We start from the raw sequence: 72,089 nt of genomic DNA on the forward strand, positions 1-72,089 counted from the left end.
ACCACTACACTCCACCCGTACCAGCCATACACTCTATGTGGGATAGCTCAACCCACTCATTTAACACTCCACACATTCTTGAAGATTGTCGCTCGATTATCAATAATTGAGGCAAAGCCTCCAAGACGTGGACAAGCCACTTTCAAGACTTCCTCCGTCAATATCCCAATCCCATGCATCGATAATAACAAAGATGGCATGCAAGAAATAACAACAAATCAAACATGCATTTAGGTCAATTTAACCCTAGGGGTATTTCTGTAATTTATCTACTAGGGGTAAACGTAAATTTTCCACTTTTAAAGGTATTTCAGAATTTATCTATTTTAGGGTTTTCATGCATATTCCTACTTTTCACATACTAACGTAATCACGCATCGAGGGTTCTTACTCAATTGGGCCCGCTGGCCTATCATTCCAATTTTGGCCCATTAAGCCCAAAATATCGAGGCACAAAAATCATGTACTTTGCGGTCCAAATTTTGCAGCTTACCAAAAACATTAATCGATTTACCTCACGAGCATTCGCACACTCAGAATCTATAAAATACCGATTTTCGGTATTTCGACTTTTCGACTTTTGCCGATCCAGACTAAGAAAGAGGGTGTTAGTTACACACTTATTTGCGACGATATGCTGACGAGATCCACACACGAACTGCTTACAATTGGATTACTAACACATTAATCTAACTATTCAAATACGAACTACGTATTAACCCCTTACAATATTCGGCCAACCACACCTACAGATCATAGTAAGCTTATAAGAAAACAATAAGCAACTCATTAACAAATTTTTATCAATGTTTACCACATAATCATAATTTCACTGCAAGCTATCTTCCTGAGCAACAGTCACTAAATTATTTATAAATGGAGCTACGAAACTCCAAATCAAGTGCCGTTAATTTTCCCTAAAAATAGACTCATATATCTTCTATCCGTAAAATTTTCATAATTTTTGGTATGGCCAATCAATACCAGATTTTTCTTAAAATTTCCCATGTTTCACTGTTTGACTAATCTGACCACTCTTCATTACGAATCAAATTTCTCATTGTACGGAATTCAAAATATGTTCTCGTTTATTCCATTTCAAACTAGACTCATTAATCTTTAATTACATAATTTATGCAGCTTCTAACTCATCTCCCACAATTTATGGTGATTTTCTAAAGTCACGTTACTGCTGCTGTCCCAAGCAGATTTATTACCAAATCACTCTTTCACACCTAACTTGCATGCGCTTGTTATTTAAACATGTATATCACCAATCAATCATCACATATCTATGATTTTACTTAAGTATAATCTCCATTTCATCATTTTAAATCACAACATGTTAGACGATTTTTCCCCTTAGCATCAAAGGCACATGAATGCTCATTTGTTTGGCTCAACTTCACCTATCTTCCATTTTTCATCAAAAGAACATGAAACAACAACCATTTCCTTCATTTTAATTCATGACTAAATGCTCACAACACAACTAAAAACCAAAATATGCTTCAAGAGTTAAGGTAGAATCAAGAAGAACTCATGAACATCAAGATAGAAGCAAACTACCATGAACTTACCTTCAATTTTCTTCCCCAAGTGACCGAACATTCAAGAGCTTTCTCCTCTCCTTTCTCTTCTCTAACTTTAGGCTATGATGAACAAAGATGGACAAAAATTTGTTCTTTTCACCCCTTTTTCTTTTAATAAAATTTCATATTTCATCCATTTAATTCTTTAATACAAAAGACATGAAATGCCCATCATGGAACATTTACCTAACCCATTATCATGGAACATTTACCTAACCCATTATCATGAAACATTTACCTAGCCCATATCATGGAACATTTACCTAACCCATTGTCAATTTGTATCAATTTGTACCATAAATTATGGATATCAAGTGCACATTTTGTCTACAACAACATGATGGCTGGCCACTTCATGTAAAATGGGAGGTTTGTCATGCAAATCCTCCTATTTTACACTCCTATTTATTTGGCCACTTCAATTTAGCCTATAGCATTTTCAAACATTTTCACATAGGTCCTATTTCATAATTTCACCCCCTTTTTCTTATAGAACAAAAATTAACTAAAATTGTCGGGTTCTATCTTAAGCTTGGGCCTTCTAGAGGCCCACTAACATAATTAAACCTATGCCAACATTCACAGAATTCTCGAAAGTTGGGGCGTTACAAATCTATTTCCAAAATCACATCAAATTTATCAAATGACAATAACATCAAGTTAGTCATAAAGCAATAACCATTTACCATCAACGAACAGTTTTTACAGACTTTATCCACCATAACATACTGGCCCAGGGGGTTTGAAAATTTAACCACAAATTCGGTGACTTCAACTGGTAAATTTTTAACAGACACTAAATTTTTTGCATATATGAATGTGTGGAACTAGGATCAATCAAAGCAGTAATATTAGTATCAAGTAGAGAAAATGTACCAGTAATGATGTCTTGTGTAGAGGCATCTTCTCTTGCATGAATAGCATATGTCCTTGTTGGTGCTCGTGCCTCAAATTTAACTATTGTATCCCTTGTAGTACCTCGGCTACCACTGACATTATCGGGATGACGGGGTGGGTTACCTCTTGAAACAGGATTACTCGGCTTTGAAGTTTATTCTATATCTCTTTCAACCCTTTTCGAACAATCTTTAAGAAAATGATCAAGAGAGTCACATTTATAACATGTTCCACTTCTCAATCGGCATTCCCAAAATGAAATTTGTTGCAAAATTTACATTTTAGTTTAGGATTACCAACACTACCAACACTGGTTACAGATAGGGACAAGGATCTGGAATTAAAGCCTTGAGAACCTCTCTCTTTTCCAGAGTATCCTGCTGATGTTGTAAAACGATCATAATATTTCTTTGATTTCTTAGAAGTAGATGATTGCGACTTGCTCATAATTCTTTTACCAGAAACCCGAGCTTCTCTTTCAGCTTGTTTCTTTTCTTTACTCAATTCTTCTGCTTTATGTGCTCGACCAGCCAGTACCGCAAATTCTTTTAATTTAAGAATATCAATTAACAGCTTAATATATTCATTTAAGCCCTCTTCAAAACATTTGCACATATCAGCCTCAGTTGGAACCCACTCTCTAGCATACTTACTTAATCGAACAAATTCTCACTCATTCTCAGACACAGTCATGTTTCCCTGTTTGAGCTCTAAAAATTCTTTCTTTTTCTAATCCAGAAATCTCTGACTAACATACTTCTTTCTAAATTCGGTCTGGAAAAACTCTCACGTAATGTTTTCTCTTGGTATAGTAGAAGTTATAGTATTCCACCAATAGAAAGTTATGTCTTTCAGTAAAGATACCGCACATTTCAAACATCCAGTTGGTGTACAAGATAATTCATCTAAAACTCGGATGGTATTTTCTAACCAAAACTTAGCCCTTTCTGGATCATCTACAGTAGCTTTGAATTCCTCTGCCCCATACTTACGAATTTTGTCTACCGAAGGCTTACCAGTTCTAACAGGTTTAGCATCTTAAGGCATCTCAGGAACTGGTTGAGAAGCAGGTGAGGCAGGTTGTTGTACAGGAGGATTTGTTCTTATATACTGAGTGAATCATTTATTTATCATTTGAAAAAAGGCTTGTTTTGCCTCCTCACTTCGGCCCTTAGATACGGGCCTTCCACTACTAGATGCAGCTCTTTGAACTGAAGCTGAAGCATTACTCTCAACTTCCTCGGATTCAGCTCTAGCTTGGTTGGATGGTATTACTATATGAAAAACACATTTAAAATGGTTAGGAGATATTACACTATCACAAATTATATAATGGCATATATAGCTATACTCATACTTGCTACGTTCAATCCGAGAATCGATTAAACCGTAGCTCTGATACTAATAAATCTAATACCCCTAACCCGTATCTGTCGTCGAAACAGGATTATGGAGTATTACCGAAGTTTATAGAATATTTACAGATAATTCATATAATTTACTATTCAATTCCTGAGATTATTCATATTGTCCCTTAAATGGACCTTCGAGGCCCAATATGAGTATTAGAATCAAGTCAGGATTAAACTGGGAACTCATAGAATTTTTCACAAAATTTTTACAATTTTCCTGGATGTAGGGCACACATGCCCGTGTGGTCCAGAGACACGCCCATGTGACCCTAAGACACGCCCGTGCTGTAGGCTGTGTTAGATCTCGTATAATGCTCTAACTTGTACCACACGGTCAGCCACACGCCCGTGTGAGTAGGCCGTGTGATCAATTTAATTTTCAAAAAATTAGGTGCAGGGTTCACACGGCCAAGACACACGCCCGTGTTCTAGGCCGTGTAGCACACGTGGCTGAGACACACACCTGTGTATCTGCCCTTGTGCTCAATTATGAGTATTCTGTTTCTCAATTTTAAGATGTAGTGGACACATGGCCTAATCACATGCCCATGTTCCAGGCCATGTGTCACACACAGGCAAGACACACGCCCGTGTGTCTACTGGTGTTGTAATGCCCCAAAAACCTAAGTATCTATTTTTGTATGCTGTGTGCATAAATGTATGCTTACTTCAGTGGTTGAGTGTCCTGAGGAGTGTTGGAGAAGTCCTGAGTTCAAGCTTTGGCTTGTACAAAATTTTGGTTTTTCTTGAATAAACCCTGGCCTCTTAACAATAGGGTTCTTAAATAAATGTTGGTAAATCATGTCAATAGAAAGCCTACTGATATAGTGGTTGAAGGTGTGTGGAGTGTTCTAGGGTATCTGAGGTTCAAGGTTTGGTAACGCTAGAAGAGCTTTTTATTTTGTTGTTAACGTTGGGAAGGTGTTGTTGTTTGACTGAAATTGAATGCTTGAGGAGTGGAGGAAGTTGAGGCCGAATTCTAGGTGCATGTTGGAGAGAATTTTGGCTAGTTGGGATATGGATAAGTGGGATGTGGTTGAGAAATCTTAGAAGTGTTATGGAGAGAGAAGTTAGGAGAGTTTGAAGGAAGTGAGGAGGGTGTGCCGAAGTGGGACTCTCTCTCTTATCAAAATTGGGCTTTGGCAGTTTGTAGGTATGATCATTTTGGTTTTTCGGTTTTGTTTTACTTGTTTGTCGAATTCTATCATAGGTATTGTATTTTCTTCCTTTCTTCGAGTTTTCTTTGGTGGTACTCTTCTTGGGGGTGGATTGTAGTATAGAACCTTCGGGGTTTGACAAGTTTCTTCTCTCGGTTTCTTTTCTTGACCGAACTCCTCCACCCTCTCCCTCTCTCATTTGTTTTGCTTGATCGAATACCTCATTTTGGTCCCTTCTCCGCTTTTTCTTCCTTCTCTCAATTTTGTTTTCCCTCTTTGTGTTTTGGCCAAATATCACTTGCCTCCTCTCCCTCTCCATCCATTCGGTTTTCATTGCTAGTCTATTGCTCTTTTTTCTTGTTAGAGCCAAATCTCTCTACACTTGTGTATGGTAACTGATTTTGACTATTTGGGTTGTTGAATCTGTGGCTTAAAGTTAGACTTACTATTTCCGCTATGTTAGGGTTTACGGTTATTCTTTTCCCTCTTCTTCTCTTTGTTGACATAAGCTTCCTCTCTGACACTATCTTTTATCCACCGTTTCTGACAAGGGTGTGCCTGTTCTTCGTGGGACTCAATCCTAGAGTTTACCTTTACAGGCTGAATACTTCTAAGTAGTGGTAAGCCGTTGTTCTTTCGGTTCTAATCATTTTTATTCGCGGTCTTAGTTAACAAGGTGGTAATGCTATACATATTTTGTCAAGGTTTGGAAAGCAGCTTTGATCAGTAGTTAAAGAGAGAAACCGCTTGCTAATCAAGGTAGGAACCATTACCATTTTGAATTAGGTGTTATGTGTGGATGTTAATTTTAACGGTTTAAGGACTAACGTGGGGTTATGTTTGAATCTAGGTTTGGCATCGTAGGGATTTTCTCACGTTTCACAAATAGGTGTGTAATCACACTGCTTCTATTGTGAAACAGCGAAAGCCAGAAAACTGGCATCATCGATTCCACACGGGTGTAGGCTCGTCGTGTGGTCATCTAAACGAAAAAGCGCGAGCATGTGATTTTGGAGACCACCATGAGCGATTTCGCGAGCTCGTGGGCCCCACACTGGTAAACTGTACGGATGTATGGAGATTATTGGGCCGGCTGTGTTGTTTACACGGCCAAGGCCATTATTTGGGCTTATTGGGCAACACGAGCGTGTGGGCCTACAGAGGTCGTATTATAGGCTTGGGCCCATTTTTGCTGTTTAATTGTTAAGGTTACACGGGTCGCACGAGTCGGCTATGGACCTACTGTTGGGTCAGTAAGTACACCTAGACCCTAATTTATGTTATGGCTATTATACCCCTATGAGGTAAATGATAGAAATACCCCTATGTGATATATGAATGTTTGAGCATGCCATCTTATTTATATATGTACATCTATATTATGTTGCATTGCATGGGATAGGACATATGATATTGGAGGAAGCGTACTGAAAGGTTATAAGCCTATTACTGGCAGCTCTGCTGCAAATACTGTTAGTGCCGCAACCGGTACTATATTCTGGAGTGTAGGGATAGGTGGGTCTATTTTATCCCCACATGGAGTGTAGCGCTGGACGGAGTAGAGTGTAGAAGATGGATGGGTAGGATATTTGTATGCATTTCTGATACTGTACTGAAATGGGCTAAGGCCCACACTGATATTGCAACTGATATGGGTTTAGGCCCAAACTGTTCAACACTGTATGTTTGACTGTTTGATAAATATAGATTACACACTGAGTTTTCATAGACTCACCTTTTCTGCCTATCTGTGTAGGTAATCCTTAGGGGGGTTGGTGCTGCAAGGGACTCAGAGATGGCCACACCACTGATTATATTTTCGTTTTGAATTTAGTAAAATTAGTTTTATATAGGTAAATTTTATGTAATAAGATCGTTTTAAAGTTTCATTTTATTTGGGGATTTATTTAAATTGACTTATATCTGCTAGCAGTAGGACTCGAGTTTTCAAAAGGTAAATGATTTTCAACTACTATGCCACGTAACTGGTTTCAAAAGCTTCCGCAACGAACAATGTTATCAAGCGTAATAACAATTTTGTACGGGACATGTTTTGCTTAATGAACCTGTAATTTAACAAATAAATTAAATAAGATAGTTTTTCATAAAGATTACAAACAAGGTTTTAACACAAGCGGACTTTTCTAATAGAACTACGTTTTTTTTTTTCAAAACTCACTCCAACATAACATCACAGATGCGGCCATAACGTCTAGGTCGGGTTTGGGGTGTTACAGGTGTGGACAAAATAAAGCCATTTTCCTAGCTTTATTTCTCACCCAAATTTGCCAATAACCTACACCAAAACTTACAAGTATATACCAGCCAATTCAAACATTAAATCCAAGCCAATTTTAACATCTAATATGATATTTTATCATATGCAATCATAATTATAATCTTACCCTTGTTTAACATATATATTAAACATAACTTGGACAACCATATTTAGTATAATTAACATATAGGTTTTTGTCACATTATATCCTTATAAATATGCCAAAAGATAACATTACTAGCCATTTCAATGGCTAGTTTACAAACCACACATATTGTAACAGCCCAATTTGGACCCTAATTGGAACGGTAGTTTCGGAACCACGAATTCGAGTTAGAATAATATTTAGATATTATTTTCTAAGTTTAAAATGTGTGAAGTTGCTTTTGTGAAAGTTTCATTTAAAAATTTTAGTGTTTGGAGGTCAATTGATGAAAAAGGGGTTTAATCGCGTAAAATGAAAAATTTAAGAGTTAATGTATAAGGGTAAATTATGATTGTTTTTATATTATGGAATATTAAGGTTGCAGTTTGGCCATAAATAGGAATTAACGGCCGACCAATATGCATGGATTAATAACTTGAATTATTTATTATGTTTTATGGCATTATGGTATACTTTAATATATGTTAATATATTATATTTAGTAAAAGATGAAAGTAGCCAACCAATATGCATGGATTAATGACTTGAATTATTTATTATGTTTTACTGGCATTATGGTATACTTAATATATGTTAATATATTATAAAAGATGAAAGTAGCCGACCAATATGCATGGATTAATGACTTGAATTGTTTATTATATTTTATGGCATTATGGTATACTTTAATATATGTTAATATATTATGTCTAAGAAGAGAGGAAAGTATTCATCTTTCGGGGATTCTTTGGCCGAAACTAAGAGAAAGAAAAGAAAGTTTCAGCTTTGATATTTTCGATCATTGCATGTTCAATTAGATCAAGAACCAAAAAGATCAAACGTGGATCAGGGAAAATAAAAAAATCGTTGAGTAGTTGAATTTAACTGTCCGTCGATATCCGAGGTAAGTTATTAAGCATATATTTTGTATCGATTTAAATAATCATAATATCTATGTAATTATGCCGAATGGAATGATATATATATATGCATGTAGTGATGAAATTATCGAATGTAAAAAGAAGTGAGATGTATTGAGTTGTTGATTTTCGGCACTAAGTGTGCGGGTATAAATATTTACGATTATGAGATTGGCACTAAGTGTGCGAGTTTAATTGTATAGCACTAAGTGTGCGAGTTTGATTATTAAGCACTAAGTTTGCGGACTTACTATATATTTTCGAATAACTATTAACATTAAGTGTGCGACTTTATCGAGTAAATCATGAACAGTGGAATGAGTAAATACTTTGAGTTCATGAGGAATAGACGTTATGTTATATTTGAAATTGAGCTTGGTAAGTCTTGAACCTATGTGGTGATTATATTTGAAATCAAATATATAAGATTAATTGGGGAATAGATGAAATGCTATTTAGTTGTATAATTTAAATGAAAATAAAATGATACGTGGAAATGCATCAAATATCATATTGAATATTATATGAAATGTCAATGGAGACTTGGCTAGTCGAGAGCATGTAATGATAAATGTGTGAATAGCTTTGTGCTAAAATCATTTTGAATTTCGAATAAGATGGTGTTTGTGTTTGGAAGATATATGTTAAATTGCAAAATGAGATGAAATGTATTATGCATATATATTTTTCTTTTATATTACATAATGATGGAATGCCATAATGTATTCGGCCTTGTAATTGGAATTAAGAAAATTCTTTATGGTGGAGTAATTATATATTGATTTTAGTTGAATCATAGTATTTTTTATAAGTGCCTTATAATATGGTAAGCTAGTGATTATACGATCTAGTAGTATGAACTACTTAAATGATATTTGAGAGATCAAGTTTAATTTTAGAGTTTAATTGCTTGTAACTTACTAAGCTAAATTAGCTTATATTGTGTTTGGATAATTGTTTTTGATTTATAGGTTTTGGTAATCGTTACGTGCTCGGGGATCGTCAGTGAAGCTCGTTACACTATCGTTTATAATTTGGTACCCTTGAAAGCTTAAGCTTAAACTTATGGCATGTATAAGCTATTCTATCTTTTGATTCCATTTTGAATGAGAAGTGTATTTAAGCCATGCGAAATTGGCTTAGTTATTATATGTTATGTTTGGTATTTAAATGAATTGTCAAGTCTGATTTATTTATTTATTTATTTTTTAGCCAATTCTAATGCTGCACATGATTTAGAGTAGTAAGCTATGTGAAATGTATTATTTGGTTAAATAATACTTGTAAATACTTATGAAGTCAAAGGTTTAATATTTGATTTGAATTCGTTTGAACTTGGGGATTATAATCCGTGCATACAGTGTGATTAATAATTTAATATTTTATTTTATGAATAAGATCTATGGAATTATGTGAATGTACGAATACTATGTTTTTCTTCGGTAATACCTTGTAACCCCGCTGACGACAGACGTGAGTTAGGGATGTTACATTTATTGGTATCAGAGCTACAGTTTAGCCGATTCTCGGACTAACGTAGCGTGTTTGAGTTTAGCTATACATGCCAGAAATTATACTGCGATAGTGTGATGACTCCTGACGCTTGAAATGTGTTTTTCATATAGTAAATGGATCATGATCCCGATCGAGCCGTAGCGGATGATGTCGAGAGTGTAGCGCCTGCTCCCGTGCAAGGGACAGCTCTAATTGATTCTCGGCAGAATGCAAGTAACCATGATGATGGGGCTAAATAAGCCTTTTATAATGTGATGAACGAGTGGTTTACTCAATATATTCAGACAAATACGGCTGTTCAACAACCCCCGAACCCGAATAACCCACCTCCGATGCATGTTGTACCTCCGACTATTGATCCTGTGAGATTAAATAAGCCCCCTGTTGATAAAATTCGAAAATACGGAGCCCAAGAATTTAGGGCCACAGATGATGACGATGTTGAGATGGCTGAATTTTGGCTTAATAACACTATTCGAGTATTTGAAGAACTATCATGTACTCCATATGAGTGTTTAAAATATGCCATGTCTTTGTTACGCGATTCTGCCTATCATTGGTGGAATACTTTGGTTTCGGTTGTGCCGAAAGAGCGGGTCACCTGGGAATTCTTTCAGACTGAATTCCGTAAGAAATATATCAGTCAAAGATTTATAGATCAGAAATGTAAAGAGTTTCTCGAGCTTAAACAGGGTAGTATGACTGTCACTGAATATGAGCAAAAATTTGTGAGACTCAGTCGATATGCTCGAGAGTGCGTTTCGACTGAAACTGCTATGTGTAAAAGATTTGAAGAAGGGCTGAGTGAAGACATAAAATTGCTTGTTGGCATACTTGAAATTAAAGAGTTTGTAGTACTTGTCGAACGAGCTTACAAAGCTGAAGAGCTTGGAAAAGAGAAAAGAAAAGCTGAGTTTGAAGCTAGAGATTTCCGCAAGAGATCAACGAGTAATACTTTTCAGTCGGCATCAAAGAAGTTCCGAGATGATAGCAACCAATCTAAGACGACTGCTAGACTTTCTATACGAGATCGACCACCAGTGAGTTCACCAGGCACTTCGATTGCCAGTATTGGTAATACTCGACCGAATAAACCCGAGTGTTAGCAATATGGAAGATGGCATGTGGGTGAATGTTGGGGCAAATACAACAATAGAGTCTGTTATAGATGTGGTTCACGAGATCATTTCATTCGGGATTGCCCAGAGCCAGTTGAGAAAGATAATGTTCAGAGTGTAAGACCGAGTGGCACTGTAGCTAGGGGTAGACCACCCAGGAACACGAGAGGTAGGAGTAAACAAAAAGGGGCTTCGGATACAGCAGTTCGATCCGAGACTCGTGCACCTGCCCGAGCATATGCCATTCGCGCTCAAGAGGATGCTTCATCCCCTGATGTTATTACCGGTATATTCGCTCTCTATAATATTAGTGTAATTGCTTTAATTGATCCTGGTTTAACTCATTCTTATGTGTGTGAAACATTAGTATCTAGTAAGACTTTGCCTGTTGAGTCTACTGAGTTTTTTTTTTTATTCGGGTATCAAACCCCTTGGGTCGATGTGTGTTAGTTGATAAAGTGTGTAAGAACTGCCCCCTGATGATTCAGATGATTTGTAATGAAGCTCATAATAGTAGATTGTCTATTTATTCGGATAGCACGAAGATGTATAATGATCTGAAACAGTACTACTAGTGGCACGGTATGAAAATAGATATTTCAGACTTTGTGTCGAAATGTTTGATGTGTCAGCAAGTAAAAATCGAGCATCAAGTACCATCAGGATTACTTCAGCCGATTATAATACCTGAATGGAAATAGAATTGAGTCTCGATGGATTTCGTACTTGGTTTACCATTAACATCTGAGCTAGACAAGATCCACAATGTTTTTCATGTTTCGATGCTCCGACGGTATAGATCCGATCTTTCTCATATGATTAGTCCATCCGAGATTGAGATTCAGTCTGATTTAACTTATGAAGAAGAACCGATCCGTATTCTGGCTCGCGAAGTGAAAGAACTGAGAAATAAGAAAATCTCATTGGTGAAAGTGCTCTGGCATAAGCACAGGGTTGAGGAAGCAACTTGGGAGCTTGAAGATTTGATGAAAGAACGTTATCCAAACCTATTCATCAGTAATATTTTTGGGGACGAAAATCCCTAAGAGGGGGAGAGTTGTAACAGCCCAATTTGGACCCTAATTGGAACGGTAGTTTTGGTACCATGAATTCGAGTTAGAATAATATTTAGATATTATTTTCTAAGTTTAAAATGTGTGAAGTTGCTTTTGTGAAAGTTTCGTTTAAAAATTTTAGTGTTTGGAGGTCGATTGATGAAAAAGGGGTTTAATCACGTAAAATGGAAATTTTAAGAGTTAATGTATAAGGGTAAATTATGATTGTTTTTATATTATGGAATATTAAGGTTGAAGTTTGGCAATAAATAGGAATTAACGGCCGACCAATATGCATGGATTAATGACTTGAATTATTTATTATGTTTTATGGCATTATGGTATACTTTAATATATGTTAATATATTATATTTAATAAAAGATGAAAGTAGCCGACCAATATGCATGGATTAATGACTTGAATTATTTATTATGTTTGACGGCATTATGGTATACTTAATATATGTTCATATATTATAAAAGATGAAAGTAGCCGACCAATATGCATGGATTAATGACTTGAATTGTTTATTATATTTTATGGCATTATGGTATACTTTAATATATGTTAATATATTATGTTTAAGAAGAGAGGAAAGTATTCATCTTTCGGGGATTCTTTGGCCGAAACTAATAGAAAGAAAAGAAAGTTTCAGCTTTGATATTTTCGATCATTGCATGTTCAATTAGATCGAGAACCAAAAAGATCAGACGTGGATCAGGGAAAATAAAAAAATCGTTGAGTAGTTGAATTTAACTGTCCGTCGATATCCGAGGTAAGTTATTAAGCATATATTTTGTATCGATTTAAATAATCATAATATCTATGTAATTATGCCGAATGGAATGATATATATATGCATGTAGTGATGAAATTATCGAATGTAAAAAGAAGTGAGATGTATTGAGTTGTTGATTTTCGGCACTAAGTGTGCGGGTATAAATATTTACGATTATGAGATTGGCACTAAGTGTGCGAGTTTAATTGTATAGCACTAAGTGTGCGAGTTTGATTATTAAGCACTAAGTGTGCGGACTTACTATATATTTTCGAATAATTATTAATATTAAGTGTGCGACTTTATCGAGTAAATCATGGACAGTGAAATGAGTAAATACTTTAAGTTCATGAGGAATAGACGTTATGTTTATATTTGAAATTGAGCTTGGTAAGTCTTGAACCTATGTGGTGATTATATTTGAAATCAAATATATAAGATTAATTGGGGAATAGATGAAATGCTATTTAGTTGTATAATTTAAATGAAAATAAAATGATACGTGGAAATGCATCAAATATCATATTGAATATTATATGAAATGTCAATGGAGACTTGGCTAGTCGAGAGCATGTAATGATAAATGTGTGAATAGCTTTGTGCTAAAATCATTTTGACTTTCGAATAAGATGGTGTTTGTGTTTGGAAGATATATGTTAAATTGCAAAATGAGATGAAATGTATTATGCATATATATTTTTCTTTTATATTACATAATGATGGAATGCCATAATGTATTCGGCCTTGTAATTGGAATTAAGGAAATTCTTTATGATGGAGTAATTATATATTGATTTTAGTTGAATCATAGTATTTTTTTATAAGTGCCTTATAATATGGTAAGCTAGTGACTATACGATCTAGTAGTATGAACTACTTAAATGATATTTGAGATATCAAGTTTAATTTTAGAGTTTAATTGCTTGTAACTTACTAAGCTAAATTAGCTTATATTGTGTTTGGATAATTGTTTTTGATTTATAGGTTTTGGTAATCGTTACGTGCTCGGTGATCGTCAGTGAAGCTCGTTACACTATCGTTTATAATTTGGTACCCTTGAAAGCTTAAGCTTAAACTTATGGCATGTATAAGCTATTCTATCTTTTGATTCCATTTTGAATGAGAAGTGTATTTAAGCCATGCGAAATTGGCTTAGTTATTATATGTTATGTTTGGTATTTAAATGAATTGTCAAGTCTGATTTATTTATTTATTTATTTTTTAGCCAATTCTAATGCTGCACATGATTTGGAGTAGTAAGCTATGTGAAATGTATTATTTGGTTAAATAATACTTGTAAATACTTATGAAGTCAAAGGTTTAATATTTTATTTGAATTCGTTTGAACTTGGGGATTATAATCCGTGCATACAGTGTGATTAATAATTTAATATTTTATTTTATGAATAAGATCTATGGAATTATGTGAATGTAGGAATACTATGTTTTTCTTCGGTAATACCTCGTAAACCCGTTGACGACGGACGTGAGTTAGGGATGTTACACATATATGCCAACAATGGCCAAGTAACCTATGCATGCCATTATACCAAAATGAGGTTACTATTTATACCAAAACAAGCTAGTAGAGAGTGTGATGATGCTCCAACCGATCTTCAACCTTAGCGAGCTTCTGAGCATTATAAAATAGAGAAAATAAAACCTAGTAAGAATTATATACTTAGTAAGTTCATACAATAGGAATTGAAACTTGCCAACCACATTTAACAACACTAAGCATACAAATAACATGTTTTCATCATTTTGACAAATTTGCCTAAACACATATACTCAATCAAGCAAGTTAGTCATATAATATATGTAAATGTTAATTAAACATAGATGAGCTCATCACATAATTCTTAATCAAATAACTCAAAAACCTTCAGGGCTTGTTTCTATTTATCTCATCATTTTCTCATGTCAATAGTGTTATCCGTTGAATTATTGAAATATCGATGGATACTTAAATAGTACACTCAAGATGTACATATCTATAAATCGTCAATTCTTATTCAAGGAGCATACTTTCGAGCCACATGTCATAATCCTCAATCGAGCTATGTAATCATGTAACAGGACACTTATCCGAGCTAGTCAAGAAACTCATAAAAGTTTTTACTCAGGAAGCTCATAGAGCTTTTCGATATCTCCGAAGAGATAATTGATCGTGTGATTTCATGATAGGTTTTAAATAATTATAACTACTCGTTCTTGAACTAACTATTATCGCGATGTAGGCAAGTGTACCTATTGAACAGTAGTATAGTTTTAGCAAGACCGGATTGTCGAACCCAAAGGAACTAAAAGCACTAGTAATGACTATCTTTTTATTATCTAGCCTAAGAATAAGGAGGTTTTTGTTTTAACTAACTGATTATCTAAACTAAGAACTCACAGAGAATAGAATTGGAAAATTGCTTTTGGGAAAATCGATTGAATAAAGGCAATATCTAAGGAAAAATCCACCTAGACTGTACTTGTTATTCTAGCTCCGAACCGGACCATTTATTCATTTAACTTGTTCCGTAGAGATCCCTAAGTTATGTTATTATCCCTATTCAAGACTAATAACGTCTAATCCCTAGATTGAATAACCGAGACTTTTCTCTAATTAACACTCTAGGTTGCATTAACTCGATCTATGGATCCCCTTATTAGGTTTCACCCTAATCCGGAAAAATCTTGTCACCCTATGTCTAGGCGCGCAATCAACTCCGCTTAATTATGAAAAATGTACTCTTAGACAGGGTCTATTCCTCCTCTGAATAAGAGCTTATCTTGAATCGGTATCCTGGGATATCAAAACAAGAATTAAGAACACATAATTAAGAACAAGTTAAATATTTATCATACGATTCAGAAAATAATAACAAGATTCGTCTTAGGTTTCATTCCCCTTAGGTATTTAGGGGTTTTAGTTCATAACTAACAAGAAAACATCTCAGAATAATAAAGAATACAAAACATAAAGAAAACCCAAAATTCCTAAAGGGAAATTGAGGAGAGATCTTCAGTCTTGATGATGAATCCGGCTTCTGAGATGGATCAATCGGCTTTCTTGGGGTAATTCCTTGCCCCTTATTTTTTGTGTTTGTTTCTTCCTCCTCTAGGGTGTATTTATAGGCTTTGGAATGCCTAAAAGCCCTCAAAATTAGACTTTTCTGAATTGGACTCAACTTGGGCTCGGCAGGGACACGCCTGTGTGACACGCCCGTGTGCGATTACTTTAGGCTATGCTCGAGCCTGCCAAATTGACACGGCCATGTGGTCTGCCCGTGTGAGGAGGTCCAGGCCGTGTTGATTTCGTACTTTGGCTTATTTTCTTCGTTTTTGGCCTGTTTCCCGTTCCTTTCACTCTCTTATGCTCTTCTAGGTATAAAACATGAAATTAAAGCATTAGGAGCATCTAATTCACCAATTCTAATGGGAAATCATCCATAAAATGCGTTAAACATGGGGTAAAAATATGTATAAATTACGGTTTATCAATAATATCAGGGAGCTTCGGATAAGGTAACAGAGAGTTCAAGCGAGCTTATTAGGACGCTCATGAAGAGCTACGTTTGTGTCCACATTATATGTAGGATCACAACCGATCGTATATCAGGATGCTCACAAAGAGCTGCGATAATATGCAACAAGTGCAAAATCACTACCAATCAGGATGCTCACAGGAACTATATATATATATATATATATATATATATATATATCAGTGTGCTCGAAAGGCTATATCGGGATTACTCATCCGAGCTAAATCTCGTCTACAACATATGCAGAATCATATTTCATGTACAAGAAATTTCATTTATCCATCGATTTTCATTATTCCAACGGAATTTAACATTTTAAACACATTTCCAATCATGAAATCATTTCATGTATTTATAACATTCCATAAATCATATAAACATATATCATATTCAACAATCAATTTAACATGTTCATATGCATAAATCAGTTGCACGAACTTACCTCGATAATAATTTGTACAAGAAAATCTATTAATCCGAGACTTTCTCTTTTCCTTGATCTAGCTTTGAATTTGTGTTTTCCGGATCTATATAAATGAATTTAATAATCAATTTCTCACATTTCATATTCTATTGAACACAATTTACATCCTAGGCAAAATAACCATTTTGCCCCTAAACTTTTCATAAATTCCAATTTCGTCCCTAGGCTCGGAAAATGAAATTCATGCAATTTACTCCTTATTCCAAGCCTAACCAAAATTTCAATATAAAATTTACAGTACATGTATTCTATAAAAATCAGAATTTTTCTTCAATTTTCACAACTTCACAATTTAGTCCCTAAATCACAATTTCATCAAAATTCACTTTGTAAAAGTTGTTTATCTATCAACAACCTTTCATTTTCAAACATAAATTCAAATTTTCAGCATATTCATCCATGGAATAACTTCTATACTTTGATAACTTTTCAAATAAATCCCCTAAATAGATGAACTAGACTATCCCAGTTTCAAAAATATAAAAATTACTAAAAACGAAATACTTACCCAATTATGCCAAGAAAGCTTGTTTTCTCTTTCCTAGGGTTTCCATGGAATATTTAGGGAAGAAGATGATATAAAATGATTTTTATTTCTTATTAATTATTTATCATCCATTAATTTTTCTCTTTTCTAATTTAGTCCTTACACTTTTTTAATTTTTCCATGGATGAATCATCAAAAATATCTACTAACTTTTCTTTAATGGTCTAATTATCATATAAGGGCCTCAATTTTTGAATTCCATAGCTATTTGATCCTTCTAGCTACTAGAATCCAACTTGTGCATTTTATGCAATTTGGTCCTTTCCATAATTGCATACCTAATCGATAAAATTTTCTTATCAGAATTTTCATATGACATTCCTAACATAATTCAAAACATGTAAAAATATAAAAATAAATTTTCTTTCTAGCTTGGATTTGTGGTCCCGAAACCATTGTTCTGATTTCACTGAAAATGGGTTGTTGCAGTGCCTAATGTGTATTTAGACCATGAGCCATATTAATGATATCTGAATTTCAAAATTGAATATGCCTCTGATTAATTATTAAATATGCTAATGGCCTTGAACAATATAAGTTATATACGACTTTAAAGTTCCTTAGTAAAATTTGTGAAATAGTTGGAATATGATTGGCATGCCAATAGGGATATGTGTGTACCTGGAGTTATGTTACCTTCAGGATTTACACATATTGCATGCACTCTCTATTGCCTTTGGCCTATGTAGTCACATGAAGATTATGATGCCTTCAAGCTTAGTACTTCGATACCCGTTGGTATTTTTTGTGGGATTACCTTTGGGCTTAGCATTTCAGTGCTCACTTTGGTTTGTTTTGGTGGCTCAACACATTGGTTCTCCTTGGTGTGTTTAGGAGGGTTGTAGTGTGGTACCTAACACTATGTGCTCCTTGTTGTGTTCTGAAGGAAGTTTCATGTATTTAAGTCATTTCCCTAGTGTTTACTATGGGCTAATTGAACAAAATCTTGATAATAAGATCAACTTATGACTAAAAATTGAAAATTGTATTCTAAAGTGTAATGTGTTAAAATCTTAACAAGTTAAAAGACTATGCATTTCACAACAAGGTCAAAATATGAGCCATAAAACACACGATTGAGAGTAAAACTTATGAGTTTCATATGCCTTCATTGAGCTCATGTGTTAGTTGTTTAAACGCATAAGTATCAAATTCATCAAGAAATTTTGAGTTCAGCATGGAAGCTCCACATCACCTTGAAATTTAGGTAATTATATTAGTTTTTACTTATATAAGGATTTTGCCATATACATAAAGACTTAGTTTGAATAGTGTATTTTGAAAATTTTAAGTTGTAATACAAGTCATTTTGATGTTATTAGTTAAGTTGTAATCCATCATTCAGATTTAACGTGTTTATGACTTGGATTTTAAGCTTAAATGAGTTTAGAAATTGAATTATGATGATTTGAATCTTTATGAAATGATATGTATTGTTTGAGGACGATTTTAGGTGTTTTTGAATTGAATTTCAACTCCAAAGGCCCAAGTATGCTTAACCTCTGTGGTATTGCAACAAGTCAAACCAAATACAAATTGCTATAGTTCCAAGTAGTTGTTCTGCAACAATTGTTTCGTAACATGGAATAGTTGTATTGGAACAACTACTCCTACTCCTATAAAAAATGACCCAAATGATGCCCAAACGTTCTCATTTTGTAATTAGACTTTGGAAATGGTCTAAAATCACTTTTAAGACTTCAAAAATATTTCAATGAAGGGTGAAAATTGATGATAGATTTTGATTTTGGATTTAATTTGTTCTTACTCGAATCAATTTGGATTTAACTTGTTTGAATTAGGTGTCCCCAAACACTTAGGAAATGATTCAAAATAATTTTAAAAATATATTCAAGCTTATTAATGTTGAGAATTGTTCTAAATATTTTTTATATAGTTCCTAAATGGTGTTTTTTTAAAATAAAAAAAGTATTATACAATTCAAGCATTTTCTTTTTCGTATCAACTATCAGGACAAGCATTGGATGTTGAAAAAAAAATTAACATTTCCTTTTCATATCAACTATCAGGACAAGCATGCGATGTTGAAAAAAAAAGTTAACCCATTGTAGTTGTTAGAATTAAGTGACCCGAATCCTTATTTAAATAAAAATACAGTGGTAAAATAAAATAAAAGTAAAATCCATATAAAACTACACTACTTTTATTTTATTTTAGAATGATGTTTTTAAACCTTATTAAACTCCATCTATTTTATATTGATTAGAATAAGGTGTTTCAATCTTACTACACTTCTATTAGAATATAGTTTTACAAGCCTCAAGCCTATAAATAGACATAGTTTATTCCTCTTGTAACTTGTATTAATTTGAATTCGACACAGTAAATTTTCTTCTCCTCTGCCCTTGGTTTTTTCCCAAAAGGGTTTTCACGTAAAATCTATGTGTTCTTATTTTTATTTATATTTTCTTTGCGATATATATTATCATTACCGACATTCTATTTTCACATTGGTATCAGAGCTTTAGGGTTTTTTATCTCAATCACGGTAATTTCATCTTTGAAGTATGAAATTTCGCTGTTGGATCGCAACACCAGATTCGTATTGTGGCAAATAAAAATGCAGGCAGTTCTTGTACAGATAGACTTAGAGGAATCCTTGCTAGGGATAGATAAGATGCCTTCGACATTGACAGAGGAAGAGAAGAAGCTCAAGGATCGAAAGGCGTTAACACAGTTACATCTGTATTTGTCTAACAAAATTTTGCAGGATGTGATGAAGGAGAAGACCGCCGCTGCATTATAGAATAAGCTAGAACAAATATGTGTGTCGAAAACTCTAACCAGCAAGTTGCATATGAAGCAGCGTCTTTCTACTCATTGTTTGGAGGAAGGTGCGTCTGTGCACGAATATTAACTGTGTTTAAAGAAATTCTCTCGAACTTAGAGGCCATGGAGGTTTAGTATGATAAGAAAAATCTAGGGTTGATTCTACTTTGTTCGTTGCCTCCGTCTTATTCAAACTTTAGAGATATGATTTTTGACCTCGTATGATAAGACGAAGCATCTTATGGTTAAAACCGACTCTCAATGAGAGAGTTTCATTGTTGGTGGGAGACAAGAACAGAATGCTGATGATGATCGTGGAAGGACACAGGAATGAAATCCTCGCGATAAATCTAAGGGTAGATCGAAGTCTTCAAACAGATGTAAAACTTGTAACTTCTGGAAGAAGAAAGGGCGGCACATTAAATCTAAGTGCTATAAGCTTCAGAACAAGATCAAAAAAGAGGCAGTGAATCAAAAGGGAAAACAACTAGAAAATTTTGAAGAAGCTGATGTTGTAGAAGACTACAGCGATGGTGAACTTGTAGTTGCTTCTATCAACAATTCTAAAGTAAATTAGGAGTGGATCATTGATTCGGACTGCACCTTCCATATGAGTCCCAATTAGGATTTGTTTACAACTTACGAAACAATGTCTGAAAGTGTTGTTTTGATGGGAAATAATGTTTCGTATAAAATTTTAAGTGTTGGAACAATTAAATTTAAGATGTTTGACAGAGTTGTCAGAACACTTAGTGACATACGGCATGTTCCAGAATTGAAAAGAAATTTAATTTTGTTGAGTACTTTTGATTCAAAAGGGTACAGATACACAACTAAAAGTAGGGTTTTGAAGATTTCCAAAGGTTCCCTCGTTGTGATGAAAGGGCAAAGAAAGATTGCTAAGTTATATGTTTTACAGGGTTCTACTGTTATTGGTGATGCAGTTGTCGCTCCCTCTTCCTTGTCAGATGATGATATTACTAAACTTTTGCATATGCGCCTAAGGCATATGAGTGAGAATGGCATGGCGGAATTAAGCAAAAGAGGACTTCCTGATGGGCAAGGAATTTGCAAACTAAAGTTCTGTGAGCACTGCGTTTTGGGGAAACAAAATAGAGTTCGATTTACCAGAGGAATCCATAACACGAAGGGAGCATTGGAGTATATTTATTCAGATCTGTGGGTACCATCCAGAGTGCCTTTGAGAGGTGGAGCTAATTATATACTAACTTTTATTAATGATTTTTCTAGAAAAGTTTGGGCGTTCTTCCTGAAGCAGAAAAGTGATGTGTTTTTCGCTTTAAAGTCTTGGAAAACTATTATTGAAAAGCAGATGGGAAAACAAATAAAACACCTTCGTGCAGATAATGGCTTAGAATTCTATTCTGATGAGTTTAATAAACTATGCAAGTTAGAAGGGATCGTGAGACACTTAACAGTTCGTCATACTCTACAGCAAAACGGTACTGCAGAACGAATGAACAGAACAATCATGGAGAAAGTTCGATGTATGTTGTCAAATGCCAACTTACCAAATTCATTTTGGGCTGAAGCAGCCTCTACTACATGTTTTTTGATCAACCGATCTCCATCCGTTGCCATTGAGAAAAAGACTCCACAAAAGGTATGGTCTGGTAATCCTGCTAACTAATCTGATTTAAAGATTTTTGGGTGTCTTGAGTATGCTCATGTTGATAATGGAAAATTGGAACCGAGATCCATTAAATGTGTTTTTCTTGGTTATAAAGCTAGTGTAAAAGTGTATAAGTTATGGTGTCCTGAAAATAGAAAAGTTGTGATTAGCAGAGATGTTGTTTTTGATGAAACTGCTATACTACCTAACTTATCTCTTAAAGACTCTTCTAATAAAGAAAATCAAAAGCAGGTGGAGCATCAGTTTAATACAAAATCTACAACAGAGTCGACTCCTTAAGCCAGTACAAAAATTGAGAATAGAGTTGCTTCTTCACCACAATACTCTATCGCCAAAAACAGAACTAGAAGAGAAATTAAACCTCCAAAGAAGTATGCCGAGGTTGATCTAGTTGCTTATGCTTTAATGTGGCTGAAGATATAGATACGAACCAAGAGCCATCTAATTATTCTGAGGCGATTAGCTGTGAAGACTCAGAAAAGTGGATGTTTTTTATGTAAGAGGCGATGGAATCACTCCACAAAATAGACCATGGGATCTTGTGAAACTTCCTAAAGGTAAAAAGGTTGTTTGTTGTAAATGGGTGTTTAAAAAGAAAGAAGGGACTCCAGGATTTGAAGAACCCAGATATAAAGTAAGGCTTGTTGCAAAGGGTTACAGTCAAATTCTAGAAGTGGACTTCACAGATGTGTTCTCCCCGGTTGTGAAGCATAGTTCGATTCGAGCTTTGCTTGGTATTGTGGTCATGCATGATTTAGAGCTTGAATAGTTAGATGTAAAAACTGCATTTTTGAATGGAGAACTTGAAAAGAATATTTACATGCAACAACCAAAGGGTTTAACAGTCTCAGAAAAAGAGGACTATGTTTACCTGTTGAAAAAATCCCTTTACGGTTTGAAACAGTCACCAAGACAGTGGTACAAGAGGTTTGATTCTTTTATGACTTCTCATGATTTCAAAAGAAGTAGTTTTGACAGTTGTGTTTACTTTAAGAAAAACAATGATGGTTATTTTGTATATCTACTCCTTTATTTTAGTGACATGTTGGAAGCAGTAAAAGATAAAAGAGAGATAAGAAAGGTCAAAACCCAACTAAGTGAAGAATTTGAGATGAAAAATTTGGGACCAGCAAATAAGATACTTGGTATGGAGATTCTCAAAAATAGAAAAACAAGTAAATTGTACCTAAGTCAGAAAGGGTACATTGGAAAAGTTTTTTGCAGGTTCAATATGCAGAGTGCTAATCCTATTAGTACTCATTTAGCAGCCCATTTCAGACTTTCATTGGCTTTGTCTCCACAATCAGATTATGAGATTGAGTACATGTCACATATTTCATACTCTAGTGCAGTGGGATATCTCATGTATGCTATGGTTTGTTCATGTCTAGATTTATCATATGCAGTCAGTGTAGTTAGCAATTACATGGCAAATCCCGGTAAAGAACATTTGAAAACAGTTCAGTGGATTTTAAGATACTTACGAGGTACTACTAATGTTTGCTTACAGTTTGAAAGAACTAGAGATGGAGCCATTGGGTATGTTGATGTTGATTTTGCTAGAGACCTTGATAGAAGAAGATTTTTCACAGGTTATATCTTTACAATCGGAGGTTGTGCAATCAGTTGGAAAGCCACTTTGCAAACTACAGTCGCTTTGTCTACCACTAAAGTTGAGTACATGGTGATTACTGAGGCTTGTAAAGAAGCTATTTGGTTGAACGGACTCTTTAGTGAACTCAATGAAGACCTTCAAATCAATGCAGTATTTTGTGACAGTCAAAGTGCAATCTTCATTACAAAAGATCAAATGTTTCATGAGAGAACAAAACACATTGATGTTCGGTATCATTTTGTTCATGATATTATTGCTCGTGGTGATATTGTTGTGAGCAAAATTAGTACCCATGAAAATCCTGCAGATATGATGACTAAGTCACTTCCTATAACCAAGTTTGAGCATTGCTTAGACTTGGTTGGTGTTAATTGTTGAAGTTAAACCCTTAAAGGGTTTTATGAAAGCGATGGAGAACTTGTTCGTTGAGAGTTCACGATGAAGAATTTGTTCATTGAGAATTCGTGTCAAGGTGGAGATTGTTAGAATTAAGTGACCCAAATCATTATTTAAATAAAATACAGTGGTAAAAAAAATAAAAGTAAAATCCATATAGAACTACACTTCTTTTATTTTATTTTAGAATAAGGTTTTTTAAACCTTATTAAACTCCATCTATTTTATATTGATTAGAATAAGGTGTTTCAATCTTCCTACACTCTTATTAGAATATGGCTTTACAAGCCTATAAATAAACATAGTCTATTCCTCTTACATAATTCGAATTCGACATAGTGAATTTTCTTCCCCTCTGCCCATGATTTCTTCCCGAAAGTGTTTTCACGTAAAATCTGTGTTCTTTATTTTTATTTATATTTTCTTTGCTATATATATTGTCATTACTAACATTCTATTTTCACAGTAGCACTCATAAAAAGCAAACACGTATAAGCTTTTTCTTTTTTTTTTTGTCAAAATAGATTTGGGAAATGTTTTTGAGAGAAATTAGAAGGCCAAAAAATGGGTTGAAATGTTACATATATGTAAAGTATATTCGCAATCACCACGGCTAACTAGACAACCATTATTTTAATTAATTAAATCACCCACTCTTTCATCTTTTTAACTAAATTTTTAGTTGCGCACGAGAGGATAAGCAATTGGCATTTGGAGGTTTGCTGGTAATGGTGCTAGATGATGGAAGATGATAGATGGCGATGGAAGGTTGCTGGAAATGAGGTTTGGTGAACGAGGAGAATAGAGAGAAAAATATAATATTTTTAATTTTAATTTAATTTTTATTTTATATTAATTTACTTAATTATTTTCTTTTCTTGCTCCAAGCCAAACAAAGGGAAAATAAATTTTTAATTACATGACAACTCTTAATTGACCGAATAGGCTCAAGTCAAGTGCAAGTATCTAGTTCAATAAAAAAAAAATTAATACATAACTCAAAAAGAAATAATTGCCGCAGTACAAGAAAAGACATGCGCTGTGATAATTCATGCACAAGATTTCATTCGCCCGATGCAGTCAGAAAAAACTAAATAATGTGTTATATACCCGCGATCCAAGCTACATCAAACGTTACTTTAATGCCACAGTGTAAAGTAGAATGACTTAACATTCAGGAGGATAACTTTTACAATTATGAAACAAAAAAAATTGCACAACCCAGATAGCTTGAAGATAACATATGTAGGTGGCAGACTGCAACAAGAAACAAACTTCCCTCCAAATTTTATCACCTGGATTGAATGAAGCTCATTTCGCAGATGAAAATTCCACTGTTGGCAGCTGCAAATAGTTGTGAGCTCTCAACGTGGAGGCAAGACAAAAGAATCCGTTGCAGGCAGGCAACACTCTATATTTCCTTCCTCTTACAGAAACTTTACACTAGAGATGTCCTAAATGATCCCTATATATGCTAGTTAATCACTCGCTGCATCATGCCTACAAAAATTCGAGCACATCAAAGAATAATTGTTTCACTGTTTACTCCTGTATACCAGCTTCATGCTCACTCACAGGATGATCTGACACAGTGCCTTCTGATGATATTTCCTCTACATCAGGTTGTTCAGGTCGAGAATGATCTGACTCAGTCTTGCTAGAATCCCCACAATCAGGTTCATCTTGCCTCTCCTCTGGAGATTGATCCTGGACATCAATGGTCGGGCTCAGTTTAGCTTTCCCTTTGACAGATACACCTAGTGAATCTGGATATCCAACTTCGTTAACAGATTTTGGCAATGCAAGTTTGCCATCATGTAAGCTAGAATTTGTCATGCCAGAAGTTAATGACAAGTGTGGCCCTGGAGCAACACAAGATGCTACTAGTTGAAGCACTTCAGGGGACGGGGATAATCCCATGCTTGATTTCTTTGGTGGAATAAGATACGCCGATGAAGATGATGTATTCATCATGCTTAAGTTACGAGGAGACCTGCTGTAATCAGATTCAATCAAAGGAAGCCCTGCAGTTCCAGTAACTGATTGTGGAAGCAATTGAAATGGTGGTGCCAACGGAATTGAGCATGCCGGAGAGAGACTACTACTTCCAGCTGTGTCCGGTAGGACCTGCCTGAAGATGTGCGACTTCCGTTTCTTTTTCTTTTTTAGACTGTGTCTCGGGTCCTTTGGTTGAGGAGGAGGGGGCCCAGGTACCACAAATGGGGGAATGGTAGGCTTATCTTCTCCATACAATACACGAACTGACTGAGCTATTGCTGAAACAGTTGGTGGTAGATCAGGATCTGGAGGTTTTGCAGGAGTACTAACAGCTTCACGAAGCCAGTGAGGTAACTTGTTCTTGGAAGAACTATTTCCAGCTACTTCTTTTCCCTTTGAATAAGAAAGATTCAGCCCTTTATTTGGATCGGAGAGAAACCCAGAGCTGGCAGATTCACCATTTCCACCATTATTGAGGGAATCACGTAACATATTTAGCGATTTATCAAGAACACTAGGCAACTTCCCATGCTTCATTGAACCATAATCATCCTCCTTCCTGTGTAAATCAGGGCTACTGGAGCAATTCAAACTTGAACCCAAGTTGCTGGCTCCAAAGGAATTGAGAAAAAAAGGTTTCTCACCAGGTACACTCACAGATGGCCCTGGCCTATCAGAGGGCCCAGCAACTGAATCTCCAGAAAAGTTTGCACGAGATTTGTCAGGATTCCATGTTGGAATAGGGGGAAAACTATCATTTTGCAAACCAAGTTGGTCTGATAGCTCAAAGTGAGGCAGGCTAGAAGCTAGATCTCCAAACCCCAACTTCATATCAGTCAGGTGAGTTTGAAATTTTGAGGGTGCAACAAATCTACTACCCTGCAGTGCCCGCGTCATCATTCCATCAGGAATGCTTGGAAACAAGGAAGAAGGTTTGGTGGTTTTCGTTAGCTTGGGGAATTTTGGAACTGGAAAAGCTGGCCCATCCAGAATTTTAAGTTGCTCCTCCTCCCACCTAGCTGCCAAATCTTCTGAAGTTTTGTACTTTGAAAATCTTAGCCTGGCGTCTCTAAGCATGGCATCCCAACTACCTCGTCCGTGTCTACGAACACCAATCCAGAGAAAATCCAGTTCATCCTCTGACCAGCCCTCTACCTTCGATTTCTTTTTATACAAGTTCCCAGATCCAGTCCTCATCATAATATTTTCAAGCACCCTCCTATGGTTTTCAGGAAAAGAAGAAATGGGAGGCAACTGACCCAAACCCAATGTTGGAGGCATGTCCCTCTCTTGCTGATTGTACCTAGGCACATCTTGTGGAGGATATTTTAAATTGGGCAGCAATGGCATTGTAGGAAGGTCTTGCACTGACTCAGTCACAGCATCAAGCCTACTCCCTAAAGATAAGCTAGGCAATAGGTCATGATGTGATGTCATCATGCCTTTGGTAGGAAGGGAGAACCGAGGAAGCAATTTCTCATCAAAAGGTAAATTAGGCAGTGGCATCTTTTCCTGAAAATCAGAAGAACTAGCACCAGAACTTTCTAATCGATCAAAAATTTTTCCTTGTGAAGAAGCAGAAGGATACTGCAAGGAAACAAGTCTTGTCATCATATATTAACATGGAAAGGAAGGTTTTGTATTTGACAACTAAAGAAAAACAAAATGCTGACAAAGAGGGTTACCGGGTTAAACGGGAGCCAACTATCTTGGTTTCCAATTTTAAGACGTTGTAAAACTTCGGGAGGTGAATCTTGCAATTTAAATTTGTCCAAGGTAGTCTCTTGACCTTTTGCTTCTTTCTCAATTGAAGCTCCTGTAGTTGGAGCTAAATTGAATGGAAACTCTGGTCCAGTTCCTGGCCTGCTTTGCCGACAATTTGATCTTGAGAAGTTTTTATGAAATGAGTCAAACTGACTAGCATTGGGAGCACAAAGCCCAAGAACTGGCAACAAGTTGTTGGAAGGTAGAGATTGGTTATAGCTTGTGCCTTGATGATTGCTACTTGGAAGGATCATGTCAGGAGAAGACTGGTGAAGAGGGTTGACAGAAAGATCCAATTGTCCACTTGTTTTATGTTTTGACAGCCTCCCAAGCCTTAAAATTGAATCATCTTTGTTCTTTGGTTCATCTAATGATTGAGCATGTTTATCATCCTCCAAGTCAATTATCAAACACTTATCTTTATCTGACTGTTGATCAGATTGATTAACATGATCCCCTTCTCTTCCATTGATGGAAGGACACTGTGCTACCGACTCAAGTCCAGGAAATCCCTCACTGGGACGAACTTCTTCAATTGCATTTCTCCTAGCAAGCCGTTCTTTTTGTCGAGCACGGAGTTTAGTACTGTCAAAAAGGATTACAGAGTAAATTAATGCACCCAAGATATAAAAAATTTAAGAATGTATCCTACTAATTTACCAGAGAAAGCCAAGCAAATGTAATCTGAGAAAGTAAAAGATTAATAGTAGAAATGGCTACTACATTATTCAAAGAGTTCCTGTAATTGGAGCATGTGTGTTCTTCAACTAACGACTTAACAGTTTAACTCCAACAAATTCATTATATGGTTTCATTTCTATGTTTAACAATAAGTCAGCTAACATGCATTCAAATTATTGACAGTGCAGTAATTTTGAAAATACTACTTTACTGGCATCTCAACAGAAAATTCAGCAAGTGGAATTCTCAGAAAGGATCTGAACTTACTACTTTGCTTTAAGAGCCCGTCCTGCTGGTGTATAATCCCGCTCTGGCTCTGTTTCTGGTTCCTTCTCTTCTTCCCCGCCACTCTGCTTTTCAACAGAATAACAAGTTGCTAACACCATGAATAAGCAATACAAGAACTAGAGTAGGTTACAAGTTACAGGCTACTGAGCAAGCAAGTGAAGGTGGAATAAAGTAAGAGCATCCGTATATTTTGAAAAGTATTAAATATAAAGGAGAAAAGAGAAAAGCCAGTTTTATTGCAATCAAAAGCAGAAAGCTAAGTACCTCGGTCGTTGTCTCATTGGGATGTGGAGTATATGCCTCTCTATAGGAGACGGCTTTCCTTTGTCGCTTCCCTCTACCAAGGGCTGCTTCCTCCTCACTTTGATATTTCTCCCACCTGTATCAAGCAAGAGAGTTCAACACAAATCCGTAACAAAAAAACTAGGGCCAAAGTGGGAAATTAAGTTTTTGACATACAATATAATGACAGTTATCTACTTTTGTTCTTTTAACAAAAGTTCAACAGCATTTTTCTCTCAAAAGAGTTGGACAGCATTTAATGTCTGATTCATTTCAACTAGATTTAATTAAACTCTTAATGCTATAACAAAAGTTTACTCAAAGTTAATCTTCAATGATACAAAACAGATTTAAGCTTAGACCAGATACTTTTGGATATACCATCTGAAAGGAATTTATTGAAAAGTACACACATCACATCATATTCTAACAAGATGACTAAACGGCTGAGTGCTTAAATTTATCATATAAGATTTTCATAGATCAATGTTATGCATTGATTGTTTTCCAAAGACTTCATTAAAATTACAAGGTGAAAGAGTAGCCATTCTCAAGTCAACATAAGTTGATCTCGACTCGTTATTTTGACCACTCATTCTGTTGAATAGCATTTATTTTTTCTAAACAACAGCAGCAGGACAATTTATTTATTATGCAAGTTCTGTTTCATTCAAAAACAATGACCAGTTCTGAATTGTGGACCACACTATATCAAGCAGGAAACTAAAAATTGGGACTGTAAACTGCTATCAATTTCATCATATAGAAGCTTTGCAGGACCTGAAGCAGAAGCTATCTACAAAGCCAAAATAAAAAATAAAAATGATGGTGGGACAAAGAGCAGGATATATTTAAGATAATAACCTCACTTGCAAACATCGGATTTGGAGGCAAAGTTTACAGATCTACAGGTGACATGCTATCAAAATTTAGTTGTACCAATAATGCCAAAGAAACTACCAAGAACTACCAAAAAGAACTCAATATAACAAGAATTTTCAACCTCCAAGAACCCAAAACCTCAGTTCTCAATATCTCAGTCATTTGAAAAAAAAAAAAGTTCAATATTTGAAATTACTAGAAAACAAATAGCATAGGTATTTATAGCCTAATTCCTAACCTAACATTAAAAAAATGCCAAATTAACCCTAAATTCCCTCATAATTCCTTAGATACTTGAATACAAAAAAACATACATTACCAATAAAACAAATCTCTTTATAGTTTAATCCATCTCTATGCATGTTTGAGTAGTTAAAACTAGCCACTCATCACCTCAAGCTCAGTACAGGCAACAAGAGATCCCTACTCTGGCTTAATATTTAAAGACAAAAGTAAAGGATTGCATCTTATTATCTCAGTGATTAGCAACATTTCTTTCCTATAATTGAAGGAAAAAGAGAGGAGTTTTTCAAGTTCTAACAGCCTAGTGGTATGACCTGCGATCCTCATAACTTCAATAAACTAAAGTTCATAGCTGTTGAACTCATTCCACGGCTCTATGCAGTGCATGAATTTAATCAAATTCTCAACTATTCTACTGGGTTTTTCATTTGCAAAATTGGATTTTCCTGTGCCTTTAAACGTAAGGAACCTTTAGTTCAATAGCTTTTTCATAGAAAAGAAATGGGATGGGAAAAAGAAAGATATTCACCTCACACGCAAAAGTTTGTCCCATTCATTTTCTTCAGTACCATTTAGCACATTATCTTCTTTCTTCTCAGAAGTCTGCTCCAAAATATCATCAGCAACAGCTGGAGGAGATTCACCTCCCCCTGGTTCTTCTGTTGTTTCATCATTCCATTCAACAGACTGCACAAGAAGAAAATGAAGAAATGTTCAATAAAGAAACAACAAGATTACGGCTTTCTTTGAAATTAGAATGACTGCAAATAGTAAAAATAGGAAAGTCTAACACAAACACAGGTAAAGACCAAAAACAATAAAATATTAGCAATTCTAAGAAATTTTTAAGCAAAATGAAATCCCATCAAGAGCTACTTTTAAGACCCCACAAACAGTGGCCAAAAAAATATGCATAATGAAATAGTAAAACATTTAATAAACTACCAATTTTAACAATACTAAGAAACTCACACGTAAACATGAACTCTAAGGGGCAACATAATTTAAAAGAATAACAGATGCAGTAACCTCAACAGCTAGGTCTAATAGTTGGCAATAACATTCAAGTTTGCATGCATAAAAATACTTATAAACTGTAAACAATTTACAACCTAAAGATACAAGGAGTCTTTAGGCTTGCTAAAACAGGTACAGCTCGTAACAACTAAGGGGCAGACCCTAGAGCTCCTACTTTGACCAACTAAACCATATAATTTAAGCTCACTTCAGGAGTTTTTCTTTTTTGTTGTTTCCTTTTTCTTTTTTTCATTTTTTCTTTTTTTTTTTTTTTTTTTTTTTTTTGAGGGGGGGTGGGACCAATTTACATAGCAATTCTACTGTAAACAGAATATAGAAGCAATAAAACTGTGATTCCAGGTTTGACTGCTAATGCCAACCATTAGAAGCAACAAAAGCATCAGCATATCATTCCCATGCAGAGAGGAAAAAAAGTACAAGTCATTGCATTTGTTAGCCAATGAATGTATTAACATACAAAACCACACACACTTCAACATAACATAAGTAGAATACCTCACCTTTACTGAGCCAAGCATATCATTTTCCAAATCCCCCTCGGCATCAGTTGGTCCAGACTGAAGGTTTGTACGATCAAGCAATTTCAAAATTGCACTTTCATCCCACACAATCTTGTTGCTGCCATCAGTACATTTGTCTTGGTACACATCTCCGAGACCACCAACCCTCTTCCGGTGCTTATGATCTGTATCCACTAATGCATCTTCTTTATTGTTATTACCTTCACCTGAATCTTTCCCACTAGAAGAATCAATGAAGAGTTCTTCCGTTCCCCATCGCAGAATGTCTTCTACTTCCTTTTGGGATCCAGACTTGTTGACAAACAGCTGATCAAGCATTAGCTTCTTTTTAGCAAGTTGCAAGATCCGCTCTTCCACACTGGCACGAACTACAAGCCTGTATACTAAAAGTCTGTTTGATTGTCCAATTCGATGTGCCCGATTCATAGCTTGGATGTCAGCATGTGGGTTGAAATCAGAATCATAAATTATAACAGTGTCAGCTGTTGCCAAATTGATACCAAGACCACAAGAACGTGTTGATAGCAAGAAGACAAATCGACTTTTATCTTGGTTGAACCTTGATATCGCTGTTTGACGATCAGCAACTGAAACAGAGCCATCAACTCTCTCGTATGTTTTAGGGCCAAATTCTATGGTTAAATAATCCTCAAGGATATCAAGAAGCTTAGTCATTTGTGAAAAGATAAGAACTCTATGGCCTTCTCTATATAGGACTTTAAGCATGGAATGCAAAAGAGTCAACTTGGCTGAAGCTTTTATACGCATTTCATGAAGAAACTCTAGTGATCCAGACTCAGGCTCAGTACCTGGTATGAGATATGGATGATTACAAACCTTTCTCAGTTGCATCACAATGTTTAACATTGACTGCTGTGCAACCCCCTTCCCAATATTCCGTAATATCTGGTAGTTCTTAGTTAGCATTGCACGGTAGTATTCAGCTTGAATGGATGACAGTTCAACAGGCACCATTCGTTCAGTTTTAGGGGGAATATTTTGCATGGCATCCCTTTTAAGTCTTCGAAGCATATGAGGAGCAACAAGTTTCTTTAATTCTTCGACCTTTTCCGCAGTTGTGAGATCATTAAATTTCTCCTCAAACGAAGATAAAGAAGGGAAGGAAGCTGGCTGCAAGAAATTAAGCAAGTTATACATCTCACCAATGTTATTCTGGAGCGGGGTTCCAGTCAATAGAACACGATGCTGGAAAGAGAATGTGTTGAGCAAGCTAAACAGCTTACTTCCTGAATTTTTCAAGCGATGACCCTCATCAACCACAAGAACTTCCCAAGGAACACCACGCAAATGAGATGAGTCCACAAGAATCATTTCATAAGTAGTTAAAAGAACATTAAATTTGTACGAAGCTGTTTTCCTACTCAATTCATTCGAATCACTAGCATGCCATTCATACTGGCGAATGATGGCTCTTGCTTTGGCGCAACCATGATACTCCACAACATTTAAATCAGGAGCCCATAATGAAAACTCAGCAAGCCAGTTAGGCATAGTAGAAAGTGGAACCAGCACTAGACATGGCAGAGTAGCTTTAAACTCAAAATAAAGTGACGAAATAAAGGCAACAGCAGATACAGTTTTTCCAAGCCCCATTTCATCAGCAAGTATAACATTTTTGGATTTATGCCAACATCTACGCAGCCAGTTAAGTGCTTCAAGCTGATGGGGAAATAGAGAGCCTCCCTTCAATTCTTTAGGTTGATCTGCCAAAGTAACAATATCATGCTGCTGCTCACCCTTTGCCCTAGCTTCATCCTTAGTAGCATCTTTTTCCAATGTTTGACGTTCAAACTGTTCAAACAGATTAATTAGATGAGAAGATTGCTGAAGAACAGGTTCATCTAACCTTTCCCAAGTGCATTCATCATATGGAAGACCAGTCCACTTCACAAAAGCTTCCCGGCCATTATTTGTAACACGGAGAGAAATAACTCGCTGAGGCTTCTTCCACTTTTCCTCACAGATATTTATCACAGTTGTCCCATATTTGGCCTTATAATTTTCTAGTTTTCTCTTCGCCAGAATTTTCAGCTGGGATTCAGAAATCCAACTATTATGGATATGGGACATCCCCACCCATTTAACAAAAAATTCATATGAGACCGTCTCCTCTTTAGAACATGCTGATTCAGTCACAGCAGGTTCTTGGACTTTATTTTCAACACTGCTACGTATTTTCATTTCTGCACCCATCTCTTTCGTTTTAGCAGGCGTTTCACAAACTTTTGGAGCTTCAGTGGCACCATGACTTTTCACATTAACATCAGCAGTCAACTCTTCTACTACAGTTTTCTCATTTCTTTTTCCTGAATCTTCTACACTTACCACGGATTCATCTTGATCCTTACCATTTATGATTGCACAATCTGAATCCTTAGTGTCTTTGTTCAATAAGTCCAAAGAATCCCCTCCTTTGCATTTCTTAGTGACAGACCTTCTATATACATTCATTTTATCCACTCTGACATCATTCTTTGTGCTTTCTTTATCAGAACCTTTCAGAGTCTTAGGGCAACCCTCAGTAAGATTTTCAGCAGTTACTGTATCTGAATCAATATCACAAACAGAATTCTCCTCTGAAAGTCTGCTTGGATTTACTGCAATTACAAAATCATCAGAAAGCATGTCCTCTGAAAGTGCTGCAGATGCATGATGCAAAATACTAGCATTATCACCTTGAACCCGACAGCCTAGAACTCGATCAACCTGTGAAGCAGATAAGTAAGATACTTGGGAAAAAGGTGAGCGATTATCCACAAAAGTAAAGAGTTCATATCGGATACATATAAGTCAACTAACCTGCAGAAGTTCGGCAGGAACACTGTCTTCACATCTCAGCGGGGGATTGAGAATTCCTTTATCTAACTCATCGGACTGCTGCTCTGCACCCTCAGAAAGCTTCTGATCAAGAAAATTAAAGGATTTAAACAAGCCGAAAGAATTCCAAGAGTAGTCACAACAATGTGATTCAATCAGCAATGAGAAACATTAACAAGTGAAGAAAACAATGGTACTTTCGTAAGAACTCATATACTGGAGCATTAATATGTGTGTGTATCATATTTTCAAGGCATTACCTTTAGGAAGTCACACTTACATGTTCACTATAAACAGAGTACTAAATTTATGCACCAATAAGAAAAAAAAAAAAAAGACCATCCTAAGATGCACCTCTAAATTTATGCACCAATAGGGCAATAATAATATTGGACAGTTATCAAACTGTAAACCAAAAACTTGAACACCAACATAAAATCAATAGACAACTTCATCTAGACATTCTAGTTCAAATATGCAGAACATGTGAAGTTTAGAAGACAAAAATAAAAGATAAAGAAAGACAACACGTGCATAAAATATAGCTTATATTTAACACTGAACCAGTACAAGTAAAGCAGGAGGAAATCCATTAACTCTATAGTGTAAGCTCTTACAATCATGATCTGATTAGTTCGAGAAGTGATCTACCCATCTTAGGTTTGAATTTGTATACCACATGGGAAGAAGGCTCTCAACTAAAAGATTAATGAAGTTTTCCATTTTGGATTCTCATATAGAACGATAAATCCATACAATGCAGGAGAACACTGCAAAAACGTAGCAAATTAAGGAAACTAGTTCAAATTTTAAGGGGGGATCTCAGCCTGGGAGACTACGGTTCAGAAAGACCCTAAGCCTCTTATATGAGCTCTACTCTGATTTCAAGGTATCTATAAAACCAATCCATCATATATGACAACGGAACTAATTGTCCAGATATTATCTCTCCCAGAAGAAAACTTCTAAGAACTCTGCTTTTCACCAACAAGTTCCCCCAATTACATATGCATGACTACAGTTCAGAAAGATGAATCCATTAAAGTGCAAAAATTCCTAGAGGACAATAATAAATATCTACAAAGACTCATTTAAATTAAAAAAATCATCTACATAATTCACATCAAATCTCACCTGAGCATATGAAAGAAAATAGAAGACCTCCAACATCCCATTAAAAAAAAACCTATAAGATTATAACATACCTCATCTTTTTTCTGAGTATCAAAATTCTTGCTCCCATCATCATCCTTTGACAAAGATGCAGAAACCCCATGGTTAACAGGCTTCTGTTTCTGTTTCTGATGAGTTTTACTAGTTCCAGGGCCAATATTATTTGCTTTGGACCCCTTCTTTTTAGAAGTACTGACAGTACGCTTACCCTTATCACTCTTACGCTTCTTTTGACTTGCCTCATCGCTGACTTTCTGCTTTCTTTTTCTGTCTTTCCTTGTGGCTACACCAATTGCAAGAACAACTTTGTCTGTGGGAGACTCATTATCACAAGACAATTCATGCTTCGCTTCAGGTGCTTCATCATTTTTCTCTGAGTTTGTACTCTTAGAATGAGACAAAACCTCACCAGCTACAGGAGTTAACTTCCTTTCAGCTGATGAACCTGTTGGAGATGCAACTGGCTTCATTCCATCATCAACATTCATACATGATGAACCACCAGCTACAGGAGTTAACTTCCTTTCAGCAGATGAACCTGTTGGAGATGCAACAGGAGTCTTCTCATCATCAACATTCACACAAGAAGCACCACCTTCCTCAGCACCACCAATGGATGTAACACTTGGTTTAGGGGTAGAAGGTACATCTATATGAGAGGTTTCTGGTTCCTTTTTCAAAGTATCCACTCCCTGAGCTACATCAGATTTTCCTTTACTAGAGGATGATCTTTTCTTTGCAATAATGGATGTTCCAAAAATCCGGGACACTTTCTCAGTAGTAGGTGACTTTATTCCAGTTTGAGCTTTTGTCTTGATAGTTTTTGATCTTGCTCGTTTGGAAATTGAATCCAGATGAGTAATGGGCTTGAGTGAATCGTTCTTCTTACAGCACTTTGGGCATTGCCACTTTCCCATTGGGATGCGCTACAATCATGGATACAGAAGAACAATGAAAAGAGAAAAGATAGAATGAGTGAAAAATAATAGCTGATGGAGCCATAAAACAAAGAAGAGGATTATCTCAAGTTAGCTGTGATATCCTACCTTAAGAGGTGGATCAAGGCATTGTAGATGATAGGTCCTGGGACAGTTATCACAACACAACAAGTTCCCACCAAGATCACAAATAACACATTCATAGTAGTACTGAAGACAATAAAAATCAGAATAGTTGTCAGAAGTAGTTTAAATGTCTATAAAACACAGTCAAAACACAGGATTGCAAATGAAAGTATATTTCATTGAATTTCGTTCTCTGTACATTATTTGTCTCCTCACACCAATGCAGTATGATACTAAAATGGTTTTCTCTGAGTTTCTAACAGCAAACTAGTATACACGTTTCTCAAGCAGAACAAGGTGAAGGAGACAAGTAAAACAATGAAACGTTTTTGAAAACACAATCCATAATCATAGACAGAACTTAGAAGTTCTCGAGGTCACATGAACTGATGCATACAAGAAGTGCACTAAGCCTATTGCAATGGAAAAAAGTTCTGAAAACCCAAATCCACCAATAGTTCTTGTTCAGAGCCTGGTTCCTCTTGAGTAAAAAATTATATTGAATTGAAGCATGCATGATTCAAAAACTTCTGGCATGTGGATTCTGATACTTGATAAAAACCTAGCTAAATTCATAACACTTGATCAATTTTGAGTAAAATTTGAACATATTGACAACTTTCCAGAAAATGACTGAGGAGATTGTTTAGCTACATCAACCATGAACAACCAAATCAAAAGACGAAAAGATAACTACATTACCATGAGGAGAACAACTCAATGAAGGAACAAGAATTGAAAAGAACATACCCCATCATTTCCCTTTTTTTTAGATGATGACTGGTCGGTACTAATTTCACCTTTCAGCCTACGCTTAGCTGAAGAACTCCTTGGAGATTCTGATAATAAGTTTTCTTCTTTACCATTGGCTAGGGATGGACCACACGGAAGCTTTCTTCGTTTGCGCTTCAGGACCCAGTTTCGGTTAATCATTTTACTATTCAATGAACTAATGTCTTTCATCTTTTTCTAATCATGGGTATTAACATTGCGGCTATGAATAGCAGAAAGTATGTCAAATCACGGACAGAACAATGAAGCTTCCAATTGGCAATCTTAGCCCCTGCAAATAATCACCGTACAATTTCATCATTTTCAGCAATACAACTTGTTACAAGACCGAAAGGCAACTACGAAGCAACAATGGTTTTATTACTCCAAAGAAGGGTAAAGGATGCATGCAAACAGACTGAAAGCATTTCAGAAAAGCGGTTTTTTTTTTTTTTAAAAAAAAGCAGAGGGTAGGAAAAGGGAAATCATACTGAATTACTTAAAACATAAACTCATGATATTGAACACCTCATTTATTCCAGTTTCTAGACGAGGCCAAACAAACTCAACTTCAGATTAGTCTTTTGTAATTCAACCAACTTCAAACTGCCGCGAATAGGCAACATCACAGTTCACATTATTCTCAGTGCTTGTTTCTAAACTGTCAAAATTGAAGTACCAATATAAAAAAACCTAATTCATCTAAAGCAACAGAATCAATCCATGTAAATACCAAAAGAAAGTCACTATGGTTTAATTAAAAAGGTGAACATAATAGTCAAACCAAATCCAAACTCCATATTCTACATAGAGCAGAAGCAACAACGGAATCAGACAATATGACAGAAGTAGCATCATTAATCCAGGCATCATCTATGGGATAAAAAAAATGAAAAATCGGAAGTAACAGCATTTACCCAGGTTTGACACATTCTACACTCAATTCAATCAGCAACAAGAACAAATGCAAGCCTAAATCCCAGTGGTAAATTAGAACAGCTTGGGAAATGTAATAGCTAGGAGCCACTATCTAGTCTAGGAATGAAATAAAACATCTAAACCAAACAAATGACCATAAAATGCACAGCAAATTAACACGGAAAACGAGCCAAATTGAAGAATCAGTTTCGAAAATTCAATATATGCATAAAACATTGAGCTTGCATTGAACTGAAAACCCCATTTCAACAAAACTCACCTGCAATGACAAACTCACTCACAGAACCCCAATTTCGGAATTACTGCAAAAGCCCACCAAATTTCAATCAAAGTATAAACACAAACCTCCCAAACATGAAAACAACAGAGAACATGCAATAAAACATCAGAATACACATAATAGACAGCTCAAGGCACCTAAATTAGAAAACCCCAAAGCTAAAAAAAGGAAATAAGTAATACCCAGATAGGAAAAGAAGCTTACCAACCTTTCTCGTGGATCAAAGAATCAAAACCAAGTGGAATAATATGAAGAGTAACAGATTGAGAGATGTAGTGAATAAAAACAGATGGAGGAGGAGAGAGAAGGGGAGGGTATTAGGGTATAGCAAAGCAAAGAAAAAGGAGCGAAGAGAGAGAGATACGAGAAAGAGAGAGAAAAGGCGAAGACACGAGAAAAAAAATGAAAATAAATATAGAGAGAATTGACAAAAATAATAAAAATTAACCCCAACTCGAAAAATAAAAATAAAGAGAGAAAAGGTGTAAAGAGAAGGATAGGGGGTTTTATAGAGAGTGAAGAGAGCATACGATACGGATTCGCCGGGGTAATAGGGGACGGACGGGGTTACCACTCTGACATGGCAGCGCATGAGAAAGAGAGATATTAAGGAAAGGGAAAGCAGCCCTTCCTCCTCCCCTCTCTCCCTCTCTCTCCTACCTAACCACTGATGATGTGCCACGTGGCTTCACCAGACGCCACTTCCTATTTTGTTTGCCCTTTTTCTTTTTGTTTTTCTACATTCCTTGTCTATTTTTATTTCCTTTCTCTTCTCCCCAAGCCCAAAGCCACCACACCACTGCCCACGAAAGAACCTTGCTTTCCTTTCGCTCTCCTCTCCTCGTAATCGCCGCCATGCTTTGCCTTTGCTTTGCTTTGCTTTGGTTGGACTTGGATCAGACCCCTCTTATTGTATACGCTGCTGTCTCTTATTAATATTATGCCTTCTTTTCTTTCTTTAATCTTTTTTTATTTCCTCTTACTCGGTTTTGTTTTGTTTGATTCCGACATTGCTTCGAGGTTTTTTTTTTTTTTTTTTTTATCAATTTTCGTTTTGTTGAGATACTCATTAAATATTTTAATACCAATCTTCGATTTTCTAACGAGCACTTTTCTTGGTTTTAAGGGTTAAGCTTATAAGTATAACTAGTTTTGTATAATAAAACTAAGAGATTTATAATTTTATAAATTTTAAAGTTTACTTACTAAATCTAATCCAGATTTATTATTTGCTATTTAACTAAATTATCCGTTAAGCATTTAATAAGTGTAAATAATTTCAAATAACAACTTTAAAATGTAAAATGTATAAGTTTTCCTCCTTCCAATTAATTTTGAGTTGCTTTATCGAGATTAGAAGTGAAAAGGTTTCTAATTCAACGAATTAGGTCAATTCCAATTATGATTTACAAGCAATTTGTTTTACATCTTTAATTTAAGCTGCAGGTCCTATTTTGGAGACAGAAATCCCCTTATTAATATCAGGTCAGATTCCAGCATTAAATAAATCGATGAATAAGAATATTTGTTCATCTTTAATGAAAACTACGTTAGTAGGAATATACGTAATAATTTCTCTCGATTGAGTCTCAACTATTGATAAAACAGTCATACTTCCTTCACCTAACTAAGAACCTAATTTAACGACTATTTCTAAAAGATGTGAATGCAAATAAAAATATTCTCTAGATAAGTTTTGAGACCCAGCGATCTTCGTAATAGAAGAAACATTTGACACTTATCCTAATATTAAAAGACTTGTCTCGTCGTGACATTCTCTTGAATTCTCAAAACTTCTCTCACTAGATCCTTACAGTGACAAAGAACCCCTTACCATTTCGGCTATGCTACTAGAAGTTCAAGGGAAGTCGGAATGGGGGAACACTCATATTGAGGTGGGTCCTTCTCAGTCCTCTCAATGTTCTAATGCCCACACCAGATATGGATCGAACTGTCTCACGACATTCTGAACTCAACTCATATACCACTTTAAAGGGCAAATAGCCCGATGTGTATTAATCAAATTTTATTTATTTCTTTCTTAAAATTTTTGAAAATTTCTGTAACGTTTCATTGATAATACAGTTATGAAATTTAAACGTACTAATACATAATGCAATACATTCATGATATCTAACAAAGATTTTTAATAGTACACTCGTGACTAATAAAGGAAAAGTAAAAGGAAAAGTACTGAAGTAAAAGTGGATAATCATGTTAATTAAAATTTTATACATCTCTTGTCTAAGCTTATTCTCAAAAAAGAAGTTTCATAAAAAATGACAGCAACCCCTTCAGCCCGTCCATCTGTTTCCAATGCTCTCATTTCAATGCCTAGTTTTCCACTAAAATCTCACTCTGCTAAGAAGATTTACTACTTATATGAAGCCACTTATTTAAGAGAGGAAGGGAAAGTTCAGCTTACTGAACTTCCTATTGTAAATCTTTATAGTACTTATAAAAGACCCACCTTTTCTCCTGTAAAGAGTATCAAATCTTTGATCCAACATTCTCCAAAACAAGTTCGAGAATACGTTCAAGCCTCCAGATTTATAATAAATTTTAAAAAAACATTATTTTGAAATTAATTTTAAACATAAATATCATAATAATAGATGGTGTAAAATTCTATTTTATTTACAGATTCTAATTTAATTTTAATTATTAATTAGTGGATATGGATTGTTTGTTAAATTTAAATAATGTGACCAATTAATAAATCATTCAAATATTATTTTTATTTTTAAATATATATTTTCAATTTAAATAGTATATTTAAATTCTAAAATAGTGATAAATTTAAAATAACTTTTAAATGGTTTTAAAAATTACAATAGCTTTTTCAAGTAAAATTGTAAATTGAATTTCTAAATTATTGAATGTAAGAAAATTGGAAGGATTTATTCTGTAAATATAACTTGCAAAACACCATTAAAACAAATTTAAAAAAAGCGGAGAGATTTATGTTACAATTTTTCCCTCCGCCAATGTTTATTATTATTTTTTAATGGATACATGTCAATTGTTTCAAGTGTTAACATGTTATTTCTTACCATTTTATAACCGTACTTTGTAATACATATGTAAGATTTTTTAAAGGAATTGCACCATTTTAAATAAAAAAAGTTTTCTTACCAAAATTGTAGTAACTTTAAAGTGTGTGTATATATATTAGACTTGATCATTGATTGGGTCACTCGCTCAATTCTAAAGGTTCGCTTGAGATGTGAGAGGATTTGAGTAAAAATATAGATCTGAAAAATGAAATTGGACAATAAAAAAATAATGTCTGTTTTCTAAACAAGTCAGGCCTCATGTAGGATTTTTTTGAGCCCAAGCCTGACTTGAATCAACTGTTTTTCTGTCGTCTACCTTTTCGTTACTATTTTGTTGCATATTTCTACCATTTTGTTGTTATTGTTTGAATATTATGTAACTCTCATTTTATTATTAATTTTACTACCATATTAGAGGCATTTATTTGCTAAGTTGCAACTATTTTAATGTTATTTAAGTATACCGACTTTTTTTAATGTATTTTCAATTTGTTGGGAAATATTTATTTTAATGTTTTTAGTGTATTTGATGTATTATATTTTTAAATTTATTTTTATATAAAATAATAATCTAGAAAATTTTAATATGGACGAGCAGAGTCGAACTTGAGTTTATCATCTTTAATCTTAGTCGAGTTTGGGCAGAATTTAGGTTTATTTTTGGGCTGAGCTAGGCCTAGGCTTAGAAAACTAAGCCTAAAATTTTGCATTGGTCCGATCTGGTCCAAACCCGACTTGACCCATGATCAAGTCTAATTATACATCTCCTAATAATTAATAATATTTTATCAAGATAATGATTTAGAAAATAAAAATTTATCCTCAAAAATTAAAATAAAAATTTAATATAATGAATAACGATTCCATGCAATTTAAATATGGTATTAATTTTAATTATGTAAATAATTGATTCGTAAAAAATTAAATATTATCTATAATTATTGTTGTTATATTATTATTATTATTAAATTAGATAATGATTTAGAAAATAAAAATTTATCCTCAAAAATTACAATAAAAATTTAATATAATGAATAACGCATTCCATGCAATTTAAATATGGTATTAATTTTAATAGTGTAAATAATTGATTCGTAAAAAAATTAAATATTATCTATAATTATTGTTGTAATTTAGTTATATTATTATTATCATCATCATCATAGCTTAGTATTATAAATAAGGTATTGATTTCAATATAACAATATATCTATTATCTAGCATCTTATCCTATAGATTCCTACATAACATTGTCTTCAATCTTCATCTTCATCTTTCAATACAGCATTCACCCTTCTTAGTAATTAAATTAGATATTTGAATGTATAGCAATAATAGATTTAAAAAGTTGTTATATTGTATGCACTGCTATAAAATTATGAAAAATATTTGTATTGGATGCGCGAATTTAAAAATCTTACAAAGATAAAATTTTAAAATATTAATACAAACAAATTAAAAATATAAATGCAAAATTAAATACATAAGTTATGTTGTCATCAAAATAAATATTCAAAAATTATATTTTGTCAAAAAAAATCATCACCAAAATTTTCCATAACTTTCCATTTTTACATCATCCCATTTCTATGATATTTTTTCTAACCTCCAATTAAATACATAAGTTGCACATATTTTCAAGTCATTTACTAAGATATTATTACCAAACATCAATTTAAGTCATTACATTGTTTAACAATCATGATTTAGCCCAATGAACTAATACGAAGATAAACGGATATGTGGTTATCCACCCAAAACACGCAAGAATGCTCAGCTGAACTAATCTAACCAAGATCATGCTTGGATACTAACTGTCTAGCCCGAAGGTTAATATCCCTCCAAAAACACCCCTGGCCACCAAGTTTCAACCTCTTAGGCTTCACATCCTCTTCCAAAAACACGCCAAGACCACTGTAAATATAACACTGTAATCCGCAAAAAATGTTGGATTCTGGTACATTTAGTGCATAATAACATATCACATATCACATGTCATCATCTCATCACATATCAATCTCGTACAACACGCAAAATAACCTATCGACATGTTAATTGTATTACATCCTATGTTCATTTGGGCTTGATACATATAACAATATAACACTTTTCAATTTAATCCATTTTATCACCTTGTATCAAATTGTAACAACTTACTTACATATATTCATAATTCACAAATCAACTTAAACATTACAAATTACACAAAAATATACCGTATGAACTTATCAGAGCCAAACAACAAAGATAGGAGTATTAAGGACTAGTCTGCAATTTTCTCTTTTCCATGATTATCTACCAGTTCTTGATCTATACAACAATTTTATTTCAATTTATCAGCCTCAATTGTAACACCTTATACTTAGCCTGGTTGCTAAGCTTGAATATCAAGATGCCCCACCACCGTCTCATGTCATACTTGTAGTAATTTGTCATATTATTAATAAACCATCCTCTTTGTCAGTGATCTTATAAATTTTTAGTCAAACATAAATTAATCATCATTAGAACATGCCAAACATACTTTAAATAAACTTACAGTAATAACTGAACATGCATTAGGCTCACTTAGCAAAATTTTCAAGACAATCGCGTATCTATTGATACTGGAACATGGGTATCAGTATTTTCCTTACATGGTATCGATACCGCATAGAAAATCAGTACCAAATCAACATTTTGTTTCTCGTCGAAAATCAAAACACAAGAAAATATCGGTACAATTGAAAAAGTATCGATAAAATTACCTTGAGTATCAATACTCGTGATAGGGTACCAATACCAATTTACGATTCTGACTTCCTGCACATTTCAAAATCATAGAGGTATAGTTTTTACAACAAGAATATCGACACCTCTACTTTAGACCAGAAAAATACAACATTTTAAAGCATATAAGTCATTCCAACTTGTACCAATTCATCATGCTATCATATCTTCATCAAATAAACATCAAAACAGTCGTAGTAATAGTCTCAAACATCGAAAGTAAGTCCAAGCAATAATCAACGTAATACAAAATGAATCTCATAAACTTAGGAACAAATAATCAATGGAAGCATCCAAAACATCATGGTAAATACCAATAAAAGTCTACCACATTGCTTTATTCCCAAAACATAAACAAATAATAATAACACCTACAAAATCACCAATATGGACTTACTTGGATCACCCCTCGAAACCACACCGCTCACACCGACACATAACTATAAATGGGGGTTTTTAGGTTGAATTTAAAAATCTGGTTTAATTGCCTCTTAAAAATTCTAAGTTTTGAATCTTTCACAAATCAACCCTATTTTCAAAATTAAAGGTATTTAAAAATCATTTTCAGAAATTGATTTAATTTTCTAAAAACCATAATAAAAAACATTATCGACAAAACATGTTGTAAAATTCCGAACACTCTAAGGCTAAAACCCCTAAAAATCCTAGACCCTATTTTGGGGTGTTACATCAATTACATCATAACATTCAATTTGATGCATATGACTTCCTATTAACATTTTCAAAATTTTTCCTAAAATTTTACATTTTATTCAATTTAGTCCCTAAAACCAAAACAAGCTTATTTTTCATAATTTAGCCCAACACTAGGATGTCAAATTCATTAGAATCCCTATCCAGCCCTCAAGTAACAAAATTTACATGAAATTTAAGCCAATTTCAACATATTATTATTTTAGTCCCTAAACTCAAAATTATTCAAAATCACTTTATAAAATAGTCATATTTCATTATCAAGCTTCAAGCTCAAACATTAACATCTAAAAAGTTTCAAGAACATCAATGGTAAGTTTTCAAAACTTTGACAAAATAGTCATATTTCATTATCAAGCTTCAAGCTCAAACATTAACATCTAAAAAGCTTCAAGAACATCAATGGTAAGTTTTCAAAACTTTGACAGTATTTAAAAACAGTCATTGGGCTAGCTAGATTAAGATACAACGATATCAAAACATAAAATTCATGAAAAACGGGTGTGAAATTGACTTGCATGCAAGGACTAAGCTTGACTAAATGCTCTTAGGTTCCACCAATGGTGTTTTTTAGTTGGAAATAGAAAGAAATAGGGAAGATGACCTTGGCTTCTTTTTGTTCTTTTATTATTAATAAATTAACATTATTTTAGCAAACATTTTTAATTATAAAACTTAATTAATTAAGCATATAAATGGCCACTAGCTTTAATAATGGCTTAATTTCCATTTAAATCCATCCAAATATACTTTTATAACTTTTTGGCTCATTTAAGCTAATAGCGATTGACTTTTGTAGTTATTACGATTTAGTCAGTTTTCTTTAATTCACTAACCAAATATCAAAATTATCAGACCAAATTTCAATATAACATTATAATGACCTAATAAATATTAAATAAATAATATTTATGGACTCACATGTTGAAATTGTAGTCTCGAAACCACTGTTTTCGACACCACTAAAAACGTGTTATTACAGCATTGAATACATAAGGCTTCCAACTGCTGAAATATATGAAACCTTACTCATATGCTCTATTTCTTCTACTGTCTTAGGATAGTCATCCAAAGAAAGATGAAAACTCGATGCAGTTCGCTGAACGCTTGGCTTCACATCGGCCATTGTAAACCGTTTTAGTACCTTATTGATGTGAGAAGCTTATGATAGAGTTGTCATTTTATTCTTTCGATCCCTAAAGATTCAAATTCCAGGAATATAAATAGCTTTACCCTAGTCTTTCATGCTAAAATGTTTAGATAACCATAGTTTAACTAATGTCAATTCTCATCAACAAACAGAACGAGGAAGACCACCTTTTTGTCTTTTATATGCTTATAAACACAAGGTTCATCAGTGTTTTACTCAAACCCAAAAGTCTTGATCATTTTATCAAATCTTTTATTCCATGAGCCGGATACCTACTTAAGCTTATAAATAGATCTTAACAGTTTGCAAACTTTCTGTTTATTTCATTTGACAACATAACCAGTGGGTTGAGCCATGTAAATGGTCTCATTAAGAAATCCATTCAAGAATGTTGTCTTGACATCCATTTTTCAGACCCGTAGTTGAGAGCAGTGACATTAGATAAGAGTATGCGGATAGACTTGAGCATGGCTACCAGAGAGAAGGTCTCATCATAGTCGATGCCTTCTTTCTGTGTGTAGCCTTTCCCTACAAGTCTAACTTTATGTTTTTTCCATTTTCTCTTCCGCATTTCTTTTTTTCTTATAAATCCACTTACACATTATGAGTTTAATCCCAACCGGTAAGTCTACAAGTTCCTACACCATATTGGATTCTATAGAATCCATCTCAGCATCCATGACCTATTTCCAGAGCTTGGAATCAACTTCCTGCATAATCTCCTCGTAAGTGAGTGGATCATGTAACACCCCAAACCCGGCCCAGACGTTATGGCCGAATCTGACGTGCCACATTGGAGTTGAAAACCCACGTTTCGTTTTAATGTTTTAAAAACCATATATTTTATTGAGTTAACAAAGTGTATGGAAGTGGGCACCGGTAGGTATCCGAGACAGAGGAGGTGAGCCATGAAGGTCGCTAAGTACCAAGCTCTTTGATTGGAACCAATCCTAGACATGCCCACAACCATAGCCACACTTTGTTATATCGAGTTTAAATTTGTTTAAGTGGACGCCTTTGATAAATCGATTAATCGTGATGTTGAGATATTTTAAAAACAAATATCGTTTTGAAAACACGCCCTAAGTCTAGCCCATTTGAATAATTATTAACCAATTTTTTAAAGTTATTAAAATTAAAATAATCCCAAAAAAAATGAAAGGAAAGTTAAAATTGGCCTTATTACAACCCAAAAGTAAATAATAATTAAAGTAATTAAAACGAAAACCAATACTTGTTTAAAAGCCCAAAGATGATCACCGTACCTCTCAATCCTCTCCGCCCAAGTCCTCACATCAAGGCTCACCGCAAGGTTAAGGAAGGGGGTGAGTTTGGAAACTCGATGTGCAACAAGCCCCTTTCGAGCCCAAAACAATAATGGCCTATTGGGTCTAAGCCTAAATCCAATCTCAATCATGCACTTTGGTCAGTAGCCCTTTTCAGTATTTCATATTTCATAATCTTGGGCGAAGCCTTTTCATGTTTCATATTTCATATCTTGGGTCAAGCCTTTTCATATTTCATATTCTTGGGCCAAGCCTATTCATGTTTCATATTTCATAATCTTGGGCAAGCCTTTATCAGAAATCGGTATGGCCCTTAGGCCCATTTCAATGTCACATATAATTTCAATGAAAGAATGCAACCCATTTGGGAGACTACTCAACCCACCATCCGCTACTCTCCACCCGTACCAACCAACACACCATGTGGGATTAACTCGACCCACCCCGCCAAACTCACTCATCGGCATAGATAGTCTTTATCATATAACCGGAGGCCTAACCTCTTTTAATAATGGGGCCAAAGCCCTTTCAATAATCAGGGCATAAGCCCTTTTATAAGCGGGGCATAAGCCCTTTTCACTTCCTCCATCCATATAAAACCCAACCCAATGCATTTATGATTACCTCATGTGCATATCATACATATCATGTGCGTATCATACATTTCATGTGCATATCATACATACCATATTTATCAAAATCCCATGTATTAAAATCATACATAAACCCTAGGGGTATAATGGTCATTTTACCTAGGGCAAAACGGTCATTTTCATATTATAAGGGTAATCTTGTAATTTTACCACAAATTAGGGTTTCCATGTTTATTAATGATTACTTAACAATTCATGGGTGCAACCAAGTGATTCTCGCCCATTTTAGCGAGAACGAGTTATTGGGCCTAAAACCCTTAATGGGCCCTACTTAGCCAATTTCGTCATCTAGGCCCATTTAGCCTATATTCCATAATGGTTTTATCGGTCTCGATGCTAATTTAACTAGTTTTCATATTCTACCAATTTTACCCAAATGGGCCCGAAGCCCAATGGGCCCCACTTCGACCCTCGAGGCCCAACTTACCAAGAACGCCAAAAATCACACTCTTCTGTTTCCATCATTCTCGATCATCGTCTCATCGATTCTAACTAACTAGTGAGCGTCATTGCTCATAAGTCCTCGAAATGCCGAATTTCAAGATTTCGACTTTTCTAAGATTTATCGCTTTAAGCTATGAAAAAGGGTTCGTTACACACGATTTGCGATATTCCTTGACGAGATCTCCTACACGATTTCTCCTATAATCAATTGTTAAATAGATCAGCTCGCAATAATTGAACCAAAATAAGAACTTTCCAATATTAACACTTACACATTCGCCACCATCCATAATGGCCTTAGGCACCTTACCTTTGTCGCGATTGATGACTAGGCCTAGCTACTCCGTGATCCAAGCTACTCCAAAACGACACTACACCTTGCTGCTCCTTCAATAAATAAACCAAAAATATTAAAAGAAGACCCCATAAAGTCTATGCCCATATTCGCCATCTCCTAAATTAGAGAGGTTTCGCTTTTCTTAAACTCCCTAAAATTGAATTGATTAAAGCTACGAGCACTTACCAAGGTTCACTTACCCAAACGGTTTCAATCTCGTGTTAACTCCGATTCAACGCAGTCGCAGCTCTAAAACACTAGCAGAACCCGTACCACAAGGATCCTACGAATCGGCCACCAAGTCACCCAAGGGTGTTTGTGTTTTTGGCTTTTGGGTCATTTGAAGAAAAAGTGGTTATGGACCAAAAGGGTGTTGACAAAAGAGTTGAAAGGCTTTTTAAAATAACAAGAATCGGCTAAAAAGAAAAGAACAAGTGTATACCTTTATAGAGCAATCGACTTCCTTTGACTCCTTGAGTTTGGCTTATTGATATTCGATTAGAAACGAGAAGAATGATAGGTTCTGGCTTTTACTATAAACGAAAGAGAGGAAGAATAAGAAGTAGAGAGTTTGTGGAAGAAATAACGAAAGAGAAAAGAGAGGATTAGCTTAAGAACAATTGGCAAGAGGAGAAAGAAAAGAGAAGAAGGCTACATACCAAAGAAGAAATCGGCACACCTGCACCCTAATGCCAAAATTAACTAGCCCGATATCCTTCTCCGAAAATCCCTCTCAAATCTCCCTTCCAAACGGCTAAGCTCTATCCTTCTCTCAAATCCTAAAATCTCTCCCTTATCCCTCCTTAATTTATGCATTTGACTTGATCCAACTCTCCTCTTACGAATCCACTTAGGTTCCAACACTTACCCTTCCCGCACATAAAAATAAATCCTCTTATTTGCCAACACAGGAATCGAACCCAGACTTCCTTATGCTCCACACGCCACCTTTTTAGGAGCTTAGTGGCGTCACCCTTGCCACTTTACCAAAGCTCTTTTTTGTGATACATTTTACCCATAACTTAATATAAGGGCACCTAGCCAGAACCTCTAACTCCTAAGTCCAAAATTTTAAAAATTCTACCGGGTTTTGGCCAACTCATGGGCCTTCCATAAGCCCATTAACATACCCACATTATGAATTCCATAATCACATACCAAATTTTAGAAATTTACTTAAAATATCAAGATTCGCAAAAACCCGAAAATCAGGATGTTACAACTCCACCCTCCTTAAAGAAATTTCGACCTCGAAATTTACAGTCCAAACAGTTGAGGGTATCACGACGCATTGCCTCTTCGGTCTCCCAAGTAGCTTCTTCCTTGCCATGGTTCCTCCAAAGTACCTTCACCAACGGATCGACCTCCTTCTCAACACCTTGACATCACGATCAAGTATTTGCACAGTTCCTCTTCAAAGGTCAAATCATTGTACCTCAATTTCGCAATCGCACGATATGAGTTGGGTCGAACGATATCGCTTTAGCATGGACACATGGAAGACATCGTGAATGCGATCCAGATTCGAGGTAACTCTAGTTGATAAGCCACCGCCCTATCCGCTTAATGATTCGATAAGGTCCAATAAACCGTGGGCTCAACTTACCCTTCTTTCCAAATCTCAAGATCTTCTTCCAAGGCGAAACTTTCAAAAGACCATGTCTCCTACCGATATTCAATATCCTTACGCTTCAGATCGGCATAAGACTTTTGTCGATCCGCCGCCTTTTAACCGCTTCGATCACCTTAATCTTGTCTTCAGATTCGCCACCAACTCGCCCAAGTATTTGCCTTTCCCCAATTCGCCCAACAAGTAGGCGAGCGACACCTTCGCCCATATAGTGCCTCATATGGAGCCATCTGAATACTTGCTTGGTAATCTGTTGTTATATGCGAACTCCGCTAAGGGCAAATGGTCCTCCCAAATGCCTTTAAACTCAATAGCACAACCCTCAACATATCCTCTAAAATCAATAACCCTCTCGATCGCCCATCCGACCGAGGGTGAAAAGCCGATCTTGAAATCCAATCGCTTCCCAATGCCTCATGCAACTTCGCCAAAACCGAGATGTAAACCTTGGGTCTCGATGCGAAATTATCGACATCGCACACCATGCAATCGCACTATTTCCGCCACATACAATCGGCCAACTTCAAGTGAGTAATCGGTTCGGACGGTATGAAATGAGCGATTTCGTGAGTCTATCCACAATCACCCAAACCGAATCCTTCCTAGAAGGTGTCAACGGCAACCCACTTACAAAGTCCATAGTTACCCTTTCCCACTTCCAAAGTGGTATCTTTACCTACCGTAATAATCCGAAGGTAGTTGATGCTCGGCCTTCACTTGTTGACATGTCAAACATCTCCCAACAAATTCGGTCACTTCTCGCTAAGCCCAGTGCCACCAATATTACTCTCGCAAGTCTCGATACAACTTACTCCCTCCTCGGATGCATAGCACAAGGTCCATTATGTGCCTCTTTCAAAATCATCAATCTCAAGTCGAGTCTTTCGTCATACAAATTCTTCCTCGAAAACAAAGAACTCCCTCACTATTTAACCCAAAGTCGATTCTCCCCTTCTCAACTTGCCAAACCCGAGCAACCAACGACTCGCCCTCCAACTGTTGCTTCTTTATCCGTTTCTACCCAAGTCGGTCTTACACAGAACTCCGCCAATAAACTTCCGTCATCATACAAACTTAGACGAGCAAACATCGCTTTTAATTACGCCACCGTCCTTCGACTTAGCGCATCACCCACGACATTCGCCTTACGGATGATACTCGATCGAATCATAATCCTTTAACAACTCTATCCACCTTCACGCCTAAGATTCACTCCTTTTGAGTCGCAAGTACTTAAGACTCTTGTGATCCGTATAGATGATGCATTTCTCCCCATACGTAATGCCTCCATATCTTAAGTGCAAAGATTATCACGCCAATTCCAAGTCATGAGTAGGGTAGTTCACCTCATGTGGCTTAAGTCGTCGTGAAGCATAAGCGACCACTTTACCCTCTTGCATCAACACGCACCCAAACCTACATGTGACGATCGCAGTACACAAGAAATCCTTACCGACTCTGGTGAATCAAAAGCGGCGCTTAGTCATAACCTTCTTCGCCTCTCAAAAGCCTCTTGTCGCTTATTTGTCCAAACAAAAGGTGCTCCCTTCCTTATAAGTTTAGATTAATCGGTCTTGCCAACACGAAAATCCTTCCACGAATCTCCGATAATAACCCGCCAACCCCGAAAACTTGAATCTCCGCATCGACTTGGTGGCTTCCATTCCGAATTGCTTCAATCTTTCGAGGTCCACCTTGATCCCCTCGGCAGACACAACATGCCCCAAGAAGGTAACTTCCTTCAGCCAAAACTCGCACTTTCTAAACTTTGCATATAGTTGCTTCTCCCTTAACACTTGCAGCACTACACGAAGATGCTCATGCTTCTCTTCCGTTTTCGAATACACCAAGATATCATCAATAAAAACGACTACGAACCGATCCAAGTATGGCTGGAATACCCGATTCATCAAATCCATGAATGCCGCGGTGCATTAGTCAACCCAAATGGCATTACTAGAAACTCGTAATGTCCGTGACGAGTCCCGAACGCCGCCTTATGAATATCCCCTCTTTAACTCTTAATTGATGATATCCCGACCAAGGTCGATTTAGAAAACACCGAGGCTCCTTTTAGTTGGTCGAACAGATCATCAATTCTTGGTAACGGATACTTGTTCTTAATAGTCAGCTTATTCAACTGCCGATAGTCAATGCACATGCGCATAGTCCCATCTTTCTTCTTTACGAACAGTACCGGTGCACCCCACGGGGAAACACTTGGTCTTATAAACCCTCTATCCAAGAGCTCTTGAATCTGAGCTTTCAATTCTACCAACTCCTTTGGTGCCATCCGATAAGGTGCAATGGACACGGAGTCGTTCCCTAGAGTAAGTCGATTCCAAACTCGACTTCTCTATTCGGGGGTAATCCAGGAAGTTCATCTGGGAATACATCCTGAAATTCCCTAATAGTCCTAACCGATTCCACCGTTATCTCCTCAAGTCCCATTTGACTCACAAAGGCCAAGTACGCTTCACAACCTTTCCGGATCAACTTCTCGGCTCTTAACGCCGAAACAACATTGGATAAATAATCCCTTCGTTCCCCTATGACCATTATCTCCTCATCTTCGGTAGTTCTTAGTACCATCCTCTTTGCCGCACAATCCAACGTCACCTTGTGCTTAATTAACCAATCCATTCCCAGAATAAGATCAAAATCCCAAATGGCGGCTCCATCAAATCTCCTTCAAAGATTTTATCTTGTGTCCCTAACTGATCGCCTAAAAATTTTATCTACCTTAACCGAATGTCCTAATGGACTTATTATCGATACCCCACTCACAGTCTTCTCAGGAAGCACATCCAAAGCCCCCGATACATCACAAGCAACATACGAGTGGGTGGAACCCACATCAATCAAAGCGATGTAAGGCATGCTATGAATGAAGAACGTATCAGTTATAACATCGAGCGTCACCCTCCTCACGACGTCGGCAAAGCATAAACTAACGCCGGTTGTCGAGCTTCAAAGATGACCAGCACCTCGCCAGGGCCCCACGTCCTCGTCCATTACCATTGCCACCTCTACCTTGCCCACGACCCTCTGTGGTGGTGGTCCTCCTCACCGTGGTTGGACATCCCTTTGCTCTGCCGCCACTCTGAACCGCCTCCGAGGACACTCTCTCGAACTTATGCTCTTTTGACCCACATCGAAAACATGCTCCATTCGTTTCAAAGACTCCCCATATGCACCCTACCACAGTCCCCGCAAGCTGCGGTCTATAAGTATTTATCGAACTGCCGAACCGGTTCCTCCATCCTTGCTCTTTAACACTTCAATTCGTGGCACTTGAGGGTCAAAATCCTCTTGAATCAGGTCGATCCTTCTCACGATTCTGTCGCTCACTCACCTTCACCTCCTCGGCTATCTTAGCCTTTTCTACTAACGCAAAGAAACCACGCTCCTTCCGTGGAGCTATCAATATCCTAAGCTCATCGCGGAGACCATCCTCAAAGCGGACATCGCGCTCATATTCGGTTGCCACTATACCACTAGCATATCGACTCGGCCTCAAAAATTCGCCTCATACTGCCACTACCTTATCACCTTGAGTCGATTCAAGAATTCCTTTCGACGAGCATCCACATAGCTTGCTCCAACATACCTCCCTTTAAAGCGCTTTGAACAATTCCTGTGTTACTTGCTCAATTGGGGTACTCTCCTTACGGTGATCCACCATCGATATGCCTCGTCACGTAGCAATGACACGCCTCCCTCACTTTTGCTCCACCGAGCGCCTAGGTCGCCCATGATCCGCTCTGTTGCCTCCACCAATATTCGCCACATTCGGGCCACTCCAGATACACCCTAAATACCTCCGCTCCGTTGGCGGAGTCGCTCGATATAGACCCTTATTCACCGTCCCATATTAGCTCCACCACTCTTTCTAAAACCCTTAACATGGCTTGGGATAAAGCGTCATCCCCGCAATGATCATAAGACCGATCTCGTTGCTTATGCACACGGTGGCTCCTCACCGGCCTATGCCCCGAGGATGAAGATTCACTTGCACCCTTCCGCGACCACGTCCGCGACCTCGCCCACGAGCTCCTCTAGTACTCATATCGAATTATCGATTTATGAATTTTATGAAATTAGTATAACGTTCCACCGCTTATTAAGAAAATGTCTTATGTAGATATAGCGGTTCAAGGATTTTTCGTATCATCGTAGCCTAGCTACGCCTCATTCCTACTGCTTTGACTCTACCCTAGCTAAAGTCTCATAGTAGGGTCTCAAAGACTATTCATAATATCAATATCATATATTGTAAGGAAAATATACTTACAGACTTGGTGCCGGGATTCAGATGCCACTTCTTTCTCCAATCCATTTAAAAACATGTTTTTGATTATCGAAAATAGTAATTCAAAACTTTGATTTGAAAACTCCTTTATTTTGAACTCTTGATTTAAAACAGAAAAATTGGTACCCTTTTTACCTATATTTCTCATAACCATATTTAAAATGAACTTTTCAAAACTATTTTCAAAAAATACCCTTCTTAGGCCTAAGTTTTCGAAAACATTTTGGACCCGATCCACGTACCGAGTTGTTGCAACCTAGGCTCGATACCACTAAATGTAACACCCCAAACCCGGCCCAGACGTTATGGCCGAATCGACGTGCACATTGGAGTTGAAAACCCACGCTTCGTTTTAATGTTTTAAAACCATATATTTTATTGAGTTAACAAAGTGTATGGAAGCCGGGCACCGGTAGGTATCCGAGACAGAGGAGGTGAGCCATGAAGGTCGCTAAGTACCAAGCTCTTTGATTGGAACCAATCCTAGACATGCCCACAACCATAGCCACACTTTGTTATATCGAGTTTAAATTTGTTTAAGTGGGCGCCTTTGATAAATCGATTAATCGTGATGTTAAGATATTTTAAAAACAAATATCGTTTTGAAAACACGCCCTAAGTCTAGCCCATTTGAATAATTATTAACCAATTTTTTAAAGTTATTAAAATTAAAATAATCCCAAAAAATGAAAGGAAAGTTAAAATTGGCCTTATTACAACCCAAAAGTAAATAATAATTAAAGTAATTAAAACGAAAACCAATAATTATTTAAAAGCCCAAAGATGATCACCGTGGCCACTCCGAATCCTCTCCTACCCAAGTCCTCACATCAAGGCTCACCGCAAGGTTAAGGAAGGGGTGAGTTTGGAAACTCAGTGTGCAACAAGCCCTTTCGAGCCCAAAACAATAACGCCTATTGGGTCTAAGCCCAAATCCAATCTCAATCATGCATTTGGTCAGTAGCCCTTTTCGTATTTCATATTTCATAATCTTGGGTCAAGCCTTTTCATGTTTCATATTTCATAACTTGGGTAAAGCCTTTTCATATTTCATATTCTTGGGCCAAACCTTTTCATGTTTCATATTTCATAATCTCGCCCAAGCCTTTATCAGAAATCAGTATGGCCCTTAGGCCCATTTCAATGTCACATATAATTTCAATGAAAGAATGCAACCCATTTGGGAGACTACTCAACCCACCATCCGCTACTCTCCACCGTACCAACCAACACACCATGTGGGGATTAACTCGACCCACCCCGCCAAACTCTCCAATCGGCAAAGATAGTCTTTATCATATAACCGGAGGCCTAGCCTCTTTTTAATAATCAGGGCCAAAGCCCTTTCAATAAGCGGGGCATAAGCCCTTTTATAATCGGGGCATAAGCCCTTTTCACTTCCTCCATCCATATAAAACCCAACCCAATGCATTTATGATTACCTCATGTGCATATCATACATATTATGTGCGTATCATACATTTCATGTGCATATCATACATACCATATTTATCAAAATCCCATGTATTAAAATCATACATAAACCCTAGGGGTATAATGGTCATTTTACCTAGGGGCAAAACGGTCATTTTCATATTATAAGGGTAATCTTATAATTTTACCACAAATTAGGGTTTCCATGTTTATTAATGATTACTTAACAATTCATGGGTGCAACCAAGGATTCTCGCCCATTTTTAGCGAGAACGAGTTATTGGGCCTAAAACCCTTAATGGGCCCTACTTAGCCAATTTCGTCATCTAGGCCCATTTAGCCTATATTCCATAATGGTTTTATCGGTCTCGATGCTAATTTAACTAGTTTTCATATTCTACCAATTTTACCCAAATGGGCCCGAAAGCCCAATGGGCCCCACTTCGACCCCTCGAGGCCCAACTTACCAAGAACGCCAAAAATCACACTCTTACCATTTCCATCATTCTCGATCATCGTCTCATCGATTCTAACTAACTAGTGAGCGTCAAACTTGCTCACAAGTCCTCGAAATGCCGTAATTTGGCATTTCGCTTTTCGCATTTATCGCTTTAAGCTATGAAAAAGGTTCGTACACACACGATTTGCGATATTCCTTGACGAGATCTCCTACACGATTTCTCCTATAATCAATTGTTAAATAGATCAGCTCGCAATAATTGAACCAAAATAAGAACTTTCCAATATTAACACTTACACATTCGCCACCATCCATAATGGCCTTAGGCACCTTACCTTTGTCGCGATTGATGACTAGGCCTAGCTACTTGGCGATCCAAGCTACTCCAAAACGACACTACACCTTGCTGCTCCTTTAATAAATAAACCAAAAATATTAAAAGAAGACCCCATAAAGTCTATGCCCATATTCGCCATCTCCCAAATTAGAGAGGTTTCGCTTTTCTTAAACTCCCTAAGATTGAATTGATTAAAGCTACGAGCACTTACCAAGGTTCACTTACCCAAACGGTTTCAATCTCGTGTTAACTCCGATTCAACGCAGTCGCAGCTCTAAAACACTAGCAGAACCCGTACCACAAGGATCCTACGAATCGGCCACCAAGTCACCCAAGGGTGTCAGTGTTTTTTGGCTTTTGGGTCATCAAGAAAAAGTGGTTATGGACCAAAAGGGTGTTGACAAAAGAGTTGAAAGGCTTTCTAAAATAACAAGAATCGGCTAAAAGAAAAAGAACAAGTGTATACCTTTATAGAGCAATCGACTTCCTTTGACTCCTTCGATTTGGCTTATTGATATTCGGTTAGAAACGAGAAGAATGATAGGTTCGGCTTTTACTATAAACGAAAGAGAGGAAGAATAAGAAGTAGAGAGTTTGTGGAAGAAATAACGAAAGAGAAAAGAGAGGATTAGCTTAAGAACAATCGGCAAGAGGAGAAAGAAAAGAGAAGAAGGCTACATACCAAAGAAGAAATCGGCACACTCGCACCCTAATGCCGAAATTAACTAGCTCGATATCCTTCTCGCCGAAAATCCCTCTCAAATCTCCCTTCCAAACGGCTAAGCTCTATCCTTCTCTCAAATCCCTAAAATCTCTCCCTTATCCCTCCTTAATTTATGCATTTGACTTGATCCAACTCTCCTCTTACGTAATCCACTTAGGTTCCAACACTTACCCTTCCCGCACATAAAAATAAATCCTCTTATTTGCCAACACAGGAATCGAACCGGGACTTCCTTATGCTCCACACGCCACCTTTTTAGGAGCTTAGTGGCGCCACCCTTGCCACTTTACCAAAGCTCTTTTTGTGATACATTTTACCCACAACTTAATATAAGGGCACCTAGCCAGAACCCCTAACTCCTAAGTCCAAAATTTTAAAAATTCTACCGGGTTTTGGCCAACTCATGGGCCTTCCATAAGCCCATTAACATACCCACATTATGAATTCCATAATCACATACCAAATTTTAGAAATTTACTTAAAATATCAAGATTCGCAAAAACCCGAAAATCAGGATGTTACAGATCATCATTCTTATGATTGGCTTCCATATTATAAATACTACCATCATAGATGAAGAAGTCTGATTTCTTAGAAACTCTCCCACTATGACGAATTCAACTATGCTGTTGATTGTTTATAAGTCTTTCTACAACTTTTTCGATAATTAAACTTGGTGATTTTTCTACAACTCCCAAAAGTTCCTTGAGTCCTACTTCACTTCGAGGCTTAAAGTTATCCTTATAGCTTTCCTTAAGGAAAGTACCTTGAGTAGAAAATTTAATCGTATTATCTTTCGAATTGTAGAATAATCCACCATTTTTTCTTTTTAGATATCCTACTAACATTCACAATTTTGTCAGTGCATCCAACTTCTTTGAATCCTTATCCAAACGTGTGATGGACAACTCCATATTCTAAAGTGATTTAGAGTGGGTTTCTTTCCATGCCACAATTTATAAGGTGTCTTACAAGCATACTTGATTGACACACCATTCAGAATATAACAAGCCATTTGTATCACATATCTTAGAAGGAAGTAGAGAGTTGTTAATAGCTTAACATTAAACAAGCCATGTCAAGCAAGGTTCTATTCCTTCTCTCAACTACGCCATTCTGCTATGGATTGTCTGATGTAGTCAATTGAGATAAATTTCCATTCTCCATGAGGTATTGATCGTCGCCAAAAATGTAAACGTTTGACTGAAAAATACTACACCAAAAATATAAGAAATAAAGTAGCAGTGTCTGCAAGTATAAGGGTCAATTTGTAATATAGTTGTCGAAACCCTTTTTTGTTATGAAAACGGGGTCGACATTTATTTTGAAAAGGAAAGTGAAAGATGGGAGTCGCCACCAATCCTTTTTTATGAGGTGTGATCGGGTCACCTTTTGATTGATCATTTTAATAAAACGTTTTGGTTTACTAAAACAACAATTTTGGTCTATGAAATTCGAGAAAACAGGTTCGGGAGTCGGTTACGTACGAGGAAGGATTAGCACCCTCGTAACGCCCAAAATTGATACCTTATTGATTAATTAATGTCTTAACTTTAAAAGTTGAAAACCCAAAAAGAATTTAAAATACGATCCTCCTTTTTTATTAATGTTGATAAAAAACGATTAAATGAATTAAAACTAGCATCAAAGGCCCTCTCATCTCGAGACAACAAAATGTCACATCCCTTAAGTTAGGACATGACATTTGAACCCTCGAAAGTAAGCTTGCCTCTTAATTGTTTTATTTAAAAGTTGTTCTTTGATCTTTAGAAAGATATTCAGTTATTTAGATCCAACGAAAAAGATCGAAACCCAGTAAGTCAGGGTACGGTCTTCTTGAGTTTCTAAATGCGGAAATTTGCTTTTATTTTTCACTAAAAATCATGTATTTTGAAATGTAAAAGGATATTTTGCTATTTTTGTTTAACAAGAAAATCGAAACCCCGTGAGTTAAGGTACTATTTCTCGAATTTCCAAAATACAAAATATTGCCTTATTATTAAATATCTTTGAGAAATAGTGAGTGTAATAATCGGAAAAAATGTAATTTCTTATTTAAAACAATAATTTGGATAAAATTATCGCGCTAAATAACCAAAATATAAATACGTTAACAAAACGATTCACGATATCACATGATATACTAGATTTTGACACTAATATGGACAATCAAAAGAAAGAATAATAAGACAAAGTAACTAATGACATGAATAATAACGACGACAATAATGATGATAATACAAAAAAGGTAATAAAGGTGATAATAATAATAGAATCTAAATCTTAGGGTAATAAAATAAAAATGTGAGAGAGGTTGGATAAAAACAACAAAATAAAAGAGATGTTAAGTGCACAAATGAAAATTAATAAAAGTTTTAAATAATTAGATAAAACAAAAGTTTGAAAACAGGCAAGTAAATAAGAAAAATATAAAATAAAATAAAACAAAAGGGAATAATAATAATGACAAACAAAATGGGCAAATAGGTAAATTTTAGAAGTATGAAGGTTCATGAATCAAAAATATTACTGTCGAAATATTGACCTTACTATCTTATTGCATAAACAAATGAAATAATAAATGCATATTTAAAGGGTAATAAAATAATAGGCAAATGAAGTAAACATACTTATTTTAAGTTCAAACATTTTTTAAAGGTAAGAAACCAAGAATCTAATAATATTTTTTAAGTGAGCAGTAAAGAAATCGATAAACAAAAAACAACACAGAATTGAAAGCTAATCAATGAAATCTGAAATTAAATGGACAACGAATTTAAGGGCTAAAATAGAGTTTAGGTGAGACTTAAGATATAACGCCCCAATTTTCGCGAATTCTGTGAATGTTGGTATAGGCTTAATTATGTTAGTGGGCCTCTAGAAGGCCCAAGCTTAAGATAGAACCCGATAATTTTAGTTAATTTTTGTTCCATAAGAAAAAGGGAGTGAAATTATAAAATATAACCTATGTGAAAATGTTTGAAAATGCTATAGGCTAATTTGTAGTGGCCAAATAAATAGTAGTGCAAAATAGGAGGATTTGCATGTCAAATTCCCCACTTTTAATGTAGTGGCCAGCCAAGGTGACGGATAGTTGATAATGTATGCATTTTAGCATTTTAATAGTTAATGGATGATGGGCATGGTAAGCATTATGGGCATATTTTTATTGGAATTATGGCATGAGTATGGCACAAATATTAGTATATCATTTATGTGTCATAAAATGTTGAGTGATAAGAATAACAAAAGGAAGTAAAGGAAGGTTTTTGTTCATTCTTTGTTCTTCATAGCCGAATTTGAGAGAGAGCAAATAGGGGAGGAAACCCTTGAATATTCGGTCACTAGGGGGGAAAAATTGAAGGTAAGTTCTTGGTACTTTGCTTCTATCTTGATGTTCATGAGTTCTTCTTGATTCTACCCTAACTCATGAAGCATATTTTGGTTTTTGGTTGTTGTTTCATGTTCTTTTGATGAAAAATGGAAGATAGGTGAAGTTGAGCCAAACAAATGATCATGCATGTGCCTTAGATGCTAAAGGGAAAAATCGGCTAACATGTTGTGCTTTAAAATGATGAAATGGAGATTATGCTTAAGTAAAAATCATAGATATGTGATGATTTATTGGTGATATACATGTTTAAATAACATGCATGCAAGATAGGTGTATGAAAGAGTGATTTGGTAATAAATCTGCTTGGGACAGCAGCAGTAACGTGACTTTGGAAAATCACCATAAATTGTGGGAGATGAATTAGAAGCTAAAAAAATTATGTAATTAAAGCTTAATGAGTCTAGTTTCAAATTAAATAAACGAGAACATATTTTGAATTCTGTACAATGAGAAATTTAATTTGTAATGAAGAGTTGTCAGATTAGTTAAATAGTAAAACATAGGAAACTTTAAGAAAAATCTGGTATTGATTGGCCATACAAAAAATTCTGAAAATTTTATGGATAGAAGATATATGAGTCTAATTTCATGTAAAATTAACGGCACTTGATTTGGAGTTTCGTAGCTCTAGTTATAAATAATTTAGTGACTGTTGCTCAGGAAGACAGCTTGCAGTGAAATTATGATTATGTGGTAAACATTGACAAAAAATTGTTAATGAGTTGCTTATTGTTTTCTTATAAGCTTACTATGATCTGTAGGTGTGGTTGGCCGAATATTGTAAGGGGTTAATACGTAGTTCGTATTTGAATAGTTAGATTAATGTGTTAGTAATCCAATTGTAGGCAGTTCGTGTGTGGATCTCGTCAGCATATCGTCACAAACAGGTGTGTAACTAACACCCTCTTTCTTAGTCTAGATCGGCAAAAGTCGAAAAGCCGAAATGCCAAAAACCGGTATTTTTTAGATTTGTGAGTGTGCGAATGTTTGTGAGGTAAATCGATTAATATTTTTGGTAAGCTGCAATGTTTGGACTACAAAGTGCATGATTTCTGTGCCCTCGATATTTTTGGGCTTAATGGGCCAAAATTGGAATGATGGGCCAACGGGCCCAATTCGGTAAGAACCCTCGGTAGTGATCTTGTTAGTACGTGAAAGGTAAGAATATGCATGAAAAACCCTAAAATAGATAAATTACTGAAATACCTTTAAAAGTGGAAAATTTACGCTTTACCCCTAGGAGATAAATTACCAAATACCTCTAGGTTAAATTGACCTAAATGCATGTTTGATCGTTGTTATTTATTGCATGCCATGTTGTTATTATCGATGCATGGACCGGGATATTGACGGAGGAAGTATCGAAAGTGGCTTGTCCACGATTGGAGGCTTTGCCTCAATTTATGATAATCGAGCAGCAAAAGGTCAAGAATCAGGAGTGTTGGGTGGGTGGGTTGAGCTATTCCCACATGGAGTGTATGGCTGGTACGGGTGGAGTGTAGTGGTTAGTGGGTTGAGTAGTCTCCCAAATGGGCTTGCATATGTTTACCGATGTTGCATGTATTTTGAAATGGGCCTATGGGCCATATCATTATCTGAATAAGGGCTAAGGCCCGGTTATTGTAATCTAAAAGGGCTCGCCCAAGACCACTGATACTGAATGGGCTTAGGCCCAATGGGCTTGAGCCGACTTGGGGTTTGAATGGGTTTTCCTTACACATCGAGTTTCCCCAAACTCACCCTTCTTTAACCTTGCAGTGAGCCTTGATGTGGGTGACTTGGAGCGGGAGGGATTCAGAGTGGCCATGGTGAATACTTTTGGGTTTGAAAAAAAGACTGGTTTTCTTAAGTTATTTTTAATTACTATTTAATTTTTGGGTTGTAATAAGGCCATGTTAACTTTATTTTCTTATTTGATTTTTCGGGATTATATTATTAAAAACAACTTTAAATTGATGGATACTAATTCAAATGGGCTAGACTTAGGCGTGATTTCAAAACGATACTTGTTTTTTTAAAATAACACGACGTCATTTAATATTCGATTTACCAAAGAAATTTCAACTTGTTATAACCAAGTGTGGCAATGGATGTGGACATGTCTAGGATTGGATCCAATCAGAGAGCTTGGTACTTAAGCAGCCTTCATGGCTCATCTCCTCTGTTATGGATACCTACCTGGTGCCCAGCTTCCATTCACTTTAACGTATAATGAAATTATCTTTTAAAACACTAAGTAGGTTTTTTTCTGGATCAATAATATAAAATATTTTGAACGCTTCGATGTGGCATGTCGGATCTGGCCATAACGTCTGGGCCGGGTTTGGGGTGTTACATTTAGTGGTATCAAAGCCCAATTGCAACAACTCGGCTGTGGATCGGGTCCAAAAAGGATTTTCAAAACTTTATGCCAAAAAAAAGAGAGGGTATTTTTGGAAAAACCTGACTTTTAAAAATTTCCTGTTTAAAGGAGATAATCTCTGAACTTGTTTTTTTTACACAAATGTTTGGAAAATGGATTTCAAAAAGCCTAAATCTTTTGAGTTTATCTGAAAACCGATGAGGTGGCACATCAATCCCGGCACCAAGGTTTGTAAGTACTATTCTATTTTATATATTGAATCGCATCAGTAGTTAGTACTAAACCTTAGAGATAATATTATAGATAATATAGCGTAAAGGCTACTGGCCGAGACCGTAGGGTAAACTAAGCCCTAGGAAACCGAGACAAGAGCCAAACCGTGGTTACGCGAGAGCAACTCAAAACCTTATCTGCTCATAAGATATTCGTAATAAACAGTGGAAACAGTAAACTAAATGCATAAAATTCGTAATCAGATAAATCGATATGAGTACGAGAGCTACTCGAGGAAGAGACCGTGGTCGAGGCCGAGGTAGTACTCAAGTTGGATCTTCGTTTTACAACACATACTCATTGAGTAGCACGACCACCACCGTGGATGAGAATGGGCGATATGATCGGGCATGGGATGACGCTCTCTGTCTGTGCCATGTTAAGAGTTTTAGAAAGGGTGGCCGGAGCTAATATCGGGCCCATGAATAGGCGGTCCATTTCTGAGCGACTCCGGGCCAACGGAGCGGAAGTTTTTAGGGGTGCATCTGGAGTAGCCCCAAATGTGGCTGAGTACTGGCTGGAATCCTCGGAGCGGATTATGGATGATTTGGACTGCTCAGTAAAGCAAAAGTTAAAAGGAGTAGTATCCTTACTACGGGACGAGGTGTATCAGTGGTGGATCACTGTGAGAGAGGGTACCCCAGCTGAGAGGGTAACTTGGGAGTTGTTTAAGCAGTCCTTCAAGGCGAAGTATGTCGGAGCTAGCTATGTGGATGCGCGAAGGAAGGAATTCCTGAACCTGACCCAGGGTGGTAAGACCGTTACTGAATATGAGGTAGAGTTTCTATGATTGAGCCAGTATGCTAATGGTATTGTCTTTACCGAATACGAGCGCAGTGTTCGCTTTGAGGATGGCCTCAGGGATGAGCTAAGGGTACTCACAGCTCCCCAAAGAGAGCCCGATTTTGTTGCATTGGTAGAAAAGGCTAAGATAGCCGAAGAGGTGAAGCAAGCTGAACGAAGGAACCGCGACAGGGATCGAAATCGGTTCAAGAGAGATGCTGGACCAACTGGTGCTGCAAACCGAAATGTTAAGAGAGCTGGGATGGAGGAACCAGTTCGAGCTGTTCCGGTGAACACTGTCAGACCACAAGCTTGTGGAGATTGTGGTAGAATGCATCTGGGGGAATGTTGGAAACGTTCTGGGGCTTGTCTTCATTATGGATCAAAGGAACATAAGATCAGGGATTGTCCTAAGAGGCCAGCTCAGGCTCAAGTGGTTGAACAAAAGGCTGTGCAACCCGTGCAAACAGCGCGAGGTGGACCATCGCAGTCGAGAGGTCATGGCCGAAGTCACGGTGGCAATGGCCATGGACGTGGGGCACCTGGCAAGAGTATTGTTAACACTGAGGCTCGTCAGCCAGCTTTGGTATATGTTGTTCGTCGCCGCGAGGAGGGTGACGCACCTGACGTCATAATTGGTACGCTTTTGGTTTCTAGCATGCCGTATACTGCCTTGGTGGATGTTGGATCTACTCATTCCTATGTTGCATGTGTCATATCTGGGTCGTTGGGTGTGCACTCTGAGGAGATTGTGAGTGGGGTATCTGTACTAAGTCCTTTGGGTCACTCGGTTAGGGTAGACAAACTGTATAGGGATGTACCATTAGAAACTCAAGGTAAGATTTTCCCTAGAGATCTGATGAAGTTACCGTTCGGAGAGTTTGATTTCATTTTGGGAATGGACTGGCTTGTTAAGCATAAAGCGACTCTGGATTGTGCTACTAAATGAATGGTGTTAAGGACCACAAAGAATGAGGAGGTTATGGTGATAGGTGAGCGAAGGGATTATTTGTCCAATGTGGTATCGGCATTAAGAGCCAAAAAGTGGATTCAGAAAGGTTGTGAGGTCTATTTGGCATTTGTAAGTCAGTCAGAAGAGGAGCTTCCAGGATTGCCTCTAAACCGAGAAGTTGAGTTTGGAATAGATTTGTTGCCTGGAACGGCGCCTGTGTCCATCGCACCGTATAGGATGGCACCGAAGGAGTTAGTGGAGTTAGAGGCTCAAATTCAAGAGCTGTTGGATAGGGGCTTCATTAAGCCAAGCGTGTCTCCATGGGGAGCACCGGTGCTATTTGTGAAGAAAAAGGACGGGACAATGCGCATGTACATCAATTACCGCCAGTTGAACGAACTGACGATAAAGAACAAATACCCTCTGCCAAGGATTGATGATTTATTTGACCAACTTAGAGGAGCTTCGGTATTTTCCAAGATTGACCTTCGATCCGGATACCATCGATTAAGGGTAAAGGAAGTGGATATTCATAAGATAAAGATTCGTGACTCGATATGGTCATTACGAGTTCCCCGGTTATGCCGCTTGGGTTGACGAACGCACCGCCGCTTTCATGGATCGATGTATCGAGTGTTCCAACCTTACTTGGACCAATTCGTGGTAGTTTTCATCGATGATATTCGTATACTTGGAAACCGAGGAGAAACATGAGGAGCATCTACGATTGTCTTTGCAAGTCTTGAGAGAGAAGGAACCGTATGCAAAGTTTAGTAAGTGTGAATTTTGGTTGCAGAAGTGGCTTTTCTAGGTCATGTGGTTTCTGCCAAGGAATTAGAGTAGATCCTCGAAAAGTTGAGGCGCTTCGGGATGGAAGCCACCAAAATCGATGTCGGAAATTCGAGTTTTCTGGGTTTGGCAGGCTATTACCGAAGGTTCGTAGAAGGATTTTCTCTGATTGCTGCACCATTGATGAAATTGTAACACCCCAAACCCGGCCTGGACATTATGACCGGATCTGATGTGCCACATTGATGCGTTCAAAACATTCCAGACACTTAGTTTGGAAAAGTGAGTTGGTGTTGTAAAGACACTTTTAAAAGTAGGTTAAAGTGAATGGAAGTCATGCACCGGTAGGAAACCAGGAAAAAGAGGAGGTGAGTCCGTCGGTCCGCTTAAGTACCAAGCTCTTCCCGAATCCAATCCTAGACATGCACACCGCCATTGCCACACTCTAACATCTCGTATAATTTTGAGAAAACCGTTTGATCATGTCCGTCTTAAGAAAATGTTTAAGTTTGAAAACGTTTGTTTAAAATATTTATTTTCTTGGAAAAACATTTACTTTGCGGAAACTTTGCGCGTCATCGTGATCTTTTAAAAATCAAGTAATTTTTATAAAACGAACCCTAGTGCTAACCGGTTTAATAATCCCTAAAATAAAAATAATTAAAAAGAGCGCCTTATTACAACTTTAAACATAATAAAAATAAAATAATCCAAATTAAATGCTAAACTTATGTAAAATTGGCAATCCATCTTCATGGCCACTCTGAATCCCGCCTACTCCAAGTCCACCAACTAGGGCTCACCGCAAGGATGGAAGAGGAAGGGGTGAGTTTGGGAAAACTCAAGTATACAGAAACCCATCCAAAGCCCAATTCAGCTCGAGCCCATTGGGCCTAAGCCCTATTCAGATAACAAGACACAGAGGTCAAGCCCTTTTCGAATCTGATAGCAAGGCCTTAGCCCTTTTAACAAAAACAAGATGGCCCATAGGCCCGCTTCAAGAATATGAGTATCACCGAAATAATGAATGCAAACCCATCCTGGGAGACTACTCAACCCACCAACCGCTACACCGCCTGCATCACCCTACACACCTTGTGGGAATATCTCAACCCACCCAAATTTCCACACACACAGTTGCAAAGAACGCACTCAAATTCAGTCGATTGAGGCAAAGCCTCCAAGACGTGGATGAACCACTTTCATATTTCCTCCATTAATACCCCAACCCCATGCAATGAGATATTAATAAAAGCATATCATGTAAAATACAACATTGATCAATCATGCAGTTCAACCAATTTAAAACCCTAGGGGTATATCGGTAATTTTGCTCTTTTAGGGGTAATTCGATAATTTTGCTCTTTAAGGGTAATTTCGTGTTCTACGTAATTACACAAGCTAATTCAGTAATTTTTAACAATTTTATGCAATTTGATTCCACCATCTACCTAACAGGCTAATTTGCCCATCTCTTACCCATATTGGTCCGTAAGCCCATTGGGCCCAGTTTTGGCCCATCGAGCCCCTTTTTCCGAAATACGCTAAAACATCACGCGAACGTGCTTACCACCTTGCGGTGCCAGATCTAACAATTACTCTATGACTTGAGAGCATTCACATACTTACATGACCATGAAATGCCGGAATTTCGGCATTTCGGCTTTTGCCGAATTGAACTAAGAAAGGGTGTTCGGTAGACACACGATTCATGACGAACGCTTCGAGATCCCTTCGATGTCCTACAATTTATTAGCACAGTTCTTATTTACAAACCATAATCACTAAAACCCCCAAACTTACTTATCCATGATCGAACCATATCCCTAAAAACCTTTGAAACCTTACCTTTTTGCCAAAATCGATAGTTAGCTCCGAATCCGATTGCTCCAATGAACCACGCCTTAGATTCAACACTTAAGAAGACTCTAGTCACCGAAAGAAAACATCAGTTAAAGACCCTTAGAGTCATATGCCCAAATCGACAGCCTCCCTAATTTTAGGGACTTCGGCTTTTCTTAACTTTGCAAAATAAGAACAGATCTGAGATGATACGTACTTACCCCTTACTCCCACTTGATTTCCACGCAATCTAGTGTAGATTTATCTATCAAACGACGGTAGAACTCGATTCCCCAAAGTCTTGAAGTTTCGCTATAAGCCCCAAATCTATGGTTTTCGGCTTTTGTGTGATGAAGAAGATGATAATGTGGGCTACAACCTTGAAGTAGAATTGCGATCGAGATCTAGGATTAAGAAAAGATAATTGCAAATTAATAAAACAAAAGAACATAGGAGAACACGGCTTTGAAGAAATCGGCACAAGCAATGATCACAGGATTTCGACTTTTATGAATTCGCAAAAGTATTGATGAATAGCGGTATGATGAATAGTTTTGAAGAAGAAAAAATAGAAGAAGAGGAATAGGGAGGTGGTAGTTTGACTAGAGAGGAAAAAAAAAAAGAGGAAAAACAACCCTAAAGTGTTAAAGCGAAGAAAAAAGCGGCACCACTCAATACCCTAAGTGCCAAATACTAACAACATAGCCCCCCGCCAATTTTTCCCTCTTCAATTCCGTAATTCGCCAACTCCTAGCCTCATCCAAATCCCTTAAATCTCTCCCTTATCCCTCCTTAATCCAAGCATTTAAACCGATCCAACTCTCCTTTAGCGTAATCCACCAACTCCAACACTTACCCTCCCGCACTTAAAAATAAATGCATCTATTTGCCAACACAGGAATCGATCCCTTGCCTTCCCAAAGCTCCACACGCCACTTTTCTAGGAGCCTAGTGGCGTCACCCTTGCCACTTAACCAAGGCTCTTTTTGTGATGCAATTTACCCATCACTCCACTTAAGGCCACTTAGCCAGAACCCCTAACTCCTAAGTCTAAAATTCCAAAAATTCAACTGGGTTTTAGCCAACTCATGGGCTTCTATAAGCCCATTTACCTACTCAAAATACTAATTCCACATCCAAATACAAAATTTTAAAAATCTTTACAAAATATTGAAAATCGCGAATAAACCCGAAAATCAGGATGTTACAACTCTACCCTCCTTAAAGAAATTTCGACCTCGAAATTTTACCTTATCAGAACAGTTGAGGGTATTGTTGCCGCATAGCCTCCTCAGTCTCCCAGGTAGCTTCCTCCTTGCCATGGTTTCTCCAAAGTACTTTCACTAGTGGAATTGATTTCCTTCTCAACATATTGACGTCACGATCAAGTATTTGCACAGGTTCCTCTTCGAAGGTTAAATCTTGGCTGTACTTCAATTTCAGAAACTGGTATGATATGAGTTGGGTCAGATCGATACCGCTTCAACATGGATACATGAAAAATGTCGTGGATACAATGCAGTTCTGGTGGAACCTCTAGCTGATAAGCCACTGGTCCAACCCGCTTAACAACTCGGTAAGGCCCAATAAACCGTGGGCTCAGCTTACCCTTCTTACCAAATCTCAAAATTTTCTTCCAAGGGATACCTTCAAGAAAACCATATCCCCACAAATAACTCAATCTCTTTGCGCTTCAAATCCGCATACGACTTACGCTCATCGGACGCCTCCTTTAACCGACCCTTATCGCCAACCTTGCTTTCGATTATTCGCCACCAATTCCGGTCCAAGCACTCGTCGTTCACCCAACTCGTCCAACACGTCGGCATTCGACATCTTCGCCATAAAGCGCTTCATATGGTGCCATCTGAATACTTGCTTGATAGTCGTTATTGTACGCAAACTCCGCCAATGATAAGTAGTCCTCCCAACTTCCACAAAAATCGATGATACAACCTCTCAACATATCTTCCGAACACGAATAACCCTTTCATCGTCCATCTGTTCGTGGGTGAAAAGCGGTGCTAAAATCCAATCGTGTTCCCAACGCTTCGGCAACTTCCGCCAAAATCGAGACGTAAACCTAGGGTCTCGATCGAGATTATTGACACGGCACCCTATGCAATCGCACTACCTCCGCCACATATAGCTTAGCCAACTTTTGTAGTGAGTAGTCGGTGCGAACAGTATGAAATGAGCGATTTTGTTAACCTATCCACAACTACCCACACCGAATCTTTCTTGGTGGGTGTCAAAGGTAACCCACTCACAAAGTCCATTGTTACTCTTTCCCACTTCCATAGTGGAATTTTCACTTTGGTTGTAGTAATCCCGACGGCGGTTGGTGCTCACCTTAACCTCTTGTACGTCGACATTTCCCAACAAATTCAGTCACCTCTCGTTTTAATCCGCCACCAAGACACCTCTCACAAGTCTCGGTATAACTTATTCCCCAGGATGCATGGCACGAGTCCACCATGAGCCTCTTTTAGAATTAATCGCCTCAATTCAGATCCTTTGGAATACAAACCCTTCCACGAAAACACGAACTCCTTCACTGTTCAACCCAAAATCCTCGTTCTCACCACTCTTAACTTGCCGGAACCAAGAGCTAATGAATCGCCCTTCAACTGTTTTTCCTTAATCTGTTCGGTCCAAGTAGGCCTTACTTGCGCTTCGCCAACAAGCTTCCATCATCGAATAGACTTAATCGTGCGAACAAGGCTCTCAAATCCGTAACAACCCTTCGACTCAATGCATCCGCCACCACATTAGCCTTTCCTGGGTGGTACTCTATCGAACAGTCGTAGTCTTTAAGTAACTCCACCCACTTTCGTTGCCTAAGGTTCAACTCCTTCTGAGTCAACAAATACTTTAAGCTCTTATGATCTGTGTATATGATGCACTTCTCCCTATATAAGTAATGTCTCCAAATTTTTAACGCAAAAATCACCGCTGCTAGCTCCAAATCATGCGTAGGGTAATTCACCTCATGAGCCTTAAGCTGTCGTGATGCATAAGCGACCACCTTGCCCTCTTGCATCAGTACGCAACCTAACCCCACATGCGACGCATCGCTATATACTGGTGAAGTCCTTCCGGACACCGTTGAATCAACACCGGCGCTTCGGTCAATACCTTTTTCAACTGATCAAAAGCTTTTTGTTGTTTCTCGGTCCAGACAAATGGTACTTCTTTCCTTATGAGTTTTGTCAAGGGCGCCGCCATCACCGAGAAACCCTCCACAAACCTTCTGTAGTAACCTGCCAACCCTAGGAAACTCCAAATTTCTGATACTAACCTAGGTGGCTTTCATTCCAGAATAGCTTCAATTTTTCGAGGATCCACCTTAATCCCCTCGGCAGAGACCACATGCCCTTGGAAGGTTACCTCTTTCAACCAGAATTCACACTTGCTAAATTTCACATAGAGCTCCTTCTCCCTTAACACTTGCAGCACAATACGGAGATGCTCATCATGCTTCGACTCCGTTTCAGAGTATACCAAGATATCATCGATAAAGACGACTACAAACCGATCCAAGTAAGGTTGGAATACTCGATTCATCGATCCATAAAAGCTGCGCAGTGCGTTCGTTAGCCCAAACGGCATGACCACAAATTCATAATGTCCATATCGAGTTCAAATGTCTTTGTCTTATGAATATCCCTTCTTTACCCTTAGGCGATGGTATCCGAGCGAAGATCGATTTTGGAGAATACCAAGCTCCCTAAAT

General features: G+C 36.8%; 1 protein-coding gene across 7 annotated transcripts; it reads right to left on the reverse strand.

The window, feature by feature from the left end:
• Positions 1–24,970: 24,970 nt before the first annotated feature.
• Positions 24,971–39,794, reverse strand: LOC108479167 (protein CHROMATIN REMODELING 4). Of its 7 annotated transcripts, XM_053023620.1 has the most exons (13): positions 38,857–39,794; positions 38,632–38,674; positions 37,413–37,725; positions 36,645–36,746; positions 35,631–36,524; positions 34,408–34,509; positions 34,284–34,314; positions 31,567–34,205; positions 30,558–30,715; positions 28,886–29,000; positions 28,601–28,686; positions 27,574–28,237; positions 24,971–27,475 (listed from the first exon to the last, which is right to left on the reverse strand). In XM_053023620.1, exons 3-13 carry the CDS (start codon positions 37,623–37,625, stop codon positions 25,433–25,435), a joined length of 7,047 nt encoding a protein of 2,348 aa, XP_052879580.1. In that variant the 5' UTR covers positions 37,626–37,725; positions 38,632–38,674; positions 38,857–39,794; the 3' UTR covers positions 24,971–25,432. The 7 variants fall into 7 exon arrangements, with proteins under 7 accessions (XP_052879580.1, XP_017637092.1, XP_052879579.1 ...); XM_017781603.2 differs by having other exon boundaries at positions 31,567–34,314; positions 38,861–39,794; XM_053023619.1 differs by having other exon boundaries at positions 31,567–34,314; positions 34,408–34,506.
• Between the last annotated feature and the right edge of the window lie 32,295 nt (positions 39,795–72,089).

This window comes from Gossypium arboreum, chromosome 12, assembly GCF_025698485.1.
Source record: "Gossypium arboreum isolate Shixiya-1 chromosome 12, ASM2569848v2, whole genome shotgun sequence".
Classification (NCBI taxonomy): Eukaryota; Viridiplantae; Streptophyta; class Magnoliopsida; order Malvales; family Malvaceae; genus Gossypium; species Gossypium arboreum.

What these genes read in the sequence shown, in the direction of transcription:
- LOC108479167 (XM_017781605.2), bottom strand. Translation starts at nt 37,625, where the DNA reads ATGAAAGACATTAGTTCATTGAATAGTAAAATGATTAACCGAAACTGG. An exon ending in GCCTTGATCCACCTCTTAAG is followed by an intron (nt 36,525 to 36,644) that starts GTAGGATATCAC and finishes CCATGATTGTAG; the next exon opens with CGCATCCCAATGGGAAAGTG. An exon ending in GACAAACTTTTGCGTGTGAG is followed by an intron (nt 29,001 to 30,557) that starts GTGAATATCTTT and finishes TGCTTGATACAG; the next exon opens with GTGGGAGAAATATCAAAGTG.